Raw genomic sequence first — 72,089 nt, forward strand, 5'->3', positions numbered from 1 at the left:
TGCGAAATCGCTTCACCCCGGTTCGCTTATAGCAAAGGCTTAACGTCATTTCAAATTACGATCATGATTTTAAAAATTATCAAATGCATCCCAAAACAATTAGTTAATCACGTTTACTATACATATGGTAATATTTTTTGACATTATTTTGAATTTTATTCCCATTATTTTTGAAAATACGAGCAATTTTACTTCCCCGCCTTGTCATTTTGAAAGCTATTCTAAAGCCACGTTCACATTAGAGCCTAAAACCCAGTTTAGGTCGGTTTGTATGCCAGTTTTGACCGCCGACTATAATTCTTGGTTCACACGTGCGAAATCGCTTCACCCCGGTTCGCTTATAGCAAAGGCTTAACGTCATTTCAAATTACGATCAGGATTTTTAAAATACTAAAATATATCCCAAAACAATTAGTTAATCATGTTTACTATACATATAGTAATATTATTTGATATTATTTAGAATTTTATCCCCATTATTTATGAAAATACGAGCAAAGTGAACCGACTTGGACGAGTTACTTCCCGAACCAACACACGAAGCGATTTTTCACGCTGATTTTCTAAACTAGTTATTTAAAACGAAGCGATTTTAGGGATAAGTGTGGCCCTGGCTTTTAAAGTCTTTCATCCTTTTTTTCCAGTAGGGTGAGTCCAATGAGGTTGAATATAAATTTTATATTTAAAGTTTAACTTTCCAAGAGCAGTGACCGATAGTAAATTTGCCCCCATTTATTTTTCGAGCAACGCTATAGTGTATACTATAGCGAAGGCAATATTTGCATTAATAGCGTCAATAAAAAATAAATTTGGTTAAATAACCTTAACCTGTTGCCACAAGCTCTTAGATTCGGCTATATAGGGTGTTATTTAAATCAATAAAAGTAATTTTCGTACTGCTCTGACCAAATACATTTTTGATAAGCTTTTCGTGGCGTTAGTTTTTTATTGAAACCGATATCTACCGGTAAATAAATTAATAACCACACTGAAAACGTATTAGTTCCCATGACACCTTTATATCATCGCAAATGACGTAAATTAATGGTTATCATAACGGTGTACTGGTACACGCGTGAAATGGGAGGTTATATTCGTTCCATAGTCCATACGCATACTTCAGCGGAAATCCATAAGCCACTTCCGCAGTTTCTATTCATTAAAAGAAGTAAATTTGATTACAGCTGGCGTTTTCATTACGATAATGAGAAACTATTATTATATTTGAGAAAAACGTGATAATTTACCTGAAATTTCTCATGCTAAAGCGGTTTCGGTTGATCAAAGAGCTTGTTTTTGCCCTCAGCCCCTCCCGTTTGTTATTAATTCCGTACGTTGAGGTACATGAAAAATTTATTAGTAAAGGTTTACCACGCGATATTGTGTTTCTAACAATTTTGCGGCGGTGGAAACTGGTCGTTTGTGTTCCGTTGGTGCTCTGTTTATTTGGAAGCGTGTGAAACGACCAGCGCTTGCTTTAGCAATAAATTAAAAATGAAGAATAAGGAAATTGTTCTGTCTTGAAAATATTCCTTCCGATCGTTAAATGCTGGTCAAAAACATTATAATGACTATGCGCACTATGTCACTTAAAGGTCGCTTTTCATAAGTGAGCGGTTTTATTGGGCTTACTATTCGTTATTGATAAAATTATAATTGGAATAATTTATTTCTGGTCATTTTCTTTCTCAATGCAGTCATGTCTTTGAGGGTATTCACGCTCGATGTAAGTTTCCGTTGTTATACTTTTCATTTAAAAATCTCACTATTTTCGATTACGCAGTATTTTCCTTGGGTTACTGTGAAAAATGTGAACGGGATCTTGCATTATGGAGGAGCTTTGGTTGATTTTCTGGTCTACGTGGCAAAGTCGGCGAAAATTAAGTATTAAATTATTAATATTAATCTGTCAAAAGTTATTTTTCGAAAGTTTCCGTTAATCCCTTTTTTCGGTATTTCGTACTACCTGAAATATTTAAGTTCACTCTTGCAACTGAGATATTCATCGCTTTAAAATTCTAATATTATTAGCTTTAAGGGGGAAGAATACAGTAAAAGCCTCTTTTTCGTTCAAGCTGAACGTTTCTGTTTTAACAATTACATAATTGAATTATATTTTTCTTATTAAGCTGAATCTTCATCTAGTGCTTAAAATAATTTTGATAATTATAATATTAATAGTTAACGATGTATTATGTCCTAACTAAAGGATAGTTTGGGCGCTTGCCCAACTTGTTTAGCTCCGGGGTCCGAATTAAAACGTAATAACTTAATTACTTTTAAATTTAAAATTGTCCAAATTATTTTGGTCACTAAACAAGAGGCTGTTCTACACTTAAATATTAATTTTATAAGTTAAAATACAAAATTTAAAAAAGTTCAGTTTGAAATAGCGCGAAAGTAGACAATGGCCACTGTAGTCTTTCCCCTTAAACATGTAGTACTAGGTGAAATACTTTATATAATCAAACATCGTATTTATACACTTAAGAAATATTTTTATCAAAATTTGATCAAATTGTTTTCAAAATTAGGTCAAATATTTTTTTCACAAAATTAGGTAAAATATTTTTATAAAAATTTTATAAAATCTAAACTGCTAGATTTGATCAAAGTTTGATAAAAATATTTAATTAAATTATATTTCGATAAAATAATATTTAACAAAATTCTGATGTGTTATTTTAGCAAGTAAAACATTAGCAAATTCCGATAAAATGGTATTTCATCAAATAAAAATTAATCAAATTCTGATCAAATGTTTTTGGAGGAAGAAAATGTTTATCAAATTCTGATCAAATGTTTTTGGAGGAAGAAAATGTTTATCAAATTCTGATCAAATGTTTTTGGAGGAAGAAAATGTTTATCAAATTCTGATCAAATGTTATTTGATCAAGAAAACGATTATCAAATTCTGATCAAATGGGATTTGATCAAATAAACGTTTTTCAAACTTTGATAAATTTTATTTGATCACGTTAAATTATTTCATATTATGTGATCAAATACGGAACACAGTATGATCAAAAACATTTTATAATAATAATATTTCGATCAAATACTACTTCTTTTGATCAAATTACCAAAATTTTATAAATAAGTAAATATCTTTAGTAAATTAAGTTCATTCATGTGTGCTTCCGCGGTTCGCCACGAAATGAATGCCGGTTGACATCTGCCGCGACTAGATAAATATATTATAAACTTCTTTTATCTACGATCTTAGAAATAAAAAAATTACCTTAAACTACTTCCCAAATTCAAATAAGTATAAAAAAGTTGGGAAATGTAAACCTTGGAGGTATCTTCGGAGATTTAAATCTATATTTACGGTTAAAGTAGTTTAAGTACTTTTAAAAAGCTAGTTCTTACTCAACAAACTTTTATTTTATATTTATCCATAGATTTTCGTTCTTACAAACCCAAAATCAAACTCTAGGAAAGGGAGTTTCATGGACGAGTCTTACAAACTTACTGGCCAAAGACGTTAAGTATATTTTCTTCATGGATCGTCCCTAGGAAACGTTTTCTTTAAGTTTCTTTTCTTTTTCTTTATATTCACCCCTTCGTCTTAAATCATTTTCTTCCGGACACTTTTGTTCGGTATATTTTCAAAGTTAAATGAAGCACGCTAGATTCGGATTTTCCAGCCCTTTTTATTAGGTAAATTTACATAGGCACAATGGTCGCTTGAACTACGATAAAAAAGCGTCATTTCGAATGCCCCGGGGACGCGAATAAACACTCTTCTTTTGAACCCGAAAGATAAAAAGAGACCGCGGTGTTTGTGTGCTGGGTTAACGGAGAATATACAGCCGATGGCATTACCTTGTTTTCATGATTCCCGCAAGATAGACTCCACCTACTCGGAGAGAGCCTGCTTTCGATACGGAGTGTCTTCCCCCCTTACCAGGAGGAAGGGGGAAAGATTACACCAGGAAAGGCGAAGGGCATGCTTTTACTTCTGGTGTATCACGGGGCGAATAGGGTGCTGCCTACATATTCTCTGTTAACTTGAATATATTTTTGGTGAAATATAAAATGAGCCTTTTCCGCGTATTTTATCCCGATTTTCCGTCCATTATCGCTATGTCCTTACGTGAGAAATACTTTATAACCGGGCGCACTATTGTTAAGGACCAAAACGTACGCTTTTTCTAGGTTTTTTAGACCTCTACTAAAAGAAGATTACGACAAAAAGTAAAATTACCGGATAATTTGTATGTTCGTTTTCTCAAGAATGAATTAACGTTCACTGAGAAAATGGTGGAAGCGCCCCCTTCCCCTCGTGATATACCGAACAAAAACCACGCCTCTTATCTTTTATAGATAAAGGGGAAAGACAGTTAAGGGGGAAAGAAACACCGTACGCCTCGTAGTGGCAGCTAGGAGCAACAAACACAAGGAGAACGCAGCTAGCTTTTAAACACGCTAGCGCAGTGTTGTGTACAAATTTCATTGGACGAGTCTTTACGCTGCACCTTTTACTGAAAGGGGGAAGACAATTTCTTAATTTTCCCCTTCCGGCGGCAGCAGGCGCTAAAGCGTCTAACCAATGAAAACTGTACACAAGAAAATGCACGACTTGGGACGGGTTGCGTTCTCCTTGTGTGCGGTGTTGTGTTTGTTGCTCCTCTCTGCAGTGGCTATAGTTGCTTATTCTCAGTTTAATTTAATTTATTCTTGGGCTTTGAAGCGAGTCGGAAATACCTACTGTATTTTCCGTTGGATAAGCCCGTGCTTCAACGAAACGTGTATTTGAAGAATACCGTAAGCCTTCGTTTGAATGAGAGGTGGAAAATACTGTAATTTCTGTCAAGATTATGTGACACGGCGCATAATATTTAGAATGTGGTTTAAATAAAAATGTTGAATATTACAATTCTCCGGATCCGGCTCAATAACTCGAGTTATGGTAGGTTATTCTTTATCTAGCAACATGCGTATTAAAAAGCGCAAATACTAGTTTAAATTAAAACAGCGATGGGCGTGCTCCTCTCATTTTGTGCGAAATAGAGCGGTAAAATATCTTTTAAAAAGAGCGCAAAAAGGAAAAGAGACAAACAAAAATTTTCCCGCTCAAAAAAGAGCGAAAAGATAGGAGCAAAAATTGAGGAGCGATAGATTTCCCGCTAAAAAAAAAGCGAAAATAGAGGAGAAAAAATTTCCCCGCTCAAAATAGAACGAACATAGAGGAGCGAAAATTTTCCCGCACAAAAAAGAGCGAAAAGATAGGAGCGAAAATTTTCCCGCACAAAAAAGAGCGAAAAGATAGGAGCGAAAATATTCCCGCTCAATAAAGAGCGAAAAGAGAGGAGCGAAAATTTTCACGCTCAAAAAAGAGCGAAAATAGAGGAGCGAAACTTTTCCCTTTTATAACGGGGAGGAAACCATAAATATGGATTCACGAGTGACATAATGAAATATATTGCCATCGAAAAACTTATTAAATACAATAATTTATATAGAATAAGTTTGGACACAAATTATAGAAATTTAGAAAAATGAAATAAAACAAACGGATGAATAGGACTAATAATAAAGCTAATTACAATATATACAGCTCAAATAGTAATAAAGTTTAAAATTCTTCACTAACTAGAAATCGTTTTAATTCCTTATATCTTCGACTGACAAACCGCAAAGCGGGCGTGTCGATGTTATAGCAAGCCTCGACCTTAACTTTTTCCTTTCTGCTGTATAAAGCGAAACTGAAGTGCTTATCGAGCTCTTTTCTCCACTTCACGTGGGAGTTTTCAATACATCTGCGTATTTCGGGGAAGCACGGACTGATCCAAGAGCTAGCATCCTGATACTTCATATCCGGTGAACCAGTAAAACGAGATAGAGCGTGTAAATGGAAAATCATTAAGCATTAATTAATAAACGCCCTTAATCCGCGCTTTAATGACTTGAATGACTAACTTTAACGACGAACTTTGGTAGGCAAATTGACACAGAAACTTGGGAATATAAACTTCTGAATCTGATACCGCAAATATCCCCTTTCAAGTTCTGCCGGTATAATTGGCTTAACTCGAAATATTTAATGAAATCTCATAATTTTCGTACACATCATTTTAATTGCACGAAAGTTAATGTGAAATATTAATCTTGTGTACCTTTATTAATGTAAATTCACATACATAAATAAAATATTGTTCGCCGGTTAACAAAATAAATATCATCTTTCGTAGAACATGTGAACGATTACCGAGTCTAGCTTGTACCTCTCAAAATTACACCAATCACATTCCAGTCTACAAACTTCCAAATACTTTCCATTTTTGGAAAAACATATTAAAAAATGTTTGAACAAAGCAATTGAATCGATTTTATTTACTAAGTGATGAAGTAGGTTACCCGAGGATACAATCTTAGTACATGTTTGGACAATACTAACAAATTAATTTTAGTTATTTTTTGTCTGAAAAAGGATACACCATTAAAGAAATAGATGATAGTCAATATTTCTTAGTTGATATTTTGGTTTTTGATGCACTGTAACTTCACCGGCGCGGTTTACCATTAAGTGCGGTAAAGTGTATAAAACCCAATAGTACTTTTGTGCCCCTTCAAATATTTTCCATCCGCAGCTACTGCTCTTAAAAACATACCTACAAAGTTATAATAAAAAAGTAATATAATATGCTTGGCAATCTCGACCTTGAAAATGATCATCGCGACCTTCAAAAAACGATCTTTTAAATTGGATATTTGAGAACTCCGCCTTTAGACAATGTTTAACACAATTTTACCTAGGAGCAACAAACACAGCACCCCACACAAGCAGAGCGCAACCCGTCAAAAATCGTGCATTTTCTTGTGTACATTTTTCATTGTTTAGACGCTTTAGCGCCTGCTGCCGTCGGAAGGGGAAAATTCGGAAATTTTCTTCGCCTTTCTGTAAAACGTTCAGCGTAAAGGCTCGTCCAATGAAATTTGTACACAAACCTGCGTTAGCGTGTTTAGAGGCTAGCTGCGTTCTCCTTGTGTTTGTTGTTCCTAAATGTTACGATGTATATATTTTTAAGTCAGTTTAAATTGCTTTTGAAAACGGCCGTTATTTTTCATACAATCAGGAGGCCGACTTGATTCTACTGCCTTATCTGATAACGGAAGATCGACTGAAGAAATTCTCGTTCAGCGCCGAAATATACTACGTAAGGGTCGGGATCTTGTCCGGAAAACCCTCCAAGAAGGGCATCGATTCCTTCGCCCAACTGTTCCCCTTCACACTCGAGGTAAAAAAATTTCACCTTATAAAAAAATATTTTCCCCTGAATTTGCATATATAAAACATACGTCATTATATACGCCTGGGAGGATTTCACAGGCATGCATTATTCAATCTAGTAAATTACTTAAGTCTTTTTAGAAAATTTTGCAATATTTTCTTTGACAGAAGCACTCAAGCGCTTCAAAATAGCAATTTTGCATAATTTGAAAATTCTTGGAAATCATGGATAGGTTTACAAATATGTCTAATATCAAAGATAATTAAGACCTCGAACGGTCGTACCCTAGATTCAAAATCACTGCCTCGTGCGTGGTCTCCAAAAACATTGGCTTCTTAATTATCATGGTAACCAACTATAGATAACGCCCTACAGCAACCGACGGCGGAAGACACGTTACAAAACCGTCAAACGGAAGAGTGCACGAAAAGAGCGGCTTTTCAATTGGCCGAAAAATAGCCAATGACGATTCAGTCTTGCAGAGCCGATGATCACCCATCTGGACTGAGTCATCCTTGGCTGTTCTTTCACCAATTGGAGAGTGGCATTAAATAGCTACACTTAGACCTGCCTCTACGACAGCCACGTAGTTAGGCAATCTATGTACGTACTTCTATATTCATGGACACATTGGTCTTATGAAAAATTCAATAGTTGCCCTAAGATATTTTGAAGAATATAATGTATGCTCATCTCCTAAAACGTCAATCAAATCAACTCCTCCCCTCCACCAGATTGTGAGCAAGCATGCTCCTCCCCTAAAACGGCAATCAAATCGGCTCCTCCCCATCCACCAGATTGTCAGCTAGTATGCTCCTCCCCTAAAATGGCAATCAAATCGGCTCCTCCCCTCCACCAGATTGTGAGCAAAAATGTTCCTCCCCTAAAACTTCAATCAAATCGGCTCCTCCCCTCCACCAGATTGTGAGCAAAAATGTTCCTCCCCTAAAACTTCAATCAAATCGGCTCCTCCCCTCCACCAAATGGTGAGCAAGCATGCTCCTCCCCTAAAACGTCAATCAAATCGGCTCCTCCCCTCCACCAGATTGTGAGCAAGCATGCTCCTCCCCTAAAACGTCAATCAAATCAACTCCTCCCCTCCACCAGATTGTGAGCAAAAATGTTCCTCCCCTAAAACGTCAATCAAATCGGCTCCTCCCCTCCACCAGATTGTGAGCAAGCATGTTCCTCCCCTAAAACGTCAATCAAATCGGCTCCTCCCCTCCACCAGATTGTGAGCAAGCATGCTCCTCCCCTAAAAAGTCAATCAAATCGGCTCCTCCCCTCCACCAAATGGTGAGCAAGCATGCTCCTCCCCTAAAACGTCAATCAAATCGGCTCCTCCCCTCCACCAGATTGTGAGCAAGCATGCTCCTCCCCTAAAACGTCAATCAAATCAACTCCTCCCCTCCACCAGATTGTGAGCAAAAATGTTCCTCCCCTAAAACGTCAATCAAATCGGCTCCTCCCCTCCACCAGATTGTGAGCAAGCATGTTCCTCCCCTAAAACGTCAATCAAATCGGCTCCTCCCCTCCACCAGATTGTGAGCAAGCATGCTCCTCCCCTAAAACGCCAATCAAATCAACTCCTCCCCTCCACCAGATTGTGAGCAAGCATGCTCCTCCCCTAAAACCTCAAGGCACGTCATGGAAGGGGGGAAGGAAAACGGATGCGGTCTTATTTTACACGTCACTGGCGTATGATTCAAGACGTACGTTTTAGGAAACCAGACCAATAAGATAGTCTTTTAAGGGGAGGAATATTAATAGAAAGTTTTAGCCATAGAGAATCTGATTTAAAGGGTTGAATATGTATTGAAGGAAATTTATATAATGCTTCTAAATTCTAGGATTGGTCTATTAATTTTTCAGACTCAGGCTAACGAAGCCACTTATTGAGATTTAGAAGTCTGACTTTTGTTAACGTAGTGTATTCATTGGGCTTTTAAGATTGATTCTTGGAAATAACCGAAATATATATTCAAGCAAATGTTTACGTCCAAGTTTCTATGGCCATGAGATAATTCCCAGATAGTCGAGCGATAATAAGTAGCTCGTTTCCAGTTTGAGGGTTCCCATATTGCCTCTTAATCATTGGGTATTCCGTAAAGAACGATTTAAAGGTTACGTCCCAAAAGACAAAACTAAACTTGTGAGGGTCTACAAAGATACGTTCTACAATTTTTTAAACAGCTATTAATATACAGTAATTTCACCTTGTTGCTTTGGCTATGGCCGCCATTTTGTGTGGGTTTTTTCCTCTATGCGAAAAAGCATGGATACCGTCGTGTCACGTGAGACTGAATTCACTGAATAGACAAAATATTTAACTCTGATTAAATCTAATGAAACTACAATAATTGCCTTTTTGGCATTATCAGATAGACCTAAAATTTGTACCCCAATATCCTCTAGAGGGCGCAATTGTTTTAAGAAAAAGACTCGAGTTTGCGGGAATCCCATTTGCTCTTTCAGTCACGCGTTTAGTTCAAGACTTTCCTTTTATTTACTTTTGGTATAATATAATCCAAATTTGTCTTATTGCATGTGAAATATTTGTCTGTTTGCTCTAACTTGTGCCATGAAATTCCATAACCTCTTCTTCCTATTTTCTACCAAATCACGAAGGTCTTTTTCGTCTTCGTGCTGTTGCTCTGGGCGATCTCGGTAATTACCAAGTACAGCGAATACGTCTGCTTGTTGAGAACGGCGCCTGAAAGAGGAGGACATCAGCAACCACGACCCCCGAGCGTTTCCAAATGCGCTTGGTCCTTCTTCGCAGCCTTTTTCTCCGAAGGTATGCGCCTATGCTCGCTCGGCTTCCTTAAATATTCCAATTACTTTGAAAAACTTTGTTCTTTCTTTTCCGGCATATGGAAGAAGGGACTTCTTTGTCCTTGAGTTCCACTCCTTCCAAATTGGTGGCTTCTACTTGGTGGCTGTCCATTATCGTCCTTACTTCGCTCGTTAGCGGCACTATGAAGGCCAAGTACACCGTCTCCGTCGATATACGAATAGATAGCGTTCAAGATGTTATTAATTCTCCGTCTATTCGTCCCTTGATCAGGAAAGGCACGGCGTACGAGGAGTATTTTCAGGTATACTTTTAGTAGGATTTGCAGTCTCTCTCATCTTTTTACCTGGTGTTGGTTTGCCTATAGGCGTTTCACCAATTAACTCGTAAATAGACGCGTAAATCGCGGGGTAGTGGAAAGTGAGTATTAGCAAAAGTAGCATAAGATCTTATGCTACTTTTGGTATTAGGCATAAAGGCTGGTTTTCATTAATACAAAAACTCGACGACGGCGATCATCGACGCAAAAAAAAACCCCGTTAGACCTAAAGGCTGGTTTTCACTATAGCAAAAACACCAAGAAACTGAGCGCCGGCACAGAAAAATTGTTTTAGGCCTAACGAGGGTTTTTGCGTCGACCGTCACCGACTCACCGTTATCGAATCCTTGCCCCTTGCAGTACGCTAAAAACGCCAAGATACTGGGCGCCGGCACAGAAAAATTATTTTAGGCCTAACGAGGGTTTTTGCGTCGACCGTCACCGTTATCGAATCTTTGCTCCTTGCAGTACGCTAAAAACGCCAATATACTGAGCGCCGGTACAGAAAAATTGTTTTAGGCCTAACGAGGGTTTTTGCGTCGACCATCACGTTTTTTTGCCCCTTCCACTAGACTATAAACGCCAAGAAACTGGGCGTCGGCAGAGAAAACTTTTATTATGCCTAATGGTAATTTTTTTGCGCCGACGGTCACCGTCATGGAATTTTTGCCCTAGTGAAAACTAGCCTTTAGGCTGAAATGTAACTTTTAAATCTAACGCTCACCATCGCGGCGTTTTGGCTATAGTAAAAAGTAGCATTTAGGCCTAACGGTTTGTTTTTTGCGTCGGCGCAAAGGCGTTTTTGCCTTACTGAAAACAAGCCCTTTAGCCTAATACATTTTTTTTGCTCGCCGTCATGGCATTTTGTCATTTTGAAAAATTAAATACGGTCTTAAAGTTAATGTTGAACATGTTCACTTGGTTTGGCTTTGGTATGAATGGTCTTAGTCGATAATTCCAAATAACGGTCAAAAACACCGCCGATCAGTTTAGTAAAATAGTTTCGGCGGCGTAATCGTCGGCCATTTTCGGTATGGAGATACAGGCCGGATGGCAGGCAAGGCTGCCAGATTTCGATAGACCGAAAACAGCCAACTCTCTCAAGTGTTTTCGTTTTCAAAACGAAAATTTTGCGGCGTAGCTATCGACTAAGACTATTGTAATTGGCTCCTTTGACTAGCCAGGCAAATATGGTAACTGACCAACCGAAAATATTTAGACCAGTAGGCGGGAAAACTAAAAGAAACCGTTTTATTGATTCGCGTATTGTATTAGGATGCATTGTAAATTTTTGGGAAATTACTCATTATTTTCAAAACATTGAAATTGAGTAAAAAATTAAAGATTAAAAAAAAGTATAACGCTATGCTTTGCAAAAGGGTAATAAAACAATAACTTTGAATGTAATAAATTTAGCAGAAAATTAAAGCGGAAATTCTTTTTCGAAAATCGCCAAAAAGGCAAATATCGCATTTTGGAACTTAGGTGCCTTAGTTTTTTACCCATTATCAATTTTTTGAGATACCAGGTATTGTAAATATGGCAAAGCCAAGAAATAAAAAGGTTAGTCTTTTTAACTTGAGTATTAAAGCAAGTGGCGGCTCTATCAAAAAATATAAAAAAATTTAAAAAAAATGCTTCTAAAAGCGCTTCTAGGTGGCAGCACCTTCCGCGGACTTAATGCAAAGCCGAGTTGTCTGAGACATGGACTAATTAACACAGGGACACCTCGTTTCCGAATATTTGCTTCGGGTGATTGTTAAATGTGCGCTCTGGCGAAGAACTAACGGAAACTAGGGTCAAACGGGGATGAGAATTTCTCTATTGTAATATTGATTTTATTTTGTAGATGATGATGATGATTTAGGGTCAAGGGAATGGTATAATAAAAACACTCCACTAATATGCTGTTTACTGCTGAATTTTGTTTTTTTTCATTTTCCCAATAAAAATATAATCGAATGCTAAAAAACCATCATAAAACGTATGGTCGCGGGAAAATAATAATAAAAAATAAACTGAGATAGAACCGTCTGCTATTTTTTTTTCAAAATTCAGAAGTGATATTGAAAACGACTAGATGGCGGTAGTCGTTTCCTTTTTTTTTGACCCGAGTAAAATTCTGTGACTTCTGTCGGTGGGGGATAAAAAGAGGAAGAGCATTTATTAAGGATCTTTCGGAGCTCCCTATACACTCTTTTACGAAGTCGGCCATTTCCTTACAGGCCTAATTTAAAATAGTACAGGCAAGGGTGCCTGGACGTGCTCATCAGCTCGAGACGTCGCGTGCACTATTTGAAATCAGACCTGTAATAAAATGGCAGCTCTCACAAATAAGGATATAAAAGAGTGTATAGGAATAATACAGGGTGTTAACTAAAAAACGATACAGAGCCAATTACTCAAAATGTGTTTTATGTAAGAATTTGAAATTTGCAGGTTACATAGAGGGCGCAGGGGGACAAATGACAATGAAAATTTCAATGACCTTGAATCAGGTCTTCTAGGTCATTCAAATTTTATCTCGAGAACCATTAGGATTAGAAGATAGGTTCCAATTAGAAATGTGTTCTACGTTTAATTTTAAGTCTAAATGGTTTTGACTCGATCTAATTTGACCAAAACCATAAGGTCGTGTGTGGTATTCTAATCAAGACACGACTTTTAAGGGCTTATAAATCGAAAACTACCACATCTAATGAATCAAAATTGTCGTGACACTCTTAATCTGAGTGGGGGAGTTCAAAATTTGTAACATATGATGACCTTGAAAAATTATTTCAAGGTCATTCAAAATTTATCTCGAGAACCATTAATATTAGGAGAATGTTTCCAAATAGAAAAATGCCCGCCAAGGTTTTTTTAAGTCAAATAACCTTTTACCCGAGGTAAATAAACCAAAAAACCCCAACTGTATAGGAACGGGGTGTCCCTGCGTTAATTAGTCCATGTCTGAGATCTATTGGATTCCCGAAACCACATAATAAGTTAATAATCAATTTAATCATGTGATTCCGAAAAGACAATCAACGCCACCCACACCTTTTAGGCTAGATTTTGATGCTTAGTCAACTTGTTTTGATTTATACGCTAACGACATCTAGTGCGAGCGAATGCGACTAGACTTGGTTTAAGAGCAACGGTAACAAGAATTCACAGTTTTAAGAAATTTATGAACTATTTAATAAGAAAGAAAAGAAGAAACTAGAAAATGAAAATAAATAAGGAATATTTTTACGCAACACTATGGGCTTTTGCATTTCCGTGTTAATTGGAATACTACCTACGGTATAATAACGAAGGTCGTGATTGGAACGTTCCTTCGAGCGTGCGTCGCGCGCCGTTTCTAAGCTACTAGCATCTACAGCATAGTTTGTGTAAAAGGTTTCCACGAGCTATTATAAGTCTGCAATTGACCTAACCATGAAGTCAGTAGTTGAAAGTTTACCAAAAACCCCTGTTTTATCTTCCATGGAAACATTCTACTTCCGTTTAAAAATTTTTTTGGGTGTCTGCTACTATTTCTGCAACTATGAAGGGAACTCTAAATATGGGTATTTATTGGCAATGACGGCTCCAGGAGTTTTTGGCCAAGTAAGTCAATTACGTTGAGCCCAAATGTTTTCGCAAATTTTCAATATTTGCGCCGCTTTTCACATGATTTTGGGGGACCTTTAGAAATTCCAAAGGGGCCATGCTCTATCTGTCGTAACCCCCGGAGGCCCTAGAGGTTATAGGTGGGTCCAATAGTTTCGCATATTTACTACCCGGGTTATCATAAGCTTTAGGTAACGGTCGATTGTCAATTTTGAATATTTCTCAAAAATCTTAGAAAACGTTCTACATAATATAATTCGTCTTTCGCTATACTGTTAGTTTTATTCGCTTGAAACATGTAGCTTCGCAGATTTCTTTTGATTTTTCATAAATCGTTTTATGAAAAAAAGTAGTTTGGGGGCGAAAGAGATAAAACTTTATATATCAATAAATAAAATATTCTTCAGGCGGCCAAGGTTCATTTTACATTAGAAATTTAAAAATAGGAGACTTTTCACGTTTATTTTTTTGCATAATCTTTCGTGAGTTGAACTTTTATTTCAGTTCTTACGTAAAACATTGCTTAAAATAGTAATAAAAGCAGTAGCGGATTAAACAATAGGGGTAAGCCTTGGGGACCCAAACCTTCTACAAGGAAGGGCGTGCGAGATGAGCCTATAGAGACACTAAGGTCCGAAGGGCCTTATTCAAGCTCAAGCCTAGAGGTCCGAGTGCTATTCCCATCTAAATGAGCGCCATCTAGTACAACTAAATTCATTAAAATCGAACCACGTCTTCCGCTGTAGATGTTGGCTTCCACGGAAGCAATTTGTGAATTGGTCTATAAGTTACAAGAATTTACCTTTGATGTTGACGTGTTTGCTATTCTGCAATTTTGATTTGTATATGTCAATACTGTATTTCCCGGGAATTCCAATTTCTCCGCGTGTGGCGGGGCACCTCGGGCTGATTTAAGGATCAATGCAGCACCCTGTATGAAGTTAATACTGGTGCGCTTAAAGGGAAATCGACTTTCTATACGTGTAGGCTACATTTTACACCCATTAACATAGAATATGAAGCCTACTGGGGAACCGAGAGCCTCCGATTGTACTGGATTCTTGTCCCGCCCCCCCCCCTTACCAGCTCACAAATTTGCCCCGAAGTTGTATCTTGAGATTTTACAATTCGATGTATTCTGATTAAATTGCACTCTCGCTTATCTTTAGGAATTTCAATAATTTCGATGAATTCAACTTTAAATGTTCGAAGACTTTAAAATTAAACGCTTTAAATGTATATTACACAGTAAATTTATCACGAAAGATTTCCGATCTGCGTTTATGTTCCAGAAAGAACCGTTTTTATCAGAGGTATATAAATATGTAGTAGTATCCAAGTGTAGAGTGGGGTGGCGGAGTGGTTAGCACTTTCGCTTCGCAGCAAGAGGAGCCGGGTTCGATTCCAGCTTGTGGCACTGGGTGAAAACTCGGAACAACTCCTTCTGCGTTGAGTTTGCAAGTTCTCTCCCCACTAATTTAAGGGGTTTTCCCCCGAGTTCTTCGGTTTCCCCTTCCATAAAAACTTGTCTAGGTTAACGGTAATAGCTAGTGTAGGGAGCTGTTGGCTCGATCGCGTGGCATGCAGGGCTTGCCACCACCCTCCTACGCGTTGTAACCCGGCCACCTGAATTAAAGGCTTCAAAAGTCGCATGATGACTTAGGCCTAAGGTGGTGCCTTGGGTATTAGCCTAGCTGATTATTATTATTATTATTATTTATTATTATCTAATGCTATTCGTTTGAAACACATATAATTCTCTGATTTTTCAAAACATAGTACAGAAATACGTTATAGTTATTACAAATAAATAATATGGCCTATTAATAATTAAATATCTATATTTTACATCGTTAAATATTAAGCCCTTCTACGGTGTGCACAATTATACCAATATTGTCCGCTCTCTCTTACGATTTGTGACATTTTCGGCGCTGTTTAGTGGTTTTTTGCAAAGGTAATAATTAAAGTTATTTGTGGTATTTCGTAAAGAATACGGTGGAGGTTATAGTTATATTTAAAACGTAACAATATTTACTTTTTGTGGGAACATACCTCTTTGCCCGTCCCTGATACGCCTTTAACTCCCTATTTCAAATGTATTTTTCGTCTTGTTCACCCTCTACCAACTCTTAGAATTCCGAAGAGACGTTGAAACGGCAAGTATGGTTGCGAGCCCGTGAGATGGGAGGACTTATAAGTACCGGAGACATGGAGCGCAACTTGTCGGATATCGTCAACGGCAATAGCGTCTTGATCACCGGCCACGACGACGTGCCCAAACTGGTCAGCAAGTTTTGCACCAATTCCCGCGACCCGTCTCTGGAGAGCGCTTTCTACCTGAGCGGCAAATCCATTTTCTGGCAAGCAGTTGGTCTGCCTTTGAGACGAGGGATCGACACTCGTTTTAAGGAGACACTCGACGATAAGTGAGCCGATTTTCTACGCTTAAGCGTCAAATTCAATCGCCGTACCTAACTCGAAACTTTCAGAATTCCCCGAACCCATTTTATCCATAACTGATGAAGCACTTCTAAATATGAGTATTAAATTGATTCTACGCTCGATTGACTAGTACTTACGTAGAGTATATTTATACATAATTCTTGTACTTACCAAAGTTTTGTTTATAAGCCAATGATTTATTTTGTAATTAGTAATTCTGTCCATATATAAATAAATATAAATATTGAACGCTTTAAGATTATCTATGGAAAAATATTAACTAAAAACTAATTAGATAAACAGAGACACGTATGGAATTATTTGAAAATTATTTAAAAATAAAATAACAGAGTGAAAATTACAATCTAATCGTTAACAATTATATATACACATTGTAAAAAAACAAGTTGGCAAGTCAAAATATACCTCTCCTCGTAAGAGTTTCTAATTTTCAATGAAGCGTAACATGCATCCGTGGTTCTGTGGTAGAACGCTCACCTGATTTGCAGGAAGGCTTTGGTTCGAGTCCCGTCCGATACCAATACTAATTGTAAAAAGTTATACTACACCCAATGACAACAAATAGAGGGCGCTTTTGAAAAGACCTTTTCCCTAATTCTAAGAAACTGCGTTCGCAGCGATTACACTTTGTCCCGAAAATTCGTACGCGTTCGCAGCCCAGACAGACACACACTCCGACAGACACGGTGATTGTAATTCCCCTCCTAGGAGACTATGTCCCCTCGGAGAGGTAAAAATTGCGCAAGTTTGCAAGTTTGTTGAGGTTAACGGTAATAGTAAGTGTAGGGAGCTGTTGGCCCACTTGGTATGAAGGGCTTGCCTGGAATTAAAACATTAAAAGTCGTTAGATGATTTGTTAGTGCCTTGGGTATTATCCAAGCTTATTATTATTATTATTCGATTGAATCAGCCTAGCAAAGGCAGGTGTAGATATCATGTATCGATTAATATCTGAAACTGCCTCCGCCGTTTGCATGGAGAGTAACCTAAGTCCTAATAAGGTCGGGTGGTGGTGGGAACTACCGCTGTCAGAGAGACAGTGATGGGCACCGCTCCTCGCATTGTGAGCGCTTTTGTTATTATGAGCAAAATTGAGCGGCATTTTTTTTTAAAAGAGCGCAAAACGAAAATGAGAGGAGCGCTTATTTTACCGCAACAAAACGAGCGGAAAGAGAGCTAGAGCGCTTATTTTACCGCTCAAAAAAGAGCGGAAAGAGAGGAGCGTTCATTTTACCGCAAATAATGGCAAAATGAGAGGAGCCCTTATTTTACCGCTCCACAAAGACTGGAAAGAGAAAAGAGCTTATTTTACCGCTCTAAAATGAGCGGAAAGATAGGAGCGCTAATTTTACCGCTCAAAAAAAAGCAGAGATATGAGCGCTTATTATACCGCTCAAAAATGCGGGAGCGTGAACGTGAGCGGTTAATACACTAGCGAATGCGAGCGGTAAATGAGATGAGCGGCTCTTTGACGAAAATGTTCAACACAATCAAAAGATTGCTTCCAGATAAGAAGACAGTACTGGTTACAGCGGTAGTAGATAAACTTTATCAAGGCACGGAAACGGGACTAAGAGAAAGAAAGAGAGAGCTGTACAATCGTAAATGTACCTGTACTCTTCGGGTAAGCTAGTGCGAAACTACGATTAGGGACACTGCGTGGCGGTTTTCAAGCATCTTTCGAAACCTACCTTCAGACCCGGCTCTTTGTCTTAGCAGAATCATAGACAAAAATAATTTTCGGAGTTATTTAAAAGGAAAATTTAGACGTTTCCTTGAATACGGTGTACTAATGTAGAAGAATTTTTAGTGTGCGCAATCTGTACGTTCTTCTTACACGAATTCTAGAGCGGGCTTCACCACATTATTTTCTTTAATGTTTGAATTTCCAAAAAAGTAATTGGTGTTTCCATAAAATGAAATATTTTTATCTACGTCTTAAAGCAGGTGGCGGGTGTATAAAAAAATACAAAAATGCTTCTAAAAGCGCTTCTAGGTGGCAGTACCTTCCGGGACTTAAAGCGAAAGGCGAGTATTCTGCCGTCTATTGGATTCCCGAAACCACGTGTTTAATAAGTTAATAGACACGTGATTCCGAAAAGCCAATCAACGCGAGAAGCTCCCAATTGGCCACACCTTTTACGCTAGATTTTGATGCTTACTCAACTTGTTTTGATTATTGCTCTAACGACATCTAGCGTGAGCGAATGCAAATAGACAGGAGCTACCACTTGCTTCAATGCTTGAACCATAGAGATAGAAAATAAGTAGAGGCCCAACCAGGGGGGGGAGAGCTTCTTTCTGTTATGGAAATTTCATCCCCCCCCCCGTGGCATGTGTTATATGGAAGAAGTACGTAGCGCCACCACACCGTTCTGGAGGAACTAGAAATAGTCGTAAGAAACCAACTACAGCTTTAGAAAACCAAACTTTTTAGGCTCTAAGGAAGTTTCTGTAACTTGTAATAGGCTTTATTATCATAAATAAAGTAGAATTTTTTGAAGTTTGAAATATTACTTTTTTTACATACAATTTTGAATGAATTATAATAATCTAATTATAGTAATTACGTAAATTTAAATAAATCTTAAAATGGTTGAAGCTTGTGAAGTTCCAAATTGGATTTTCAATTGAGATTCAACAAAACCGGGATAAAAGTATACAATTTCAAGTGTTTAATAATATTAGTGATAACGGTATATACAAAAACAACTTTATAGCGGACTTGCAGCTAACATAATGATTTGTTCAGTTCGGAGACACTCGAGATTAATAATATACATCTAGCACCTGCTGGTGCACGGAAACATTAAAACTCCCAAAAACATTTTCTGATGTCCAAGATGATACGTTCTATGGTTTCGACACTCGAGTTAGAAGTGTCATCCTCAGATAAAGAATAAACAGAAGAAAATAGTTGCCCTAATAATTAATATTCCGTGATTAATGTTATTTAAAATTTGTAGTCAGTATGGATGGACTTTGATTAATCTCTAAAAAACTATCTCCATGAAATGAGAAAACGAAAGCTTTTATTGAATAGACGAAAGATTTGGTCCAACTTCAACAGAACTGTTTAAATTTTGACACCAAACTGGATTGAAGAGTAAAAAAACAGCAATACCCTCAGTTACTACAACTGACAGTTCATTTTTATTCTCCGAAAGTATACGATTTCTTGAGAAAACACCTATGTTTACCACATCGCAACCCTCTATAGGACTAGATAAAGCTGAAAGTTTTAACTACATTAAAAATGAGAGTGACAAATCAGATCATCAACTTTTATTAGCATTATCTATAATCAAGAAACATACTGAATGGACAGGAAATTAATCTCAAGACACTGACGAAATTGCAACATCAGCCGTTGTATTTATGGCTGTGGCTATCAAAGGCCATTGGAAAGTTCCCATAGGATACTTGCAAATATAAGATTAAGAAAAATCAGCAGATACATCAACGATAGTCAAAAGAAGCAGTTCGAAGAAAACTTACCACAATAATCCTTTTCCAAGGACAATTTTGTATGCAATGCCAGTCTATCAGAAATATATTATTACGATTGATAGTCGTATTTAATCTTGAATATTTGAGGTAAATTTACCTTTTTTCTTTCGAAATATCGACGTGGTATATTCCCATTCGATCGAAATCCCATTCGACCGAATTCAATATGTTTCCGAAATATAGCCCAAAAGGCGGATTCGGTTCATTGGGACCTTTTGTTTTGTTTTTTACTTTTGCCCCGAGATATAGCAGGGTACGCAAAAAACGTTATACCTAAACAAAATTGCTACAGGTGTATTAACGGTAAGGTTAGGTTAGGTTAGGTTAGGTTAGGTTAGGTTAGGTTAGGCTAGTCTCTCACTTCCCTAGGGTGGCGCGCTTTTATAAATATATTTATGCTTTGAACTTTTTATTTATATCAAGAATACAATAATTCGAACAATTTCATTTTTTAATGTGAATGGTTAAGTTTGTATCAATTGCGTCGAGTAAGGCTAACGCGACTTCTTCATTCGATTTTTTCGGATTTTTTTGTTCTTCGTGATAGTTTTTAATTGCAAATCCGTAGCTTTCGTTATATAAGAAGTAAACCTATTTAAAAACGTCTCATAAAAACGAAATTTGATGCACTATAAAAATAATATAAACGTGCAATATTGGGCTGTAAATCGCACAATTGGGGTATTTTCTATCGATTGGGACTCAATGTTAAATCGTTTTCGAACGAATGGGATTTCGGTCGAATGGGACCAAAGCATCGACGTTGTTTACATCCTGCAATGACATCGTAGAGCCCAGCTGGTTGCCATAAAGGGGGTTTAGTTTCTTAGAAGGCCGTTTGTGGCGTCACATGTATTCTTCCCTATAACGCATAGGTCGCAAAGGTGGATATCACCGCGGAACAAACCCTTTGGGCCTCTACTTATGTTCTATCTCTATGGATTGAACGTTTTGAATACTTAATTGACACTCGCGTTTCGCACGTTGTCTTCAAATTTCAAAATCTTTGTCGACTCGAGCGCGTGCTGTCTATCTTCAAAAACTGTAATTATAGTGAGTTGCAGGCTAAGAAAGACAAAATATATAGTACAATCGGCGCAATTATGCCTCAGATCGTTTCCGGTCATTCCACCGCGCGAAATTTGAATTTGGACATTTTACGGTCAAATTCGAATTTTGCTCTTTTTGTCGTCTTTTAGCGCCATCTAGAGACCGAAATTGGAATCTTTATTTTTCAATTTCATAATTGTGGTGGCGAGCAAATTTAAAAGATAAGGCATTCCTATCATTCTTAAATTTAAAATAGTATGTATAATTATTTATTTTTGTAAATTTATTTCTACGTCTTACCAGTTAAATCAGCAGTTTCTTTTAAAATAGTTACCACGCTTTCTTGGGGGTAACGTTGTCTTAATGAGCTATAGACGTTTAAAATTATATTTTTCTCTTTACTTGTTAACAATAAACCTTTATCATGCTTTTTATAGTAACCTCTTGGGATATTTAAAATATTTGGAGCTTCAATTATCGAACCTTCTTTAGCTGTATTCAGTAATTAAATTTGTGACAACATGAAATTAAAAAATAGATTCCAATTTCGGTTCCTAGATGGCGCGAAAAAACGATGAAACTCACGAAATTTGAAATTGACCGTAAAGTGGTCAAATTTAAATTACGCGCGGTCGACTGGCCGGAAATGAACTGTACTATATATTTTGTCTTTCTTAGCCTGCAACTCACTATAGTGACTTATGTATTTTATAGAAACACCTTTTTGTGTATGATAACGTCGTGATAAACGTAACTTAAAGGGAATATAGCCTCAAGTATTTGGTGTCGAACACCAACGTTTGCAGCTCCTGTCGCCCTTGCCTTAGGCTTTAAAAATGTTTGGCGCCACAGGACAGGGAAATTGGATAATTTTATGGGGTCTTCCATAAAGATTGCTTTGCAGGTTATATTCCCTTTAATATCAGAAATGTATAATAGGTTTATTACCAGAAAAGTATACATGTTGGTTTTTAAAATGAAACATGACTCAAACGTTACCGAGTCTTACACTTCGCTTAAAGCGGTAAAATGTAAAAATTACACCGCGAAGGGATATTTAAATATTCATCAAGCATATTTTCCCGATGAAATAGTATTAGAAAACCAATTTGAGTCGTCCTTCGCCTCGCACTATTTTTCCTTACACGTTGTAGCACTTTAAAATATTTTGGAAAAGTAATGGGGATTTTAAATTATGGTTAAGTTGTCTAGGGGTAATTAATTAGAATAATTGAGATTAGAATTAAGTGTTACATTAAATAAATAAAACAAAAAATGCACTGTGGTGAAAATTAAAACGAAAGTTCATTCGACATGGAAAATCAAGAACTATGGTAGCGAGAAGAAAATTAAATTTATAGCCTGTCAGTTCAATCCCGGACGGACCCCAAAATGTAGCACTTTTAAATATTTTGGTAAAGTAATGGGGATTTTAAATTATGGTTAAGTTGTCTAGGGGTAATTAATTAGAATAATTGAGATTATAATTAAGTGTTACATTAAATAAATAAAATAGGGAATTATATGGTTACTATAATAAAATAATGAATAAACATAAGAAGCAAATCAAAAGTATGTACAACAAATAAATATATTTACACGAACACAAAAATAGTATATTTACAAAATCATGTCCGTCTCGCGGAAGCTTGTCCGAGAGGGCCAAAGTCACGGCACGCACAACAATTTAAAACTGCATCGCGTCTTCTTGGTCGCGTTCTCAATTTTGTCTTTTCCTCGCTCGGGTCGGAGGTTTAACCCCTACGATGGGTATTGCGAAATGGGTGGCAACCTCCTTCCCGGAGCGAGGAAAGTTTTTGGCGACACCATACGCCCGAGGTCTCATTATAAGTTCAGGGAGTATAACAAATATTACAACGTGTTTTGAAAAATCAGTAGGTACATGTTTTAAGGGGGAAGAATACAGTAAAAGCCTCTTTTTCGTTCCAGCTGAACGTTTCTGTTTTAACAATTACATCATTGAATTATATTTTTCTTATTAGGCTGAACCTTCCTCTAGTGCTTAAAATCATTTTGATAATTCTTATATTCATAGTTAACGAGATATAAGTTAACTAAAGGGTAGTTTGGGTGCTTGCCCAACTTGTTTAGTTCCGGGGGTTCGAATTAAAACGTAATAACTTAATTATTTTAAAATTTAAAATTGTCAAAATTGTTTTAAGCACTAAACAAGAGGCTGTTCTACACTTAACTATTAATTTTATAAGTAAAAATACAAAATGAAAAGAGTTTAGCTTGAAATAGCGCGAAATTAGACAATGACCACTGTAGTCTTCCCCCTTAAACGAACAACATTGGCAAAATAGGTTGATGAATACTTCTCGCCGCATACTTTGAGTGTTTTTCTTTTTACTTTTGAAAATATGGCTCAAGGAAGGCTTTTAAAAAACCCTCAAAAACATTTTTGAAGGATTAAATTACTAACTATTTTTGAGCGATGAAGTTCAATGATCAAATCATATTTTATATATATAGGTGCGGGATTTGCTACTACCTATGATCGAAGTACTGTATTTTCCCGCGGGTATATCATTTTACTTTCCAACTTTATAGTTGATTTTTGTTTACTATAATATACCGCGGGTTCCATATAACCAATTTCCTTATTTTAATGTTATTTACTCAGGAGAAAATACTCCTGGGCAAAGTGCGTTTTAACGTCTCAAATCGAAACCCTTCAAATTCAATTTCGCCTTTTAGTTGGTGAAGTTAATAACAACACCCTTCAAAAGAAAAGCCGAAATAGCCCGTGGATATTTTTTTAATCTTCGAATTTCGGTACACTTCGTTTTATAAGTGCATTCTTGTCGTGCCCAAAGATATTATTAAAGCAATTTTTGTTAGTTTGCCAAGGGAGTGGATAAAAATAATGAAACTTATTATCAACAAAAAATAAATGTGAAAATGTTCGTCATAGATGTTCACATAGTAAACATTAACCGATTTGAATAAATTTTTAACAAAACTAGAAATAAGCCGATATATAAAAAATACTAAAATGGTTTCATAACATCCTTCAACGGGACTCGAAATGTCCTTAATGGGACCTCAGAAAATACTAAAAGCGGTTTCATAATATCCTTAAACGGGACTCAAAATGTCTTTAAAGGGGCCTCAAAGTGTACTAAAAGTGGGTTAATAATATCCCTAAATGGGACTCAACATGTCGTTACAGGGGTCTCAAAGTATACTAAAAGTGGTTTCATAATATTCCTAAACGGGACTCAAAATGTCCTTCAAAGGATCTCAAAATATGCTAAAAGTGGTTTCATAATATCCTTAAAGGTGTCTCAAAATATACTAAAAGTGGTTTCATAATATCCTTAAAGGGGTCTCAAAATATACTAAAAGTGGTTTCATAATATTCCTAAACGGGACTCAAAATGTCCTTCAATGGATCTCAAAATATGCTAAAAGTGGTTTCATAATATTCCTAAACGGGACTCAAAATGTCCTTCAAAGGATCTCAAAATATGCTAAAAGTGGTTTCATAATATCCTTAAAGGGGTCTCAAAATATACTAAAAGTGGTTTCATAATATACTAGAAGTGTTTTCATAATATACCTAAACGGGACTCAAAATATCCTTAAATGAGCCTTAGAATTTACTAAAAATTCTCAAAACAATCTCTAACGGCCTTTAAATATACTATAAAAGGCGTTATAATATACTAAAGGAGACCTCTAAATAAACGAAATGTGGTTTTAAAAGTTACGTCGAAATATACTAAAAGGGCCAAAATATCCTTAAATGAGCCTCAGAATTTACTATAAAGGGCCTCAAAATATCTTTAATTATCGTCAAATAAGTATGAGTAAACATAGAGAGACATTTGCGGTACATTCGGGCACACGAAGAAACAAATATTTGTATTTCGACAACACTCATACCCATAAATAACGCCTGTTTTAGTATTGTTCAAACGACGGTTTAAATTCTTCGTGTATCCTGGGTTAACGAAAATTGTTCAATTTGTTAAAATTCGATTGCAAACGTACTTGATTGTGTTAGCCGGCGAACTTAAAACGCGCTTAACCGATTTAAAAGATTGTTTAACCTCGAACGTCGAGGTACTCCCGACGTTGTTGTTAAAACTTCTCGACCGCTTTGCTTAGCCTCTCTAATATTATCATTTTTTCCAAATATTTCCAAATATTTGAAGAACAACAGATTTTTGTGACCAAGGCTTAGTTACAAATATTTAAATTAATAATATTCGTACGCATCTGTTTAATTACATAAAACCAAATGATAATATTAAAAATAAATACCTTTATTATTATAAATTTATATATATATATATATATATATATATATATATATATATATATATATATATATATATATATATATATATATATATATATATATATATATATATTATATATATATTTTTTTAAGAATTACCAGCAAATTTCTTCGCCCGTTAACGCCTTAAATCGTGGCTTGTGTGAACGAAAACGCAATCAGATTCGAAAAAGAGCTTCAGTCCCATTCGACCGAAATCTCATTCGTATATTAATCCCATTGATATATTAAAATAAAGTAGCATTCTCCCTACTAGATGCAGTAGCTGTGAATTTAGAAATACCTACCTAATATCACTCTATAGTTTTCTAAAAATTACGTATTGATTTTGAAAATAAACGGGAATTTGCATTAATTGTACGTTTAACTTCACCAACTCAAGCAAAGACCAAGTGGTAGGGTAATCCCCTGAAACTTAATCTAACCTAACCTTACCTAACCTAACCCAACCTTAAACATAACCTAACCTAAAATTAAACGTCACCTAACCTAACCTAAACTTAAACCTAACCTAAACTAACTTTAAACGTAAACTAGCCTAACCTACCCTTACCTTAAACATAACCTAACCTAACTTTAAACGTAACTTAACCTAACCTAACCTTAAAGGTAACCAAACCTAACCTAACCTAACTTTAAACGTAACCTAACCTAACCTAACTTTAAAGGTAACCAAACCTAGCCTAACCTAACTTTAAACGTAACCTAACCCAACCTACCCTACCCTAAAACCGCCTTCCCCCCCACCCAAAGCCCCTTTTGAACCCCTGGTCCCGTTTAGTTGGTAGAATAGAAAACACATTTTCCCCTTAAAATAACGAATTTCCCATAAAAAAATAGAAAACGCACGTAATATTATAATCCTAGGAGTATAATATTCGGTAGTTAGAAAACCATTTTATTTTACATTTGATATTTCCAAAGTGAATACCATTTCTGAAATCGCAAATCATTAATAATATTTGAAAATACAGAAATTAATAAATATTTATTATTTATAAACATATTTTCACTGTACGGGATTCAATCCATGGACATTCCGACGCTCTTCCTCTACGCCAGGGTGGCTCGAAATCCACTCTCAAATATTATGCATTCGTTTTTTTAATAGATTTGTGATTAACTATATAATAAGGCACACTATAAATATAATACCGATTAAACTGCCTTTAGATTTAGGAAGAAGTCCCAATGAACTGAATACCGCCAATTGGGATACATTTGAAAATTCTTTCGGTTGTATGGGGTTTCGGTTGTATGGGATTTCGATCGAATGGGAATATTCCGAAAAAAATGTACCCCAACGAAGTTGTTCAAAAATGTTGACTCGTGTGAATAGGCTTTTACAATATTTAAAAAAAAATGTTGGCTCGTGTGAAAAGTCTGCAGAGCCCTGATGAGGTAGGATAGGGTTTGTCTCTATAAATGTAGATACAAATTTTAAATATCGTAAACAATTGAGAAAAATTAAAATTTACCATTATTCACCACACTCTCCATTTATACCATAACGTTAATTATCATTACGTACCATACAATTTTTAACTAGTTAAATACCAATTCGAAACACTGATTGTTGTAGGTTCTCACAGACTCGCGTGTTATAAACTTTGAACTACCTGATGAACCTGTTCAATTGGCTGTTTGAAGCTTGGTATGAAACAATGTAGGCTAGGGCAGTGCCTTCCATGTACGAATACTCAACGGAATCTAGTATTGTTATTTCCAGTGTTGATGAAGTTATATGTTAACTCTTGTAGCTAATAATTATACCATTAAACCACGGTGGTAATACATATAAACGAGCTTATAATTAATTATACGGTTTCCATTGTAGACATTTTACACTTAAATACTAAATGAAACTGACATTTTTGCGAATTATTAAGATATGGAAAAAACATGTTTGTAAAGAATAAGTTGTAGTATTGTAAAAAAAAGTTGGAACAGGTATATGGTACAGATCCAACCGTTATGAGCGATTCTCCATAAAACAATTGCCTCCTAGAACCCGGCCACCTGAATTAATGGCATCAAAAAGTCACTTGATGACTTAGGCCTAAGGTGGTGCCTTGGGTATTAGCATAGCTGATTATTATTATTATTAAAAAAAAGTTCTTGTTTGTTTCATGATCTCATATCTTTCCACCGAACCAGCTTTATTTTTACGTTTTCATTGAAAATTATTTTCTAGACCCAAGCTGTTACAAAGTAAAGATTTTTAAAATCATGAAAAGTTTTATTTTTTTATAAATATACAAATCTACTTAAGGGGAAAGACTACAGTGGCCATTGTCTACTTTCGCGCTATTTCAAGCTGAACTCTTTTAAATTTGTATTTTAACTTATAAAATTAATATTTAAGTGTAGAACAGCCTCTTGTTTAGTGCTTAAAATAATTTTGACAATTTAAAATTTAAAATTAATTAAGTTATTACGTTTTAATTCGGACCCCCGGAGCTAAACAAGCTGGGCAAGCGCCCAAACTACCCTTTAGTTAGGACCTTATATCTCGTTAACTATTAATATTAGGATTATCAAAATTATTTTAAGCACTAGAGGAAGGTTCAGCCTAATAAGAAAAATATAATTCAATTATGTTATTGTTAAAACAGAAACGTTCAGCTTGAACGAAAAAGAGGCTTTTACTGTATTCTTCCCCCTTAATAGATATACCATTAAAATTTCAGAACTCTAGGTAAACACTATAACATAAAAGCAATTCCATGTGTAGATATATTAAAATTGGAAAATTAATGTTTACGCAAGCTGTAGTCGTTTTCTAGCGCACGCTCACAAGGAGTATAACTCTAGCAGGGAAAGTGGAGCTTCCATCAATTCTCACCCGTTGAGCGACAGTGTAGAACGTAGTAAAAAAATATAAATATTATGTACCTGGATAGTGTTGTATAACGCCATCTTCAGCGTATAGTTAAAACTTTACTCATTTAGAAATACACATTTTCTAATAAATAGAGAATCTGTGAAATCTTCCAACGGATTGTTGGGGAATTTCCATTCCCGCTATATTTTAACTTGCTGGGGTCCTATACTGGATAGAAGCTTTCTACGCTGGACTCGGTGGTGGCCAAACGGGGTAAAACCTTAATCCTGATAGACAGGTAGATAAAAGCATTGGTCAGCGTCACCGAGGGTCAGCGAGAGAGGGGAAAACCAGGGTAGGACCAAGCTTTCTTGTATGGAAGCGTTGCTTTTATAAGCAGTTGGAAAGTAAAATTCGTGGCTACCACTAGGGTAACAATTTAGGCTCTAATAAAGGAGAGCGTTAGAAACATAGTCAAATAAAATAATAGTAGTGAAATTTCCGTCTCCTCATTTAAGAAAAATAAATTAAGTTCTAACAGTCTTATAATTAGTCTATACCACAAGTTCCAGAAACGCGTAAACAAAACGCAAGAGCTCACTAGGAGACTCAACAGGATCAATCAAACTGTCAAGAAATTGAAGCTCAAGTTACTTTTTTGTCATAAAAGACTAAGGGACTGATTTTTATTTTCGACCAAGAAACCCTTAAGAATCTTTCTTTTTGTCTACGTTAATTGGAAAAAGGATTGCCACTTAAAGTGTCTTTTCTGGCAGAGCTTATAGACTTATCGAGGTAATATGTTTTATCGTGTTGAGGTACATTTTGTTTTGCAATTTCGTCTATGCTAATCAAACTATAACATTAAAACTGGTGGTTCTGCCCCTTAAAATGTCTTTTGCGGCTACGCAGGCAGAAGTAGAAAGATAAACGTTTTTTTCGTGTTCCTCTCTTTCTTTTGCATCTAGAAATCGGTGAGATACTTTCTGTTGCAGTGTTGTCAAAAATGACTGTAGCTTTTGGAGACTAGGAACTTTCCATCGCTTGGCTGTATTCATTTATTTTTTCATTTATCTATTTCTGTATATACTTCGCGCCACCTTCAGGATTTCAGTTTAAGACCTTAAAATAAAATGCTTTGAATAACTTCAATGGCTCAAGTGTAGCTAAATTGTTTATCGTCATGAAGCCATAAATCTTGCCCAAGTATTCTGATTTCAGTCTTATTAAAAATTTGGCCTTCCCAAAACTTTTATTAACTTTCTCGATTCAAGTACCTTTGATAAATGTGCTTACTTACATTAAGTGCGTTAGAAATATTTTTTAGTTTGTAATATAATATATATTCATATTAATTGCCTTAGTTGCTATTTTCATTTACAATGTCTGTGTACTGTACCCCGTTCTATTTATATTGCCTTGTGGCTATAAATTACACTTTGCATTTGTTGCTATAAATTACACGTTGCATTTGTTGCTATAAATTACACGTTGCATTTGTTGCTATAAATTACACGTTGCATTTGTGGCTATAAATTACACGTTGCATTTGTGGCTATAAATTACACGTTGCATTTGTGGCTATAAATTACACGTTGCATTTGTGGCTATAAATTACACGTTTCATTTGTGGCTATAAATTACACGTTGCATTTGTGGCTATAAATTACACTTTGCATTTGTGGCTATAAATTACACGTTGCATTTGTTGCTATAAATTTGCCCTGTGAGGTAGAGCAAAGGGACAGCTATTAAATAAAAAATACTTTTATCAAAGCAGTCGGAAGGTTGATTTAAGGGGGAGTAGTTGGGATCTATGAAGGCACAGATATTGGAAATGTTTTAGAATTAAAGAGTTATTTTTTGGAATTATTTTAAACCGCAAAATATATTTCTAAAATAATTTCCATCGCTTTTCCTCACCTTTTATATATTTTAAAACCTTTTCCTTAAATTTGAGCCTTGAAACTGTAACAGTAAACTGAGAAAATTTTAAATTGTGAAGGATTACGTGTAAAATTACAGCATTTAAATTGCTGAAACTCATTATAGAAACTAAACTAGTGAAAAAGTCATCAATAAAAGAGATTTACAATCAATTTAATCAAGAATGTTATTAAAGTTAACAGAATAGGTGCAGTTATAGTCTCTATTTTCACAATAATAGCTGCCTAGAGTTAAATCACAATCAACAGATGATATTCTCTACCTAAAGAGAGAGCCTGCAAGTGCAAGGAGAACAATGTGTCTTGTCCTTTAGCTTAGAAAAGATAAGTCATGAATTTTCTTTTATTAAAGAGCAGTGGTGTAGTCCTAAAATAAAAAGAACCGGGGCGATACCTGGGTACGGCCAACTGCGATTTCGCGCGTATCTGAAGTTGGCTGTACCGGCTGCTAAAATAGTAGGTCCAACTTCGATTTTTAGCGTGATCGAAGTTGGCCGTACCTAGGTAACAATTTGAAATTGTTATGGTATTTTTCTGCGGGCAAATTTATCACAAATTCACACACCCTCTATTCGAGAAAAATGATTTACGAAATACAAGCAAGGCGCGCCCCTTTAATAAATTTTATGGTTTTATTAATACTATTATATTAAGAGTATATTGCTATACTTAATATTAATATAAACATAATAATTTAATGAATTAACAAATCTATACTTCCAGTAAAGACTATATAATTATTATTCATTTGACTTTTTATTATTTTATTTTTAAATCTCATAAAATAGTAAAAGGTCAAATGAGGGTATTTTAATAATTTTGTTAAATAATTATATCATTGATAAGTAAAGGGTCCATTCAAATTGCGCTGCCGCATGACAACACTGCTAAAGGTAGCCTTACGTTCATTTCTAGGGTGGGTGCTATCAAACTGAAGTATACACTCTAGATTTCCCGTGGCCTGAATTTATTATAACGCTATATCGTTACTTATTATAATAATTTACTTTTAATTTTTTGAGATAGTATGCTTATGTTAAAATAATTCACAGTTTAATACAAGGAGAGAGGGGGGGGGATATACAGTCAATTTTTCATCATATCCAAATTATATTCTGAAGCTTTCTTACCTTAGTTATTCTATTAACATGAATTGGTCCCTCCCCCATCGAGGAACCCTACCTCAATTTAGGACAAGTTTTTACAATCAGATACTTCGCCTACTTCTTATTAAGACCACTAGCTATAATGATTCAAGATAATAGACTAAACTAGTCATTTAGCTAAATAAAAGCAATTTGCTTTGAAAGCAAAATATAGGTAACCTAATGATTTATTTAATTCAAAGCTAGATCTTAGAACACCCATAAGCAAAAGAGATAAAGGGAGAATTAACATTCTTATTAATACTATTACCTGACCTAAGCCTTATTTAAATTCTAAATTTAACTCAATCTATCTGACAAAGTAATTAAAAAACTTATACTAATACTCCGTATAAAAACCCAAAATACCCCAAAACCAAGGGCAAAATACCCCTCCAAGCTAACATCATTAACTTGTCATAACGGTAACGGGGGAAAGAACCCCGCACTCACAAAAAGAAAAATATAACCACAAATAAGACTAAAAAAAAGTCAATATTAAAAAACAAATAACAACTAAGCAAACTTATGAAGATAATATTACCATATTCTGCAATAAAAATTAAAGCAAAACCCCCAGAGCCATACTCCACATTAAACCCCGAAACCAGCTCAGACTCCCCCTCAGCAAAATCAAAAGGACTACGGTTAGTCTCAGCAAGACAAGATAAAAGCCACACCCCTAATAAAACTAGTAAGAGACCCAACTTCACTAAAGAAAAACTTCAATTCTCCCCCAAATTAAAACTACCCACCAACTGAACAATACTCAATAAAATTAAAGCCAAACTTACCTCATAAGAAATAGTTTGAGCCACAGCCCGGTAACATCCTAACATTCTATAAATAGAATTGGAGCTCCAACCAGCCCCTAAAAGAGAATAAACACCTAAACTTGATAAAACTAAAAAATAAATTAGACCATACTGATAAAAAAAACAGCACCCTCTAAATTACATAAAGCTCAATAAGCTAAAGCTAAAAATAAACCTAGCACCGGTCTTAAGTAAAAAATCATTTTATTACTATATAAAGGCCAAATCTGCTCCTTAGTTATTAACTTTAAGCCATCCGAAAAAAGGTTGTAAAAGACCCATATAACCCACCTTATTAGGCCCTTTACGAACCTGAATATAACCTAATACTTTACGTTCCAGTAAAGTAAAAAAAGCGACACTTACTAGAAGACACACTAACATCAAAGTATAGCTTAAAATTAACAAAATTGTTAAAAAAGACACTGTCTTATAAATGAAGCTTAAATTCAACGCACTAATCTGCCATATTAACCAAATAAATTTTTACTAATTAACATAATATAAATAATTCATAGATTCTGGTCCTTTCGTACTAAGAAACTTTTTAAATATAATTATAATAATTTTAACCTAGCTTGTAATACATTTGTAACTTTTCATGTAAATATTAAACTCAGTTTCCATAGCCATACTAATTCGTTTTCCCCAGAAATCAATAAACAAAATTCAAAAATCCAACAAATTAGATATACTGCTTTGAAAATTTTCACGGCAAACGCTTAGTGAAGGCAAAGACGAAAGAACAGAATAGAAAACGTAGTTTAGGGGAACGTGTCTGGTCCGGGCTGTCGGAATGAAATAATTATTTTATTTTTAGTAAATCAGTAAAATAAAAATATCTATTCAAAATGGAACGCCAAAGAAAGGTTGCTATACCCACATAACATCCTGAAATACAAAATCGAAAACGTCTTTGTGAATCATACATATGTGTATAACAGCGTTAACGTGTAAATTAAAATTGCCACTAGCAGTTTTTCAAGCAACTAAATTGTTTGATTTCAAATGTTTCTGTAATACAGTTACTTTTCTTCAACAACAGCTTGCAGCTATTTTACTCGGATTATCAACGGAATGATCCGTTTTACAACTTGTCTCTTGTGTTCCGTGTTCTGTGCTCATTGAGATTTTCCCCCCTGGTGAAAATCCGCTTAATCCGTCCGTGGATGTTACCAAGTACGAGCTAAAAGCTTAATCCGTCCCTGATTGTTACCAAGCACGAGCTAAAAGCTTAATCCGTCCCTCCGTGTTACCAAGTACAAGCTAAAAGCTTAAGCCGTCCCTCCGCGTTACCAAGTACAAGCTAAAAGCTTAATCCGTCCCTCCGTGTTACCAAGTACAAGCTAAAAGCTTAAGCCGTCCAGGGGGGGTTACCGAGCACGAGCTAAATTTACGAGCAGATTGGTATTTTTGTACCACACGACTCACTGTACGTTTGGTAACTGTGTGTCGTGAACTTAATTATTCTATTTCAAATTAGGTTTTTCTAATGAATTATTACTACCTTTAGTTTTTAAGGGATTGATTAGTATACTTTATTTTAAAAGTGTAAGGTCTTGAACTTATTGTACAGATTCAGGCATTTCTTGTAAAGGTTTCAACAAATTTCTTCTACACGTTTTTTTAGCGTGAGCTTAACCTGTCAATGAACTTTAACCACTAAAATAAATATACATATTACAAACGACAGAAAAACCGCTTATGAATGTTACTGTTTCAGACGTAAAATACATTTAACGGCAAGATAATAATAATCAGCTAGGCTAATAACCAATTCACAACCTAAACCCGGGTTTTCATGAACGCTTTAAGCGTGTAAAATTTGGCGTGAGCTAGAAATAGTTCAAAATACACATTAGCGCTACTAGCTTTTCAGTTTTCATACACGCTTGTATTTTGCGCTAATTGCGTTCGCTCGCGAAACTAGATCGGGATTCACTTCTAGCGTCGATTAAATCCTACACTAGATATTTTCACGAACAAGTGAAAATTTCAAGCAGAACTACATTCAGCCAATGGGAAACTGGTTGTAAATTGTAATATTTACCAGCATTACCACAATGGAAACCAATGCGAAATTTACAAAGAAACAAATAAAAGAAAATGGAAAACCAGAAAAAAACAAAACTAGAAAAAAGAAATCGATAAGAGAGAAGCCAATTATTTGGAATCGTCAATTGAAAGATCATCGCGACCTTATTTGCTTACATTTGTATGCAAACATCTACAAGCTACGATGAAAACCCGACTTAAGTCATCTAACGACTTTTAATGCGTTTAATTCAGGGTGGCCGGGTTACAATGCGTAGGTGGGTGGTGGCAAGCCCTTCATGCCACGCGAGCCAACAACTGCCTACAATCACTATTACCGTTAACATCGATAAGTTTTTATGGAAGGGGAAAACCTCGAGCTCGGGGACAAACCTCTTTAACCAGGGGTTTTTAAAACCCTAGTGTAGTGAATTTGAACAAAAAGAATTAAAATATTTAAAATTAATCAATAAGGAACAAGAGACTAAAGATAATATAGCAGCCTAAGAACAACTCACAATTAAAAGTTAAAGGAAAGAATACCACGATTAAATGTTCCATTAGAAATCTTGACACAAATTAACAATAATTCTTTTTATAAAGTAACGTGGCCTTTTAGTTTTAATGTGGCTCTTACGTCACAGTCTCTTAATTTTACAAGGCTACGAGCGCGCGCTACACTAGCTTTTTCTGGAGCGCGTGCAAATCGAGCGTGCGAAAAACTATATTAATAAAGCTATTTCTTGTGACGTAAGAGCAACATTTTAACCAGTTATAATATAAAATCAACTATTGGAAATTTATCACTATAATAATAATAATAGTAATAATAACCAGCTAAGCTAATACCCAAAGCACCACCTTGGGCCCAAGTCATCTAACAACTTTGATTGCCGAGTTACAATGCGTAGGAGGGTGGTGGCAAGCCCATCATGCCACGCGAGCCAACAGCTGCCGACACTCACAAGTTTTTATTAAAGGGAAAATCGAAGAGTAAAAACATCTTTAAGCAGGGAGAGAGAACTTGCAAACTATACGTGGATAGAGTTGATCCGCGTTTTCACTCCCTGCCACCATCTGAGATCGAACCCTGCTCCTCTTGCTGCGAAAGTGCCAACCACTTAATTATGCCAATAATCGTCGTTAGATCAATTATGCTAGACCTTGCGAGGTCTACGCTTAACACTGCCTAGTAAGGCTTATCTGAATTAAATCCTAAAATCCTAATTAACTTCAGAATTATCTTAAATCGTACCTTTCTTTATTCTTCAATTTTTATCTATTTTCTAAGGATCCATATCTAACAAATGAACGAAAACTTTTTTTTTCCACCAGAACCCAGCTGGTATTGAACTTTCTCCTTTGAAATGCCGTAATGGCATAGCACAATGAACGTAGATACCAATTTTCATACAAAATGGTTAAATATTTTTGCCTTCCTTTGGCTATACTTACTATAAGTACCTCTTCCATCCCAGAGTAATGACTCTTATGACGTTTTGCAGGTGTGGATCAGGCCTTTCCAGTGATATTACATTTGTTTTGATATGAGCGGAAGATTACATTATATCTCTTACGAGAGAAGTAGCCATATACACTCTTTTACCCGCCTCCCAAACCGACCACCATTACATTACAGTCTACGGGGAGGGTGAGGAAAAAACCTGTTTTGGGGGGATGACGTTTTTGCGGTAGAGGGCTTGCTCGTTGGTTGCCTGTACGATAATGGCGGCACCCAGTAAACGTTTCTAAAAAGAGTGTATAGGCCATTATAATGAAACATGTATCTTCGCAGGCTTGACGAGGATTCTATTTGCCGCGAATTTCCCACCAAATTGTGGAATTTCCCACCAAATTGTGGATGCAACAAACATAATCGAGTCTATTATTTCGCTTAAAAATGTAAAATGACAAAACTACACCGCATAGTGATATTTACCAATTTATAAACCATATATTAATTGTTAAATATCATTAGAAAAGCAATTTTTGTCGGTCTACGCCACGCACTATTTTTTCAGACGTGTTTTGAAAAATCAACTGGAGCCTCCGAAGGTACATGTTTCAAGCGAATAACATTACCAGTATAGCTATATGAATACTTTCATCGTAAGAGGTGTATTTTATACTTCTGATATGAGCTATGGCGTCGATTACAAATTACTAAACGTAGTAAGTACTAACAAGGAGAGTACCCGAGGTGTTTATTGCCGATTTAGTTCAAAGTCGGCCGTAATGTGGACCTATATGAGATATGAAATTTCCCAAAAGGAGACGTTGCACTACCCATTCGATTTGCCATGGCAACCGAAAATGTTTTTGACCACTTACAACCAAAATAAGATTTTTTCCTTATTTTACCCAAAATTTGTTACAAATTTACCCTAAAAATGTTTAAATTTACCCAAACTTCATCAGATTTACCTAAATGTGGTCCAAATTACACATTTCGTGATTTTAAAAAAATTTCAAAATTTTCGTAGCTAGGACCCTGTGAAACCGCGAAAATCCCATGCTTTTTTAAATGGAGATTTTATCGTTTTAAGTGATCAAAAACATTTTCGGTTGCTATAGCAAAACGAATGGGTAGTGCAACGTCTCCTTTTGGGAAATTTCATATCTCATATAGGTCTACATTACGCCCGACTTTGAACAAAATCGACAAATTAGCGAATAAGTAGATTAGTCCATTATAAAGAGGGATAACAAATCTAAGACTAAACCCTAAACAAATTTGAAGAAATTTAAAAAGTTACTAATAGCTCGTACCAATAGGTCTTCGAGCAAACAAAAAGACGCGAAACTCGGACGAAATAGATTAGTTAGTTTTTAAATTTCTTCAAATTTCTTTAGGGTTTAGCTTTATTATCCCTTTTCATAATGGACTAATCTACTTATTCGATAATTTTATCATCCTTTACAATGCAGTCCGTAGGTGGTTCTTTTTAACTTAACCTGTGACCAGGGCCGTATTAAGGCATGTGCCAAGTGCGCTATGGCACTGGGGCCCGAAAAGTGTTCATTTATTTTATCGCTCTATTTGGTTGACCACATTAACCGACTTTTCTCCTTATTTTTCGCGTGTATTTTCAAGAGCACGTATGTTTATGTCAACGTTGCAAATTGACACTTACTTCCACGATCTGGAGCTTCGTTCCGCCGCTTGCCTTTGGCGCGACGGTCAATCCGCCAGCGCCGGCTCCTACGGCTTGGGCGACCTGGAACCGGTCACTCGCCTCTGGGCTTTTGGGATTTTTTTCGCCGTTCTCTTCTTTCTGTTGGAAATATTCTACCACTTTCTTCGGAAATACGTCCTTCTACTTCGAGATAGTAAAACGAAGCCTCAGACGGAGGCAATATCTCCCGAAAATCATCAACATAAATCTAAGGCCAAAGCGGAAATCCCTAATAAATTGCAGCCTGAAATCTAAAAATGCGTCGTCAATAAAACATCTTCAAGGGAATTGCGAAGAAGAAATATTGCCGAGAGCCAGGACCTGCAAGTGCCTGTTTATATAGTGCTTGTTGAAGTATTAATTTGCTAATCCTTAATACGTTTAAAAAAGCTACCTAGATAAAAGGAAACAGTATTGTTGCATACCGTACAAGTGAAAAAATTCCATTATTTCAACAAGTACTATATAAAAAGTAGCTTGCAGGTCCTGGCTCTCGGGAATATTACTTCTTGGAAATTTCCTTGAAAATGTTTTATTAAAGGACCTATTAAAGGTGATCGTAAAACACTGAAATTATTTTACTCTTTGAAGAAGAGAACATTATAAATAAAATTTAATAGTTAAGTTTCTTCCCTCAATTGTTGAATAATTTCATAAAATTAATATTCACAGGAATGTGTTGATTTCAACCACGAATATCTAACTACTCAGTCGCTAGTATGGGAGGGGCTTAGTTATTGTGACCTTTTGAAACATGGCTTGTTTCATTGCCGAGGCTTAGTGCAAAATATATTTCGTAAATTTTACTCCGCATCTTTTCGATTGGACGAAAATACGTAGAAATAATAACAGAAAATACTTAAATTTATGATTAGTAATTGATTTTCTAAAAGTAGATGCATTTTTATAAGAATTACCATTGGCTTAAATGATTAAATAAAAAGCAAAAACGCCACGGCAATCCTAGCCCAAGATGGTAGAAAAATTCATGAAATAGTTTCGATATTCATGATTAAAATTAATACATTTATGATATTCACTAATCAATGTACATCCAGTACAAAAATAAACAATTTAGAATACTATAAATACAATTGCTTCTATAGATAAGTTCCATAAAATAAATAAGGCATATCTTTAGCACGATAAGTTAAAGTTAATAAAAACCAAATATGGATTATAATGCAGTTTAATTACGCGAAAAGGTAGAAAAGTCCATAATAAAACGAGGCAAAAAAACTTAACACTAACAAATTTTTATTATGGGATTTCTACCTTTTCGCGTAATTTAAATAAATATCTTTAGCAAACGTGCTTTAAAAGAAGATACCTTTAAAATAACCATTAAAATTATATGGTTGTATTTCACATTTTATTATAACAACACAATTTTTTCAATAGTAGGGTAGGGTAGGCATGCAACACCAAATATATTTTACAAATTCTTCAATATTAAAGCCTATTGAAAAATTAAAAGGGTGATATCAATAAGAAACACATTCTCTCAAGGTTTAATCTTTCAATTCTATCGAGTTTTAGATGAATTTCGTCAAGGGCAAAGTAACTCTGGTAGATTCATGTAACTCCGAAACCCCCGAGGGGTAAGACACTCAAGAACTCAGGTGTACATTTGCTTTTGGAACTCTTATGAACTCCCCTGAACTCTAGAGAACTCTCAAGAACTCCCGCGAAACTCTCAAGAACTCCCGCGAACTCTCAAGAACTCTCCTCGAACTCCCGCGAACTCCCGCGAACTCCCAAGAACTCCCGCGAACTCTCAAGAACTCTCCTCGAACTCCCGCGAACTCCCGCGAACTCTCAAGAACTCCCGCGAACTCTCAAGAACTCTCCTCGAACTCCCGCGAACTCCCGCGAACTCTCAAGAACTCTCCTCGAACTCCCGCGAACTCCCTCAAACTCTCGAGAACTGTCCCGAACTCACCAATGAACTCTCTGGAACTCACCCTTGAACTCTCAAGATCTCTCAAGAACTCTCAAGAACTCTCAAGAACTCTCACGAACTCTCACGAACTCTCGTGAACTCTCGAGAACTCTGCAGAGTTCGAACTCCCGGTGTACACAAAAATCCTAAGTGTCTTACCCCCCGGAAACCCCCGCTGTCAAACTCCGAACGCCGCTAGGAAACTCCGAAAAGATGCCTAGATCTATTTCTCGAGAAAGGCCACTTTAAAAGTAAAAACGACCTCAAGAAGTTTATCGTAAATCCGTCTATTGCAGCTGCAACAGAAAATCTCCGTTAAATATTTTTTTTTGGTGTTAAACAAACATTTGAAGTTTTTCAGCTAGTACAAACTTTTTGGAAGATTTATATGTATGAATGCCTAGGAGTATTTTTGAAAGATGTAGGTGTTTGGAGTTACAAATATATTTCAAAATAATTTGTAAAATTACGTTTTGAGCAATTCTTGGCCTTAAGAAATGATATGTAGAAAAACATTTTAGTTTTCTCGTGGATACTTGTAAGTTTTTTTTCTAACAGTCGTTAAACATAATTTAGGAAGTCCCATGAGTTGAGCCTGCGCCCAAATTTACAGGGTCGTGTGAATATAAGCCCGTAACGGGTTTGGACTATATTCTACAATTTGCATATATTTGTTTTCAAATTCTTTGATAGGTTGCTGAATTTGATTAATCTAATAATATATTTAAATTTTCAGACTTACCCGTAGTGATCGTAGTCTGTTTCGCCAATGACAATATAAATCATAACTTGTTTTAGGACTAATAAATCGCCGCGAATTGTTACTAGTCTTTGAAAGTGTGAAGTAAAGAAGCCGGGAAATTGTTTACGAAGCAGCCAAGGCCTATGGAAATTTTAAATGATTTTAACATAAAGTTTATTTTGGAAACATATTGACGAAATCTCAAATCAAACATACCATTGATTATTACAAACATACCATTGGTTATTACAAACATTCGATACGTTTCTATAATGATAGTTGTTTACGCATTTTAAACCTAAAAGCGTTTGTATTGATCACCATCTAGGAGCAACAAACACAAGGAGAACGCAGCTAGCCTTTAAACACGCTAACGCAGTGTTGTGTGGGGTGCTGTGTTTGTTGCTCCTAGTCCCCATCAAACGAACCTGGTATTGATTTTTCCAACAAAGACTAGGGAATCACGAGTTTCCTGTACCGTAACTTCTAATTAAGTAATATATTTATCAGACATTATTAAAGTTAGTGCTTCCAACGGCCAAGTAATTAGATTATTCGGGTCATAATTTCTAGACACCAGAAGATAATATCGGATACCAACCGCGGATAATCCGCTATCTGATGTATCATAATAATTTCTCGGATCAGAGAACAAAACTATTCTTTGAGAATCTGTTGGAAACACCAATTGAAGTTTATCAAAATATATTCCCTAGTTTAATGTAAGAATTGCGCTATTTTTAGAAGCTCTGTCTAATTAAATAACTCCAAAATAAAGAAATCGACTGTAATTGCGTGAGAGGACGGAGGAGAGAGAGAGAAGTTAAAAGCCAAAGTTAATTATAAGGAACTATGATCTCAGCTCATCTCATGTGGATAGCGCGAAATGAGGCCCAAAGCATTGATTCTGGTGGAGTAAAAACTCCAAGAAGAAATTAAATTGTTTCAGGGAACGTTCGTAGAAAAAATATTTATTCATAAAGTAAGTTATATTATTAAATAGAATAATTAAAATATTTCAAAAAGAATAATTAAAATGTTGTAAATAGAATAATTAAAATATTTTAAATAGAATAATTAAAATGTTTTAAATAGAATAATTAAAATGTTTTAAATAGAATAATTAAAATATTCTAAATATAATAATTAAAATATTTTAATTAGAATAATTGTAATATTTTAATAGAATAATTAAAATATTTGAAATAGAATAATTAAAATGTTTTAAATAGAATAATTAAAATATTTTAAATAGAATAATTAAAATATTTTAAATATAATAATTAAAATATTTTAAATAGAATAAATAAAATATTTAAAATAGAATAATTGAAATATTTTAAATAGAATAATTGAAATATTTTAAATATAATAATTGAAATATTTTAAATAGAATAATTGAAATATTTTAAATAGAATAATTGAAATATTTTAAATAGAATAATTGAAATATTTTAAATAGAATAATTGAAATATTTTAAATAGAATAATTGAAATATTTTAATTAGAATAATTGTAATATTTTAATAGAATAATTAAAATATTTGAAATAGAATAATTAAAATGTTTTAAATAGAATAAATAAAATATTTTAAATAGAATAATTGAAATATTTTAATTAGAATAATTAAAATATTTTAAATAGAATAATTGAAATATTTTAAACAGAATAATTGAAATATTTTAAATAGAATAATTAAAATATTTTAAATATTTAGAGAGAGGCTCTCTAGTGGGACTAAGCTTGGGAGGCACCATGAATACCGTTTATTAAAATGAAATCTATTTCTAGTAATTTGTAAACGCGATAAAATGTTAAAACTATTTATGATCTCTTATATATATACAGGGTGTTAACTAAAAACGATACAAAGCCAATTACTCAAAATGTGTTTTGTGTAAGAATTTCAAATTTGCAAGTTACAAAGAGGGCGCAGGGGGACAAATGACAATGAAAATTTCAATGACCTTGAACCAGGTCTTCAAGGTAATTCAAATTATATCTCGAGAACCGTTAGGATTAGAAGAATGGTTCCAATTAGAATTGTGTTCTACGTTTATTTTAAGTCTACACAGATTGGACGCGATCTAATTTGACCAATGGGAAGCCGGGAAAGATTAGACCAAAAACGACATTTAAGGGCTTATAAATCGAAAACTACCAGATCTAATGAATCAAAATTGTCGTGACATTCTAAACTGAGTGGGGGAGTTAGAAATTTGTCACTTATGATGAACTTGAAACATTAGTTCAAGGTCATTCAAAATTTATCTCGAGAACCATTAGGATTAGGATTAGGAGAATGGTTCCAATTAGAAAAATGCCCGCCAAGGTTTTTAAAGTCAAATTACCTTTTACCCGAGGTAAATAAACCAATAAAACTCCAAAATAAACGTTAATTTATTGACTTAAGACGTACCAAGTATTTTTATTAACTTTTTTTAGTTAAAATGTTTTAAACACAAAAGAAACTTAATAAGTAATTGAAATAAATAAGAACTAATAAACGTAAGAATTATTTACAAATAATTTAAATAAATTAATTTAGAATAAACTGAAGATAAACTTTATGAACATAACAATGATAATGTAATGTTTCAAGCTCCCTTAAATTCTAGACTTATTTTATGAAGTGTTCAAAAATACCTATATTGGCTACTACGCATGCTTGCGCTCGTGTATTAGTTGCTTATTTATTTCAATTGCTTATTTAGTTTCTTTATTTATGCACAAGAAAAATATAAAATGTAAGTACATTTTAAGTACTCATTCTTTATATAAATTATTAAATAAATAAGTATTAGATAAATAAGTATTAAATAAATAAGTATTAGATAAATAAGTATTAAATAAATAAGTATTAGATAAATAAGTATTAAATAAATAAGTATTAGATAAATAAGTATTAAATAAATAAGTATTAGATAAATAAGTATTAAATAAATAAGTATTAGATAAATAAGTATTAAATAAATAAGTATTAGATAAATAAGTATTAAATAAATAAGTATTAAAAAGTATTAAAAAGTATTAAAATAGTATTAAATAAATAAGTATTAAATAAATAAGAATTAAATAAATAAATAAGTATTAAACGATGGACAGAAATCGTATAATTTTTCGATCTAAATTAACAATATGATTTTTCTTCGCGAGCTTGAGTGCAAAGTCCGTAAGTTGTTAAATAATATTTTAGGATGATAAAATTAGCGAATAAGTAGATTAGTCCATTATGAAAAGGGATAAAAAAGCTGAACTCTAAACAAATTTGAAGAAATTTAAAAACTTACTAATAGCTCGTACCAATAGGTCTTCGAGCAAACAAAAAGACGCGAAACTCGGACCAAATAGATCTTCAAGTGAAAAACTAAATTAAATAAAATAGCCAGAAATTCCAACGGTAGACCGGTTTCGTCCTATTTGGGACTCGTCAATACCGTGCGGGAAATCTGGCTTGCGACTATAACACCGAAAAGAGAAACTAAGCCTAAACATCAAAATTTTCAAAACGAGTTGCATAGCAACGGAAAGCCGAATAGGGGGAGAGTGGTGAAGAATAGAATATACGTAATGTAAAGTTAAAATTTCTGGCTAATCTATGTAATTGAATTCTGGCCATACACGACTTCGATTAAGTGCCACTTTTTTATTACTTCTGGCCGTACACGGCTTCGATAATTAAGTGCCACACTTATTTATTACTTCTGGCCATACACGGCTTTGATAAGTTAGTTCCACACTTATTTATTATTTCTGGCCGTACACGGCTTCGATAAGTAAGTGCCACACTTATTTATTACTTCTGGCCATACACGGCTTCGAATAAGTGCCACTTTTTTATTACTTCTGGCCGTACACGGCTTCGATAAGTCGTTTATTCCCATTCGACCGAAATCCCATTCGACCGAAATCCCATTCGACCGAAATCCCATTCGACCGAAATCCCATTCGACCGAAAGAATTTTAAAATGTAGCCCAATTGGCAGGGTGATTTGGTATTTTATTTATAAGGTATGTACTATCGAAGATCCATGTTTAGGTTAGGTTAGGTTAGGTTAGGTTAGAGTTGGTTAAGTTTACTATTTCAGTTTTGGTTCAGTTACTTTTCTTGACTAGGTGAAGATAAAAATATAATTCATGCTCATTCCAAAAGCCAATTTATATAGCAGCGTTCGGTCGAATGGGACACATAAAAACCACACGTTTCGGCGGAATTCGGTCGAATGGGACACCTCAAAAACCGCCTTCGGTCGAATGGGATTTCGGTCGAATGGGACTAAAGCTCGATAAGTAAGTGTCACACTTATTTATTACTTCTGGCCATACACGGCTTCGATAAGTAAGAGTGCCACACTTATTTATTACTTCTGGCCATACAAGGCTTCGATAAGTAAGTGCCACACTTATTTATTACTTCTGGCCATACAAGGCTTCGATAAGTAAGTGCCACACTTATTTATTACTTCTGGCCATACACGGCTTCGATAAGTAAGTGCCACACTTATTTATTACTTCTGGCCATACAAGGCTTCGATAAGTAAGTGCCACACTTATTTATTACTTCTGGCCGTACACGGCTTCGATAAGTAAGTGTCACACTTATTTATTACTTCTGGCCGTACACGGCTTCGATAAGTAAGTGTCACACTTATTTATTACTTCTGGCCGTACACGGCTTCGATAAGTAAGTGCCACACTTATTTATTACTTCTGGCCGTACACGGCTTTGATAAAGACTCTAACGTGGCGTCGCCGTGGGTACCCGGAGGTACACACCGAAGGTGTCCCTAAAGCTTCGCCTTAATACTTGGTCATTGAGTATATTTCAGAAATAGGGTCTAACGTGACATCGCCGAAGGTAATTTCTGTGTTTCACCCGCGTTCATTGCGCTACGCCTTAATACTAGGTCATTAATTTTGTTTTTGGATTTTCGGATTGGATTTCGCCTCTCCTTACGCGGTTTTCCCCCCGCCGGTCTAACGTGACATCGCCTAAGGTAATTTCTCTGTGTATAACCCGTGGCCGTTGCGCTTCGCCTTAATACTAAGTCATTGAGTATTTTATTGGGTATGTTTTTTGAATTTCGGATCGGATTTCGCACTGTTGTGTTACAAGGTTAATCTCTCTCTATATATCGTGACATCGCCGAAGGTCATTTCTCCGTCTAAAACCCGTGGTCGTAGCGCGGCAGATGTATTTGTTTTCAGAAATGGCAGAATTGGTTTCCGGACTATTCTCGCCGTCGCAGTTTCGGCCTGTTTTATTTCTGCGCCAAAACAACCTAATCTGTTTCTTTTTTTTTGGTGCGGGGTCAGCGTTTTGATTTGCTTCACGATGCCAATGCCAAAGAAACTTTCTGTATTGGTTAAGCGAAGCTTTGTACGCGATCTAGAAACTACCGACATTAAACGTCTCCGCAGCCATGAGTTGAATCAATTGAACTATGAAGAACATAAAGAAGAGCAACATCAGTGTATTCGAGTGGGCAAACCCATACACCCTTAGTAGACACAGGTAGGCAAACTAATACAAAAACTGTTGAGGCTACGTGATTTCTTATCGTTTGATATATAATTTACCATCCTATGCTAAAGAGTGGCCACCGCCCACCCTTAGGATACGCGGGTGGGCAAACCAATACAAAAGCTGTTGAGGCCATGTGATTTCGTATCTTTTGATATATAATTTACCATCCTATGTTTAAGAGTGGCTACCGCCCACCCTCAGGATACGCGGGTGGGCAAACCAATACAAAAGCTGTTGAGGCCATGTGATTTCCCATCATTTGATATATAATTTACCATCCTATGCTAAAGAGTGGCCAAGACGGAGATTCTGTCCCCATGGTCGCATACTTTTCAGCTTAAGGGCCTGTGGCCAAAGCCCTAGCCAAAGTGCTAGCCTATAGAATTTAACATGTTTGATTCTAGCAAAGCAGACTTTTTCAACACGCCCTAAGTTCGACTGCTTTGGATTTTTTGGTATCACTCTTTCAAATAGACGCTAGCGTAGACGATTCCAACCTTTTACTTTTATTGTTCTATGTGACCAAATTGTTTTTTTCGATCACTCTCCCTTTAAGGGGGTTGGTTGGAGGGGGCGGAAATTAACGGCACTGCGGGCGCGTCAAAGAGTTCTATCGAATGAGACCAAATCTCTGGACCAACTATACAAACTATACAAGTTCGCCAAGAAAGCGATATTATTATTTTGTGCCACATATAAACGACTTCGATGAGAAAGTGCCACACTTATTTATTACTTCTGACCATACACCGTTTCGAAAAGAAAGTGCACACTTATTTATTACTTCTGACCATACAGGGTTTCGATAAGAAAGTGCCACACTTCTTTATTACTTCTGACCAGACACGGTTTCGATAAGAAAGTGCCACTATTACTTATTACTTCTGACCATACACGGTTTCGATAAGGGGGTCGAAATTGGGGCGGGGGGAGGCGAAGTTTGAGGTTAACTTGACCCTAAAACGCCGTAAATATACGTAAAATAACGCTGAAAAAGGAACGAGAATTGCGACAACTTAACTAAACAAATCCCCCCGCGTCGCTAAAAACGACTAGAAGTTCCGAGTGAAATTTGCACAGAGCGGCGTAGCTCGGTTGGTATAGTCGTCGGTTTTTGTAGATTACGCGTCCATCGGCTATCTGGGTTTGAGTCCGGCGCCGCCAATAAAATAATTTATATAATTTATTTTTCGCAGCTCCATCTACCGTGTCGTTGCTTTTCAACGACAAACACTTAACGACAATCCATCCATAGCAATAGTCCCACTTCGTATATATATCTCGATGTGGAACTAAAAACGCCTTCGGAAGAACACATTGGCGGGAATGAAATATGCAGAAAATAAAGAAGAACAACGTCTGCAAGAAGAAAAACGCCTTCGGAGGAACGCATTGGCGCGACTGAAATATGCACAAGATGAAGAAGGTAAACGTCTGCAAGGATATGAACAAGATGAAGAAAGAAAATGTCTGCAAGAAGAAAAACGCCTTCGGAGGAACGCATTGGCGCGACTGAAATATGCACAAGATGAAGAAGGTAAACGTCTGCAAGGATATGAACAAGATGAAGAAAGAAAATGTCTGCAAGAAGAAAAACGCCTTCGGAGGAACGCATTGGCGCGACTGAAATATGCACAAGATGAAGAAGGTAAACGTTTGCAAGGATATGAACAAGATGAAGAAAGAAAATGTCTGCAAGAAGAAAAACGCCTTCGGCGGAACGCGCTACGGCGACAAAAATATGCAGCAAACAAAAAAGAACTAGCCGTCACTTCGACTTCAGCCGTCGCTACAGGCGCCGCTTCAACTACAGACGCCGCTTCGTCTTCGCCTATTCAAATTACGCTACAAACGAAAGAGCCCCATCCAATCTCGGATGTGAGTAACAATGTTTCTCTATTCATGACTTTTGTTGGGCAGAAAAAACACAACATCGCCCGCGTTCCCAAATGTGATGTATGTGATATAGCCGAAATATTTCTCGGTGAATTGTCAGTAGAGTGTCAGTTTTGTCTTTCTCTCAATTTTCCTTCCGAAAAACCATCGGACGGTAAATTTACCTACTGCTGCCAGAAGGGGAAGGTGATGCTTTCACTTTCACTGCCATTCGCCGATTTCCTAAAAGCACTACTACTGGGCTATAGTTCAAATGCCAAAAACTTCTGAGATAACATTAGGTCATATAATAGTGCTGTGGCGTTAATTCGATCATTTTAGATAGGATGGAAGGTACCAAAAGCATTTATTACGCAGTCGATTCGGTATTAACAGACGACGAACAAGAAAGGATTAATTTTCCAACTGAGTTCCTCAATACGCTCACTCCTTCCGGTATGCCACTTTATAAATTATGATTGAAAAAGGGTGCTATATGGTCATGCTACTCAGAAACCTCAACACGAAAATTGGTTTGTGCAATGGAACCAGGTTGGTTGTCACGGAGACGAAAACCTACGTAATCTTGGCAGAGATACTAACCGGGCGGTCGAAAGGTGAAATAGTCTTTCTTTCCAGAATTGATCTCGCGCCATCGGATACAAATATGCCATTTGTTTTAAAAAGGTGCCAATTTCCTATTCGGGTAGCATTCGCCATGACCATTAACAAGGAGCAGGGTCAGACTCTAAATAACGTGGGAGTTTATTTACCGGAACCAGTGTTTTCGCACGGTCAATTGTACGTAGCATTTTCCCGGGTGGTATCAATGAAAAACTTAAAAATCAAAGTTTTAGACACCAATTACCAAGGTAAACTTTTACCGCGTAAACAAACGGTATTCACTAAAAATATTGTGTATAAAGAGATTCTTTAATTTGCAACGTTCATACTGCTATATTTATATGTATTTATGCATTACATTTTTTTCTCAAAAATAAACCCATATTTTACCTTATGGTGTAATACTTATTTATGTTACGCTCTTTTTATTAGATTTAGATTTTATTCCTGTCTAACGTTGACTTGCTGCGGTTCAATGTAAAGAAAAACCGTCTAGAGGGATTTTTAGAGAAGTACTCAGAATTTTTGGGTGTAGTCGTTATAGCTGTTAAGAATGGCCTACAGTGGTATACGGTTTTTTACAGGGATACAATGGGTTTTAATGGGTGTCGGGCTTCCCAGCTAGTATATATATATCGAGTGGGACTATTGTTTTCGTTTGAATGTTGTGAAGTGTCGTCTTCGTCGTCGCCGTCGTCCACAATTGCAACACCTTCCATATCTTTTTAACGGGGCGACATAATCACGCCGTTTTTTGTGTGCAAGTTTCAACCCTGTAAATGAAACGGGAGCGCTACACCCCCCCCCCCCCCTTTTCTGATTTTGAGCGTTGATTTACGCACTCTAATTATTACTGAACTGAGTGATATAAAAAATTTATTTCTTTTTTAAAATACGTATATATCTTACTTTTAATGGTGTGCCAGGTTATGGCACCCTAAAAAAATTAGGGGCCCTTGGGCGCCACTTAAACCACATTTCCGCTGGCGTTCGTTTTTGCCTTACGCAGAGTGCGTAACTTACTTATCGAAGCCGCATATGACCAGAAGAAATAAATAAGTGTGACATTTACGCAGAGTGCGTGACTTGCATATCGAAGCCGTGTATGGACAAAAGTAACAAATAAGTGTGACACTTACTTATCGAAGCCGCGTATGGCCAAAAGAAATTAATAAGTGTGATATTTGCGCAGAGTGCGTGACTTACACATCGAAGCCGTGTATGGCCAGAAGTAAATAATAAGTGTGACACTTAATTATCGAAACCGTGTATGCCCAGAAGTAACAGTGTGTCAGAATTTATAGCCCGGTGTACCTAGTAACAAAGACCATACCACCGGAGGCCTATCATCATAGTGCCCTACGCCAGCGTCCACCTAGCCCGGACAGGTGACAATTCCAGCATGGGTAGCAGAACCCTACTACTGATGGTCTCACCTTTATCGCAAGCCACTCAACCCAGCAGAAGGTGCAGCAATGGGTGGACCAATCCCCACTTCGCACACAGCAGTGGGATTTAGAATGGATGCTCTAGCAACTCAGCCGACACCCTACCTACGTAGGTAAGGAGCCAAACCCTTTGGAGAGAGCTCCTAAAGGGGAACGAAGAGCACGCAGCAGCCCAAGTTACCCGGCACCGCTGGCACCGGAGATCCCGGTGGGCCCCAAAAGGCCGGGAAACAGGACCGCCGTGCCCGCATATGGAGGCCCGCCGCCCCACAGCAGGCTACCCAATCCGCCGAGGCGGCCAGCTTCCCTGGACCCTCTCCGTTAGCCTGAACCGAAGTTCAGTATCCAGCCCAAACCTGACCGAAGTCGGAGGTGGAGATAGGACCGTTTGATCAGAGCTAACATCTCCCAGTGCGCCACCGCCCTTATGGGTTACAAGAGCCGGACCCCGACTCCCCGGTAAAGCCACCAGTTATTGCACCCTCTAACCCATTTAGGGCCCCCAGAAGTAACAAATAAGTGTGACACTTACTTATCGAAACCGTGTATGGCCAGAAGTAACAAATAAGTGAGACACTTACTTAACGGAGCCGTGTATGGCCAACGCTATTCGCGTGCGATTTGAGGTATAACTTTGAAACTGGATGTAGTTCTTAGGATGGGCATTGCGGATATTTTACCGGACTTCATTTTAAATTAACCAAGGCTCAACATTTTTACGCAGTCTTATCCTTTTGGATCCGATTGACTTTTAAATTCCGTTTCAGTTTTAATCTATACATGTATAACTGCTTTACCTCTACACTGTCTGCACGTTCCAGCTCTGTCAGGTAAACAGGGGGCGCAACAGCCCCCCTGTTCCGATTTTGAGCGTTAATTTACGCAGAGTACGAAAATTCCCGGGTAAAGCGTTATTAATAGATTAGTTTCTATTGGATTTGAGATACTGAACGCAATCTTAGAATACAGATAAAGAAGCTTACGTCTGACGGTATGCTTAACCCTTTTGACAAACGCCAAGGCTTAGAGAAAAATTAATATTCTTCAAAGTTCCTATTGGATTTGAAATATGGGGCTTAAACTTCGAATATAGGTAAAGGTGGTTACGTTTGGCACTATGCTTAACCATATTAACACGCGCCAAGGCCAATAGATATTACACGAATTTTCTTCGTAGTTTGAACTGGATTTGAGATACGGGGCTCAAACGTTTAATACAGAAGAAGCCTTATGTTTAAGTCTTTTAATCCGCGCCAAGGGTTAGTGAGCGTATGCGAATTTTCTTCGTAGTTTGGATTTTATTTGAGATACAGAGCTCAAACTTAGAATACAGATAAAGAAGCTTCCGTCTGACGTTATGTTTAAACCTTTTGACACGTGCCAAGGCTTAGATAATAATTAATTAATACATCCATGTGGAACTAATATTACGGCCTTGGCCGACTTGTTTTATTACATCTGGCCATACACGGCTTCGATTAAGTGCCACTTTTTTTTATTACTTCTGGCCATACGCTAAGGTGGTGCCTTGGGTCTTAGCATAGCTGATTATTAATATTATTATTATTATACAGGGTGTTAACTAAAAAACGATACAGGACCAATAACTCAAAATGTGTTTCAGCTAGGAATTTGAAATTTTCTGGACACATAGAACGTGCAGGGGGTCACTTGCGAACGGAAATTTCCATGACCTTCAACCCTGTTTTCAATGGTTTTTAAAATTTATGTCGAGAGCCATTAGAGATACAAAGTTGGTTTCAATTAGAAAAGTGTTCCCCGTTAAATTTTAGGTCTAAATAGCTTTAATACCACCTAATTTGACTTATAATAAGTCTATGGAATATAGACAAAAACAGGAAGGTCGAAAAGAAATTTATCTACTAAATCCATTGGTTCTCGAGATAAATTTTGAATGATCTTAAAGACATGGATCAAGGTCATGGAAATTTCCGTTGTAAAGTGACCCTCTGCACGTTCTATGTGTCCCGAAAATTTCAAATTCCTAGCTAAAATATATTTGGAGTTATTGGCCTTGTATCGTTTTCAAGTTAACACCCTGTAAAATAAGTGGGGTGGCGGAGTGGGTAGCACTTTCGAATCGCAGCAAGAGGAGCCGGGTTTAATGCCAGTTTGTGGTACTGGGTGAAAACTCGGAACAACTCCAGCGTAGAGTTTGCAAGTTCCCTCCCCACTGGTTTAAGGGGTTTTCCTCCGAGCTCTTCAGTTTACCCTTCCATAAAAACTTGTTGAGGTTAACGGTAATAGTTATATAGTGTAGGGAGCTGTTGGCTCGCTTGGCTTGCAGGGCTTGCCACCACCCTCCTACGCATTGTAACCCGGCCACCTGAATTAATGGCTTTAAAAGTCGCTCGATGACTTAGGTCTAAGGTGGTGCCTTTGGTATTAGCCTATCTTAAATATTAATAAACTATTGGATTGTCCAAGGCGGAAATCCGATCGTTTTCAAAATCCGCTTTTCTAACTTCCGTTTCCCTCCTATTAGTAGGGTGGTTATCTCCAGAATACTTAACTTTGAGATAAAAGCATGGAACTTTCCACATAATTTATGTACTATGAATATAAGAGATAATTTTTATCCTGTATGCCCAACTGTGCGCCATGTTGAATTCAAGATGGCGGCTATTTAATGTACAAAAATTCCTATTTTATTTTTTTCTGAACTATAAATTAAGCTTTCGACAAAAAATTTAAAGGTTTTTACCATTGAGATGGGAATAAATGGAGGTACAACTAAATCTGGCTGGCGCGGGACCAATTTCGTTCAATAAGGAGACTTTATCAACTTTATCGTTCTACCGTGGCGGCATCTGTCTCTAGTGGTGGCAACTATATTGCAATTGAATTTTTTCGCGAATCTGATGCGAAATTGTAATGTATGATTACTCGTAACAAACAAACCTTTGAAAATGTTTACAAATAATTTTATTCTGTCAACACGATCCCTTTTAACTCAAGTTACGGTGAGTTAGCTAATAATTATTTATTTTTAGCCATATAACTTTACAAAATATAGATGGCGCTACCGCCTAATCATAAAAATGAATTTCGTACAGTCTTATCAGAACAGGTCCCGCGTAACCATGGCAACCGAAATCGTAATTGTAATTCTAGCCGTATTATTCCCAATTCAATGGTTTTTACATTCATAAGTGATAAGATGCATTACATATTTTTCCATTCTCGTCCGCCATATTGAATACAAGATGTCGGATTTTAAATTTAACCCCTGCACGGAAAATCCGTTCCAAATTCCATTTTCATACTTTTAACAGCGGAAGTAGATGTTTCATCGCTAGCTGCTTTCACAACCCACAAGAAAAAATACTTAACTCGATCATCCACAATCTTGAATCCAAGATGACTACCATTTCTCTTCATTTTATAAAAGAATTATTATATCTTTCCATTGATAAATTTAAAAGAAATTTTAATATTTATTAAGACGAGTGAAAACAAAGCGTACTGGATCCTAAGAATATAAATAGCTTATTAAAGTTTTATGGTTATCTCTATTTTATTTCTAAAAATTAATATAAAATATGTTTATATGGAAAAATGTCCACCATTTTCAATTCAGGATGGCGTATTACTGTGCAACAAATACTGAAATGATTCTTGACGCCTAACAAGGGAAGGTCTTGGACTGTAAGTCTGGGATCCGAGAAAACGTTATGGCAACCTTTAGACCATGCCCCAGGAAGGTATCAGCCGGACGTAATATAAAAGCAGAGTCAAAAGGTCAAGTTTTATGATATTTCGAAATTTTGACCTCGGTCGAGCCGGAAATTCCTTATGGGATTTTATATGCTAATTTCATGGGCACCAAAGGACCCCTTTGCAAAATTTTCAAATTTTGACTTTTGTGAGGCTCTTGTCAAACATGCGTAAAAGTTTTCATTCAAAGGTGAAATTGGGTAATATGGCCAAAACTGGCCGGTTGGAATCAATATGGTCAAAAATGGTCAGTTTGCGATGGGAGTGGTCAATATGGTCCAAAATAGTCAGTTTGAATCAGGAGTGGTCCATATGGTCAAAAATGGTTAGTTTGCTATGGGAGTGGTCAATATGGTCCAAAATAGTCAGTTTGCGATGGGAGTGGTCACTATGGTCCAATATGGTCAGTTTGCTATGGAAGTGGTCAATATGGTACAAAATGGTCAGTTTGGATCAGGAGTGGTCAATATGGTCATAAATGGTCAGTTTGCTATGGGAGTGGTCAATATGGTCCAAAATGGTCAGTTTGCGATGGGGTTGGTCAATATGGTCAAAAATGGTTAGTTTGCTATGGGAGTGGTCAATTTGCTCCAAAATGGTCAGTTTGCGATGGGAGTGGTCAATATGGTCAGTTTGCTATGGAAGTGGTCAATATGGTCCAAAATGGTCAGTTTGAATCAGGAGTGGTCAATATGGTCCAAAATGGTCAGTTTGCGATGGGGTTGGTCAATATGATCCAAAATGGTCAGTTTGCGATGGGGTTGGTCAATATGGTCCAAAATGGTCAGTTTGCGGTGGGGGTGGTCAATATGGTCCAAATTGGTCAGATTGCTATGAGAGTGGTCAAAATGGTCATAAGTGGTCAGTTTGCTATGGGAGTGGTTAATATGGTCCAAAATGGTCAGTTTGCGATGGGGTTGGTCAATATGATCCAAAATGGTCAGTTTGCGATGGGGTTGGTCAATATGGTCCAAAATGGTCAGTTTGCGGTGGGGGTGGTCAATATGGTCCAAATTGGTCAGATTGCTATGAGAGTGGTCAAAATGGTCCAAATGGTTCCGTTTGTTATGGGAGTGGTCAATATGGTCTAAAGCGGTCAGTTTACCTAACTCCCCTAAAAACATTTGGTTTCGTCAAGTTAGACCATAGGGCGGTTCAAAACAAATAGTTAAACTATTATCTGGCCGCCGCAAGTATTTTTTTATTTTTTTGGTAAATTTCGAAATTGTTTGTGTTTGCCGTAATTCTTAACCCATCATAGATTGTTTCGGTTACCATAGGACTGATAGAGGAAACACAGTAGCTAGAATAAATGGCTAGTATTCAAAATATACAAAAGTGTAATAGATATCGCCAGACCATCATGGTTTTGATGAGATTGGATAGATAATTTTTTATAAAGGTGCCGGATCTAAATATTTATAGCAATATTTTGGGAAAGGTTCCTTTTTTGCATCAGGAACTAAATTTAAATAGCAATATTTTGGATATATTCAGTATTTGTTGCACAGTAATACGCCATCTTGAATTAAAGATGGTGGCCATTTTTCCATATAAATCTATTTTATATTAATTTTTAGAAATAAAATAGAGATAGCCATAAAACTTTAATAAGCTATTTATATTCTTAGGATCCGGTACGTTTTGTTTTCATTCGTCTTAATAAATATTAAAATTTCTTTTAAATTTATCCATGGAAAGATGTAAATAATTCTTTTATAAAATGAAGAGACACGCATGGATTTTGTTTAACAATTTTAATTAGGTTGTAAAGGGACCTAATAACTGAGCTTTCGGCCCCCAGGCCTTCGACAGAGTAAATTTACCGGTAAATTTACCATTAACGTTTTTATTTAATCAAAATAATGGTTTGATGTCACAATAATTATGAAAATAGTATTTTAATTGTACCATAGCCTTAGGTTACATTAAACTTACATTGTTAGAGAAACCTCCTAGATAACCCCTTCGAAATACATTTAAATGTATGGAACGTAAAATCACAGTGCCAGAAATTCGGAGTCTTTAACAGGAAAATGATTTGGTTTTCGGGTCCAATGTAAAATGTAATTGTTTCTTCTTTTATTTGAAGTTTAACAACATATTTTTGGGTGTTATTTGCTTTATGAAAATAATTGGTAAATTTACCGGTAAAACCACTCGGTAAATTTACCGTAATTTTACCATTACCGGTAAATTTACCTCATATATCTGAAAGAAAGTACAACCAAATAAAATTTATTCATCAGTGTTTTCGCAATCAACACACTGACATAAGAGTGTACATTGTAAATATGCTTTGCTTACACTTACATCTTGGACGAATAATTACTGGACTCGAAACCTAAGCAGAAACCCTGGTTCCACATTTTGCATCGCCCATCAGCGCTCCTACCGAGAGAATCGCGAAATATTTATATCCAAATTCAAAACACGTGCGTAAAAATGTCAGATGCAGATGACCTACATTAATAGAAGTGAGGCTTTTGCAATTTTAAAGGTGTTAAGATTATACAGTAATAATTGTATTGGAATAAAAATTAAAGGGTCATGATTTAATTAATTTAAATAGGAAGTTCGCTTTAATGTTTTTGCATATATAGTTCGTGTGAAGGTTTAAATAGATTATAAATTTAAAAAATGCCAAGTCAAAATGGAAATAAAGGTGTAAGTGATAAGATACGAATGCTAGGCCTAACGACACCCGCTAATATTGGGCACGTGTTTAGTATTTGAATTGAAATATTTCCAATACTTGGCACTACGGTGCTACAAGCGGCTCTGCCCTAAAACACCAAGCGCGCCGTTTGGTTTTGGGTCCAGTAATTATTCGTCCAAGCTTAGATCGCCTAGTGCTACAATTCTTACACTTACAGTGTAAAATTTCACTGCAAATTTTGGAAGCTTCTGGAAGGTTTGACCAGACTGGAATTTCTTCGATCGATCGCCGTTTCTTGGTGAAAAGGTCTTTCCTACAATCGTTGACGGGCGACGCTTCTTCGGTGAATTCAGATGAGATCTGCAGAACTCGGTCGTATGATATTCCAAATCCTAGTTTGTGAATCTTGTTGACTAGTTTAATGTTTCTAGTGGCCGAGTGAAGCATCAGTACTAAGTAATTAGCTATTGGCGTTTCACAGTTTCGTTCATGTCTAGTGGAAGTTCCCTCCGGTGTATTTTTTACTATGATGAAACAAAGCTGAGCTCTGAGATATTGCCATGGCTTATTGATAAGGTTCAATATTAGTTTGATATTTTATACTTGGACCATAAATTTTCATATTCACTAAGGATAGAAGTTCTTTGGACACTGAATTTATTTGAGAATCAGCATCAAAATGGCCTGTAAATGAATGATTATATCTTTTTGTATGCCCCTATTCTTATTTGCTTAACTTATCGAATTAAGTGCATGAGGTTCTCTTTTCGCTTCATATTCACAAGCTTTTTGATTAGCGCTACCCATTCCGTTTTATAGTTAAAAGAACTTCACGTTCTTTGGTATGCGATGTGAGCTCTGGATTAGTATCGCGTATATTTATTCTTAAGTCTCGTGACATTTGTGGACGGTTCATGCCTTAGTAGCTGCTGTAGTCGTCGATCATACAATCGTAACAAATCTTTTATTTTTTAAACTGGGTATAATTCATGATCATTTGTTTTATCTTCAATGTAGGATACAAGTTCTGCAAAAGCCGCTGTTCGAAATTCCCTTGGTAGAAATCTTTCATCTTTCGTTGTATAATTTCATTACACATTTCCTGTGGTATTTCGCATCAGTAGTCACTGTTCAGTCACCAAATCTCCTTCACTTAGCTTCGATATAATTCTCTGGTCTGAAAGCTCTAAAGTAAACTGATACATTTTTGGGGTTACTTTAATGTCATTACTTGATGCATTTCAGTAGCGCCACATGTCGAATCACAAAAAAGAAGGTCTTGGAGAAAATGACAGTTTCACATATCGACCTCGGGAACGACGTACTGGGTTGAAGCTTTCTACTTTCCAATTTACTTTTCAGTGCTCGATTTCATTTATAGTGGGTATATTTGCCACATAAACTCACGTGATATTTTGCTCTGTGCGTTATTAGGCTAACTTTACTATCTCCGATACTAAATACAATATCACAGTAAATACCCGTAGGTAAAAGTTCGGCTGTTTTAAAAGCTATCAGATCTCTAGACAGCGTTTCGTATCCTTGTCCTTTTTTAATTGCTGGACATACCAATTTGTCAGGATCTGGCGAAGTTTGTTGACATATAACACAAAGCTCCCAGTTGAACATTGTTTATCTTCTTTGCAGAGAGAGTAGTCTCATCTTGAAGGGTTATTATAGGAATCGTTTTATCCATAGTACTAGAAAACTGTTGAATGGTGCATTAATAATATAAGCGTAATCGATTAAGCTGTTAAGACTTAGTCGCTAAGGGACAATTCAACCGTTAGTTATTTTTCAAATGACGCGTTTGCACCGAAGAGCTTGTAATAGCTCCTGAAAATGTCATCCCGGCCCCATTCTAGCTGATAGCCTCCCACTCCACCCCCAGTTTTTTCTTCCAGGTATGGCCGATCGGTGAAAACACGGTTTTGTGCTATGGGGCTCACTTAAAAATAGATTTACCTTTACTTTAATAACACGAATGAAAAAAAAACAAATATTCAAAGCGTACCGCATCCTAAGAACAGACCTGGGCAAAACTCCGAGTGATATTTCGCGAGTCTTGCCGTCCTCCAATTTTGTTCACTCCACTCATTGAAAATTCACTCCACTACTAAGAGTGGAGTTTCCGCTTTATCTTCACCCCCCGAATTAGAGCTGGCGTAAGAGAGCGAGAGTGAAAGAAATAAAATCTTTTCACTCTCACTCTGGAATGAAATAAAATCTTTTCATTCTCACTCTAGAGTGAGAGTGAAAGAAATAAAATCTTTTCACTCTCACTTTGGAATGAAATAAAATCTTTTCATTCTCACTCTAGAGTGAGAGTGAAAGAAATAAAATATTTTCACTCTTCACTCCAGAGTTAGAATGAAAAACTTCACTATTGCCCTAAAGCACTCTCTTCCTATCGAGTGAACTTCTTCAAGGTCACTCTTTCCACTCCAAAATTCAGTGGGAAATTTGAATTTGATATTTTTATTTCAAATTATTTGTAAACATTTATTAGTTTTCTAATGCTCCTAAAGGCTCAGTTGACCCACTGCCGTTTACAATATTAAATCACGGGTGTTTTTTTTTGGCTTTAAAATTTTAATATTATATTGTGAATATAATGAACTGGTTTGATAGATTGATTTTTAAATTTCTGTGGCCTTTTAGTCTTTTTGAGAATAGGTTTCCCTTTAATTGAATTCAACTAATTAACTGAGCTTTAGAAATAATTAGAAAAATGTAAAAGTTCTTAAAATAATTTAACTGAGGTTTAGAAATCTTTGGAACACTAAAACTTCATAAAATAATTATTTAATAGTTTAATTTTTAATATTTTTCACTCTCATTCTATAGTGAGAATGAAGATATTTAATTTTTTTTCACTCTCATTCTAGAGTGAGAATGGATGGTTGAATTTCACTCGCAATTTTGCCCAGGTCTGCCTAAGAATATAAATGGCGTATTAAAGTTTGTTATTCCGACTTTATTTCTAAAAACAATCAATAAAATAGGTTTCTGTTGTGAAATGGCCGCCATCTTTAATTCAAGATGGCGTATTACTATGCAACAAATACTGAAATGCTTCTTGACGTCTGACTTTAAATTTCTTTGAAATTTCAAACTTAGCTCAGTTGGGAAAAACATTAACCTTTAACTTAAACGCACTCTAGCCAGCTGAATTTTCTCACATAGGTAGCTTTTAGTTCTTTTATTAAAAAGAGATGGCGATGGAGTCTATCGCGACGCGTGCTAGGAGCTATTCCAATCTCACTTCAATCTTTATGTAAAAGTCGAACCTTAGAGTAAAAGTATATGTGGGAAGGAATGAACTATATGCCCCAAAGAGTTAGAAATCAGTCACTCCAGGGGGCTGAAAATCCTCTCTCCGCTACCGTTGGCTGTACAGCATAGTTAGAGAAACCTCCGCTACTCTCATTGCCGCTACTATCTAATAGAAAAAATTGAAAGAAAATAAGTAGTCCCGAACTCGACGCTAACACAAATTTTGAGCTTGCGAGAGTGCGTTTAATGAAATGGCAGCCATCTTGGATTCAAGAGTTTTTTCTTGTGGGTTGTGAAAGCAGCTAGCAATTGAATCTCTACTTCCGCTGTTAAAAGTAGAAAAAAAATTTAAATTTAAAATCCGTCATCTTGTATTCAATATGGCAGAAGTAAACGGAAAAAAATGCATATTAACACTTAATAACGTAAAAACCACTATAATTTTGTCGAATGCTTAATTTATAGTTACGAAATAAAAATAAAAATGTGAATTTTTGCACATAAAATGGCCGTTATCTTGGATTCAACATGGCGGACAGTTGGGCATACAGGCTAAAAATTATGTCCTATATTTATAGTACATATGTGGAATGTTTCATGCTTTTATCGCAAAGTGAAGTACCCTTATGAAAAATTCGACTTATCCGCCATACTATATAAAGCTGGTGACCCGTTTTCGTCATTAGTTTGGAAGTGACGTAATTTACGGCATATACCGTGAACCTTTTAGACGATAATATTTTCATTATCACGAAAATTATAAAAGTATTTCAATGTGATTATTTGCTTAGTGTATATTAAATAATATTATATGTTGATATACAGGAGGACCACTGAAAAATGCTCCACTGCTAATAATTCAAAATAATTTTTTTGCTAGGAGAAAATTCAATGATCTTGAACCGTATCTTCAAGATCATTCAAAATGTATCTGGAGAACCATTGAATTTAGAGACTCGGTTCTACTTAGTAAAATGTGTGCCGTCACATACCGATATGATTTACCAGTAGGAAGCCAAGAAAATTAAAATCATAAACACCACGGTCATTAATTAAAAAATATTCAATATGTGACGGTGCAAATTTTTCTAATAAGAATTGAGTCTATAAATTTAACGGTTCTAGAGATAAATTTCGAATGACCTTTGCGATATTAAAATATTAAATTAATTGCAAAAAAAATTATTAGCAGTGGAGCATTTTTTATATGTACACAATCGTATATTTTTTTAACTAGCTGGTGCGGCAATTATGCGCTCGCTCCTCTTATGTTGAGCGGATTTGGTCAATTTGAGTGAAAGTGAGCTTTCAAATATGTTCTTAAAAGAGTGCAAAACTGAAATAAGAGTAGCAAATATTTCACCGCTCAAAAAAGAGTGAAAAGAGAGGAGCGAAATTTAAACCGCTCAAAAAAGAGTGAAAAGAGAGGAGCGAATTTTAAATCACCCAAAAGCAAGCGAAAAGAGAGGAGCGAAATTTAAACAGCCCAAAAGAGAGCAAAAAGAGAGGAGCAAAATTTAAACCACCCAAACGAGAGCGAAATTTCAACCGCGCAAAAAGAGTGAAAAGAGAGGAGCGAAATTTAAACCGCTCAAAAAAGAGTGAAAAGAGAGAAGCGAAATTTAAACAGCCCAAAAGAGAGCGAAAAGAGAGGAGCGAAATTTAAACCGCCCAATAGAGAGCGAAAAGAGGGAAACGAAATTTTAACCAGTCAAAAAATAACGAAAAGAGAGCAGCGAAATTTAAACAGCCCAAAAGAGAGCGAAAAGAGAGGAGCGAAATTTAAACAGCCGAAAAGAGAGCGAAAAGAGAGGAGCGAAATTTAAACCGCCCAAAAGAAAGCGAAAAGAGGGAAGCGAAATTTGATCCACCCAAAAGAGAGTGAAATTTCAACCGCGCAAAAAAGAGTGAAAAGAGGGAAGTGAAATTCAAACCGCCCAAAAGAGAGCGAAAAGAGGGAAGCGAAATTTGATCCACCCAAAAGAGAGTGAAATTTCAACCGCGCAAAAAAGAGTGAAAAGAGGGAAGTGAAATTTTAACCACCAAAAAAAGAGAGCGAAATTTTAACCACCAAAAAAAGAGAGCGAAATTTAAACAGCCCAAAAGAGATTGAAAATAGAGGAGCAAAAAGAGTGAAAAGAGAGGAGTGAAATTTAAACCACCCGAAAGAGAGCGAAAAGAGAGGAGCGAAATTTAAACAGCCCAAAAAAGAGCGAAAAGAGAGGACCAAAATTTAAACCACCAAAAAAAGAGAGCGAAATTTCAACCAAGCAAAAAGAGTGAAAAGAGAGGAGAGAAATTTAAACCACCCGAAAGAGAGCGAAAAGAGAGGAGCGAAATTTAAACAGCCCGAAAAAGAGCGAAAAGAGAGGAGCAAAATTTAAACCACCAAAAAAAGAGAGCGAAATTTCAACCAAGCAAAAAGAGTGAAAAGAGGGAAGTGAAATTCAAACCGCCCAAAAGAGAGCGAAAAGAGGGAAGCGAAATTTTATCCACCCAAAAGAGAGTGAAATTTCAACCGCGCAAAAAAGAGTGAAAAGAGGGAAGTGAAATTTTAACCACCAAAAAAAGAGAGCGAAATTTAAACAGCCCAAAAGAAATTGAAAATAGAGGAGCAAAAAAGAGTGAAAAGAGAGGAGCGAAATTTAAACCACCCGAAAGAGAGCGAAAAGAGAGGAGCGAAATTTTAACAGCCGAAAAGAGAGCGAAAAGAGAGGAGCGACATTTAAACAGCCCAAAAGAGAGCGAAATTTCAACAGCGCAAAAAAAAGTGAAAAGAGAGGAGCAAAAAAGAGTGAAAAGAGAGGAGCGAAATTTTAACCAGTCAAAAAGAACGAAAAGAGAGGAGCGAAATTTAAACAGCCCAAAAGAGAACCAAAAGAAAGGAGCGAAATATCAAATGCGCGAAAAAAAGAGTCAAAAGAAAGGAGCGAAATTTGAACCGCCCAAAAGAGAGCGAAAAGAGGGAAATGAAATTTTAACCAGTCAAAAAAGAACGAAAAGAGAGGAGCGAAATTTATACCGCCCAAAAGAAAGGAGCGAAATTTCAAATGCGCAAAAAAGAGTGAAAAGAGAGGAGCGAAATTTAAACCACACAAAAGAGAGCGAAAAGAAAGGAGCAAAAAAGAGTGAAAAGAGAGGAGTGAAATTCAAACCGCCCAAAAGAGAGCGAAAAGAGGGAAGTGAAATTTGATCCACCCAAAAGAGAGTGAAATTTCAACCGCGCAAAAAAGAGTGAAAAGAGGGAAGTGAAATTCAAACCGCCCAAAAGAGAGCGAAAAGAGGGAAGCGAAATTTGATCCACCCAAAAGAGAGTGAAATTTCAACCGCGCAAAAAAGAGTGAAAAGAGGGAAGTGAAATTTTAACCACCAAAAAAAGAGAGCGAAATTTAAACAGCCCAAAAGAGATTGAAAATAGAGGAGCAAAAAAGAGTGAAAAGAGAGGAGCGAAATTTAAACCACCCGAAAGAGAGCGAAAAGAGAGGAGCGAAATTTTAACAGCCGAAAAGAGAGCGAAAAGAGAGGAGCGACATTTAAACAGCCCAAAAGAGAGCGAAATTTCAACAGCGCAAAAAAAAGTGAAAAGAGAGGAGCAAAAAAGAGTGAAAAGAGAGGAGCGAAATTTTAACCAGTCAAAAAGAACGAAAAGAGAGGAGCGAAATTTAAACAGCCCAAAAGAGAACCAAAAGAAAGGAGCGAAATATCAAATGCGCGAAAAAAACAGTCAAAAGAAAGGAGCGAAATTTGAACCGCCCAAAAGAGAGCGAAAAGAGGGAAACGAAATTTTAACCAGTCAAAAAAGAACGAAAAGAGAGGAGCGAAATTTATACCGCCCAAAAGAAAGGAGCGAAATTTCAAATGCGCAAAAAAGAGTGAAAAGAGAGGAGCGAAATTTAAACCACACAAAAGAGAGCGAAAAGAAAGGAGCAAAAAAGAGTGAAAAGAGAGGAGTGAAATTTAAACCACCCGAAAGAGAGCGAAAAGAGAGGAGCGAAATTTAAACAGCCCAAAAAGAGAGCGAAAAGAGAGGAGCAAAATTTGAACCAACAAAACAAAGAGAGTGAAATTTCAACCGCGCAAAAAAGAGTGAAAAGAGGGAAGTGAAATTCAAACCGCCCAAAAGAGAGCGAAAAGAGGGAAGCGAAATTTGATCCACCCAAAAGAGAGTGAAATTTCAACCGCGCAAAAAAGAGTGAAAAGAGGGAAGCGAAATTTTATCCACCCAAAAGAGAGTGAAATTTCAACCATGCAAAAAGAGTGAAAAGAGAGGAGTGAAATTTAAACCACCCGAAAGAGAGCGAAAAGAGAGGAGCGAAATTTGAACCAACCAAAACAAAGAGAGTGAAATTTCAACCGCGCAAAAAAGAGTGAAAAGAGGGAAGTGAAATTCAAACCGCCCAAAAGAGAGCGAAAAGAGGGAAGCGAAATTTGATCCACCCAAAAGAGAGTGAAATTTCTACCATGCAAAAAGAGTGAAAAGAGAGGAGTGAAATTTAAACCACCCGAAAGAGAGCGAAAAGAGAGGAGCAAAATTTGAACCAACAAAACAAAGAGAGTGAAATTTCAACCGCGCAAAAAAGAGTGAAAAGAGGGAAGTGAAATTCAAACCGCCCAAAAGAGAGCGAAAAGAGGGAAGCGAAATTTGATCCACCCAAAAGAGAGTGAAATTTCAACCGCGCAAAAAAGAGTGAAAAGAGGAAAGCGAAATTTTATCCACCCAAAAGAGAGCGAAATTTCAACCATGCAAAAAGAGTGAAAAGAGAGGAGTGAAATTTAAACCACCCGAAAGAGAGCGAAAAGAGAGGAGCGAAATTTAAACAGCCCAAAAAGAGAGCGAAAAGAGAGGAGCAAAATTTGAACCAACAAAACAAAGAGAGTGAAATTTCAACCGCGCAAAAAAGAGTGAAAAGAGGGAAGTGAAATTCAAACCGCCCAAAAGAGAGCGAAAAGAGGGAAGCGAAATTTGATCCACCCAAAAGAGAGTGAAATTTCAACCGCGCAAAAAAGAGTGAAAAGAGGGAAGCGAAATTTTATCCACCCAAAAGAGAGTGAAATTTCAACCGCGCAAAAAAGAGCGAAAAGAGGGAAGCGAAATTTTATCCACCCAAAAGAGTGAAATTTCAACCGCGCAAAAAAGAGTGAAAAGAGAGGAGCGAAATTTTAACCAGTCAAAAAGAACGAAAAGAGAGGAGCGAAATTTAAACAGCCCAAAAGAGAACCAAAAGAAAGGAGCGAAATATCAAATGCGCGAAAAAAAGAGTCAAAAGAAAGGAGCGAAATTTGAACCGCCCAAAAGAGAGCGAAAAGAGGGAAATGAAATTTTAACCAGTCAAAAAAGAACGAAAAGAGAGGAGCGAAATTTATACCGCCCAAAAGAAAGGAGCGAAATTTCAAATGCGCAAAAAAGAGTGAAAAGAGAGGAGCGAAATTTAAACCACACAAAAGAGAGCGAAAAGAAAGGAGCAAAAAAGAGTGAAAAGAGAGGAGTGAAATTCAAACCGCCCAAAAGAGAGCGAAAAGAGGGAAGCGAAATTTGATCCACCCAAAAGAGAGTGAAATTTCAACCGCGCAAAAAAGAGTGAAAAGAGGGAAGTGAAATTCAAACCGCCCAAAAGAGAGCGAAAAGAGGGAAGCGAAATTTGATCCACCCAAAAGAGAGTTAAATTTCAACCTCGCAAAAAAGAGTGAAAAGAGGGAAGTGAAATTTTAACCACCAAAAAAAGAGAGCGAAATTTAAACAGCCCAAAAGAGATTGAAAATAGAGGAGCAAAAAAGAGTGAAAAGAGAGGAGTGAAATTTAAACCACCCGAAAGAGAGCGAAAAGAGAGGAGCGAAATTTAAACAGCCCAAAAAGAGAGCGAAAAGAGAGGAGCAAAATTTGAAGCAACAAAACAAAGAGAGTGAAATTTCAACCGCGCAAAAAAGAGTGAAAAGAGGGAAGTGAAATTCAAACCGCCCAAAAGAGAGCGAAAAGAGGGAAGCGAAATTTGATCCACCCAAAAGAGAGTGAAATTTCAACCGCGCAAAAAAGAGTGAAAAGAGGGAAGCGAAATTTTATCCACCCAAAAGAGAGTGAAATTTCAACCATGCAAAAAGAGTGAAAAGAGAGGAGTGAAATTTAAACCACCCGAAAGAGAGCGAAAAGAGAGGAGCGAAATTTGAACCAACCAAAACAAAGAGAGTGAAATTTCAACCGCGCAAAAAAGAGTGAAAAGAGGGAAGTGAAATTCAAACCGCCCAAAAGAGAGCGAAAAGAGGGAAGCGAAATTTGATCCACCCAAAAGAGAGTGAAATTTCAACCATGCAAAAAGAGTGAAAAGAGAGGAGTGAAATTTAAACCACCCGAAAGAGAGCGAAAAGAGAGGAGCAAAATTTGAACCAACAAAACAAAGAGAGTGAAATTTCAACCGCGCAAAAAAGAGTGAAAAGAGGGAAGTGAAATTCAAACCGCCCAAAAGAGAGCGAAAAGAGGGAAGCGAAATTTGATCCACCCAAAAGAGAGTGAAATTTCAACCGCGCAAAAAAGAGTGAAAAGAGGAAAGCGAAATTTTATCCACCCAAAAGAGAGCGAAATTTCAACCATGCAAAAAGAGTGAAAAGAGAGGAGTGAAATTTAAACCACCCGAAAGAGAGCGAAAAGAGAGGAGCGAAATTTAAACAGCCCAAAAAGAGAGCGAAAAGAGAGGAGCAAAATTTGAACCAACAAAACAAAGAGAGTGAAATTTCAACCGCGCAAAAAAGAGTGAAAAGAGGGAAGTGAAATTCAAACCGCCCAAAAGAGAGCGAAAAGAGGGAAGCGAAATTTGATCCACCCAAAAGAGAGTGAAATTTCAACCGCGCAAAAAAGAGTGAAAAGAGGGAAGCGAAATTTTATCCACCCAAAAGAGAGTGAAATTTCAACCGCGCAAAAAAGAGCGAAAAGAGGGAAGCGAAATTTTATCCACCCAAAAGAGTGAAATTTCAACCGCGCAAAAAAGAGTGAAAAGAGAGGAGCGAAATTTTAACCAGTCAAAAAGAACGAAAAGAGAGGAGCGAAATTTAAACAGCCCAAAAGAGAACCAAAAGAAAGGAGCGAAATATCAAATGCGCGAAAAAAAGAGTCAAAAGAAAGGAGCGAAATTTGAACCGCCCAAAAGAGAGCGAAAAGAGGGAAATGAAATTTTAACCAGTCAAAAAAGAACGAAAAGAGAGGAGCGAAATTTATACCGCCCAAAAGAAAGGAGCGAAATTTCAAATGCGCAAAAAAGAGTGAAAAGAGAGGAGCGAAATTTAAACCACACAAAAGAGAGCGAAAAGAAAGGAGCAAAAAAGAGTGAAAAGAGAGGAGTGAAATTCAAACCGCCCAAAAGAGAGCGAAAAGAGGGAAGCGAAATTTGATCCACCCAAAAGAGAGTGAAATTTCAACCGCGCAAAAAAGAGTGAAAAGAGGGAAGTGAAATTCAAACCGCCCAAAAGAGAGCGAAAAGAGGGAAGCGAAATTTGATCCACCCAAAAGAGAGTTAAATTTCAACCGCGCAAAAAAGAGTGAAAAGAGGGAAGTGAAATTTTAACCACCAAAAAAAGAGAGCGAAATTTAAACAGCCCAAAAGAGATTGAAAATAGAGGAGCAAAAAAGAGTGAAAAGAGAGGAGCGAAATTTAAACCACCCGAAAGAGAGCGAAAAGAGAGGAGCGAAATTTTAACAGCCGAAAAGAGAGCGAAAAGAGAGGAGCGACATTTAAACAGCCCAAAAGAGAGCGAAATTTCAACAGCGCAAAAAAAAGTGAAAAGAGAGGAGCAAAAAAGGGTGAAAAGAGAGGAGCGAAATTTTAACCAGTCAAAAAGAACGAAAAGAGAGGAGCGAAATTTAAACAGCCCAAAAGAGAAACAAAAGAAAGGAGCGAAATATCAAATGCGCGAAAAAAAGAGTCAAAAGAAAGGAGCGAAATTTGAACCGCCCAAAAGAGAGCGAAAAGAGGGAAACGAAATTTTAACCAGTCAAAAAAGAACGAAAAGAGAGGAGCGAAATTTATACCGCCCAAAAGAAAGGAGCGAAATTTCAAATGCGCAAAAAAGAGTGAAAAGAGAGGAGCGAAATTTAAACCACACAAAAGAGAGCGAAAAGAAAGGAGCAAAAAAGAGTGAAAAGAGAGGAGTGAAATTTAAACCACCCGAAAGAGAGCGAAAAGAGAGGAGCGAAATTTAAACAGCCCAAAAAGAGAGCGAAAAGAGAGGAGCAAAATTTGAACCAACAAAACAAAGAGTGCGAAATTTCAACCATGCAAAAAGAGTGAAAAGAGAGGAGTGAAATTTAAACCACCCGAAAGAGAGCGAAAAGAGAGGAGCGAAATTTAAACAGCCCAAAAAGAGAGCGAAAAGAGAGGAGCAAAATTTGAACCAACAAAACAAAGAGAGTGAAATTTCAACCGCGCAAAAAAGAGTGAAAAGAGGGAAGTGAAATTCAAACCGCCCAAAAGAGAGCGAAAAGAGGGAAGCGAAATTTGATCCACCCAAAAGAGAGTGAAATTTCAACCGCGCAAAAAAGAGTGAAAAGAGGGAAGCGAAATTTTATCCACCCAAAAGAGAGTGAAATTTCAACCGCGCAAAAAAGAGCGAAAAGAGGGAAGCGAAATTTTATCCACCCAAAAGAGTGAAATTTCAACCGCGCAAAAAAGAGTGAAAAGAGAGGAGCGAAATTTAAACCACACAAAAGAGAGCGATAAGAGAGGAGCAAAAAAGTGTGAAAAGTGAGAAACCGCCCAAAAGAGAGCGAAAAGAGAGGAGCGAAATTTAAACAGCCCAAAAGAGAGCGAAATTTCAAATGCGCAAAAAAGAGTGAAAAGAGAGGAGCTAAATTTAAACCACACAAAAGAGAGCAAAAAGAAAGGAGCAAAAAAGCGTGAAAAGAGAGGAGTGAAATTTAAACCGCCCGAAAGAGAGCGAAAAGAGAGGAGTGAAATTTAAACAGCCCAAAAAAGAGTGAAAAAAGAGGAGAAAAATTTAAACCACCAAAAAAACAGAGCGAAATTTCAACCAAGCAAAAAGAGTGAAAAGAGGGAAGTGAAATTCAAACCGCCCAAAAGAGAGCGAAAAGAGGGAAGCGAAATTTGATCCACCCAAAAGAGAGTGAAATTTCAACCGTGCAAAAAAGAGTGAAAAGAGGGAAGTGAACTTTTAACCACCAAAAAAAGAGAGCGAAATTTTAACCACCAAAAAAAGAGAGCGAAATTTTAACCACCAAAAAAAGAGAGCGAAATTTTAACCACCAAAAAAAGAGAGCGAAATTTAAACAGCCCAAAAGAGATTGAAAATAGAGGAGCAAAAAGACTGAAAAGAGAGGAGCGAAATTTAAACCACCCGAAAGAGAGCGAAAAGAGAGGAGCGAAATTTAAACCACCCGAAAGAGAGCGAAAAGAGAGGAGCGAAATTTAAACAGCCCAAAAAAGAGCGAAAAGAGAGGATCAAAATTTAAACCACCAAAAAAAGAGAGCGAAATTTCAACCAAGCAAAAAGAGTGAAAAGAGAGGAGAGAAATTTAAACCACCCGAAAGAGAGCGAAAAGAGAGCAGCGAAATTTAAACAGCCCAAAAGAGAGCGAAAAGAGAGGAGCGAAATTTAAACAGCCCAAAAGAGAGCGAAATTTCAACAGCGCAAAAAAAAGTGAAAAGAGAGGAGCAAAAAAGAGTGAAAAGAGAGGAGCGAAATTTTAACCAGTCAAAAAGAACGAAAAGAGAGGAGCGAAATTTAAACAGCCCAAAAGAGAACCAAAAGAAAGGAGCGAAATATCAAATGCGCGAAAAAAAGAGTCAAAAGAAAGGAGCGAAATTTGAACCGCCCAAAAGAGAGCGAAAAGAGGGAAACGAAATTTTAACCAGTCAAAAAAGAACGAAAAGAGAGGAGCGAAATTTATACCGCCCAAAAGAAAGGAGCTAAATTTCAAATGCGCAAAAAAGAGTGAAAAGAGAGGAGCGAAATTTAAACCACCCGAAAGAGAGCGAAAAGAGAGGAGCGAAATTTTAACAGCCGAAAAGAGAGCGAAAAGAGAGGAGCGACATTTAAACAGCCCAAAAGAGAGCGAAATTTCAACAGCGCAAAAAAAAGTGAAAAGAGAGGAGCAAAAAAGAGTGAAAAGAGAGGAGCGAAATTTTAACCAGTCAAAAAGAACGAAAAGAGAGGAGCGAAATTTAAACAGCCCAAAAGAGAACCAAAAGAAAGGAGCGAAATATCAAATGCGCGAAAAAAACAGTCAAAAGAAAGGAGCGAAATTTGAACCGCCCAAAAGAGAGCGAAAAGAGGGAAACGAAATTTTAACCAGTCAAAAAAGAACGAAAAGAGAGGAGCGAAATTTATACCGCCCAAAAGAAAGGAGCGAAATTTCAAATGCGCAAAAAAGAGTGAAAAGAGAGGAGCGAAATTTAAACCACACAAAAGAGAGCGAAAAGAAAGGAGCAAAAAAGAGTGAAAAGAGAGGAGTGAAATTTAAACCGCCCGAAAGAGAGCGAAAAGAGAGGAGTGAAATTTAAACAGCCCAAAAAAGAGTGAAAAGAGAGGAGAAAAATTTAAACCACCAAAAAAACAGAGCGAAATTTCAACCAAGCAAAAAGAGTGAAAAGAGGGAAGTGAAATTCAAACCGCCCAAAAGAGAGCGAAAAGAGGGAAGCGAAATTTGATCCACCCAAAAGAGAGTGAAATTTCAACCGCGCAAAAAAGAGTGAAAAGAGGGAAGTGAAATTTTAACCACCAAAAAAAGAGAGCGAAATTTTAACTACCAAAAAAAGAGAGCGAAATTTAAACAGCCCAAAAGAGATTGAAAATAGAGGAGCAAAAAGAGTGAAAAGAGAGGAGCGAAATTTAAACCACCCGAAAGAGAGCGAAAAGAGAGGAGCGAAATTTAAACCACCCGAAAGAGAGCGAAAAGAGAGGAGCGAAATTTAAACCACCCGAAAGAGAGCGAAAAGAGAGGAGCGAAATTTAAACAGCCCAAAAAAGAGCGAAAAGAGAGGATCAAAATTTAAACCACCAAAAAAAGAGAGCGAAATTTCAACCAAGCAAAAAGAGTGAAAAGAGAGGAGAGAAATTTAAACCACCCGAAAGAGAGTGAAAAGAGAGGAGCGAAATTTAAACAGCCCGAAAAAGAGCGAAAAGAGAGGAGCAAAATTTAAACCACCAAAAAAAGAGAGCGAAATTTCAACCAAGCAAAAAGAGTGAAAAGAGGGAAGTGAAATTCAAACCGCCCAAAAGAGAGCGAAAAGAGGGAAGCGAAATTTGATCCACCCAAAAGAGAGTGAAATTTCAACCGCGCAAAAAAGAGTGAAAAGAGGGAAGTGAAATTCAAACCGCCCAAAAGAGAGCGAAAAGAGGGAAGCGAAATTTGATCCACCCAAAAGAGAGTGAAATTTCAACCGCGCAAAAAAGAGTGAAAAGAGGGAAGTGAAATTCAAACCGCCCAAAAGAGAGCGAAAAGAGGGAAGCGAAATTTGATCCACCCAAAAGAGAGTGAAATTTCAACCGCGCAAAAAAGAGTGAAAAGAGGGAAGTGAAATTCAAACCGCCCAAAAGAGAGCGAAAAGAGGGAAGCGAAATTTTATCCACCCAAAAGAGAGTGAAATTTCAACCGCGCAAAAAAGAGTGAAAAGAGGGAAGTGAAATTCAAACCGCCCAAAAGAGAGCGAAAAGAGGGAAGCGAAATTTTATCCACCCAAAAGAGAGTGAAATTTCAACCGCGCAAAAAAGAGTGAAAAGAGGGAAGTGAAATTCAAACCGCCCAAAAGAGAGCGAAAAGAGGGAAGCGAAATTTTATCCACCCAAAAGAGAGTGAAATTTCAACCGCGCAAAAAAGAGTGAAAAGAGGGAAGTGAAATTTTAACCACCAAAAAAAGAGAGCGAAATTTAAACAGCCCAAAAGAGATTGAAAATAGAGGAGCAAAAAGAGTGAAAAGAGAGGAGCGAAATTTAAACCACCCGAAAGAGAGCGAAAAGAGAGGAGCGAAATTTAAACAGCCCAAAAGAGAGCGAAAAGAGAGGAGCGAAATTTAAACATCCCAAAAGAGAGCGAAATTTCAACAGCGCAAAAAAGAGTGAAAAGAGAGCAGCAAAAAAGAGTGAAAAGAGAGGAGCGAAATTTTAACCAGTTAAAAAGAACGAAAAGAGAGGAGCGAAATTTAAACAGCCCAAAAGAGAACCAAAAGAAAGGAGCGAAAATTCAAATGCGCTAAAAAGAGTGAAAAGAGAGGAGCGAAATTTAAACCACACAAAAGAGAGCGAAAAGAAAGGAGCAAAAAATAGTGAAAAGAGAGGAGTGAAATTTAAACCGCCCGAAAGAGAGCGAAAAGAGGGAAACGAAATTTTATCCACCCAAAAGAGAGTGAAATTTCAACCGCGCAAAAAAGAGTGAAAAGAGAGGAGCGAAATTTAAACCACACAAAAGAGAGCGATAAGAGAGGAGCAAAAAAGTGTGAAAAGTGAGAAGCGAAATTTAAACCGCCCAAAAGAGAGCGAAAAGAGAGGAGCGAAATTTAAACAGCCCAAAAGAGAGCGAAAAGAGAGGAGCGAAATTTAAACAGCCCAAAAGAGAGCGAAATTTCAACAGCGCAAAAAAGAGTGAAAAGAGAGGAGCGAAATATAAACCGCCCAAAAGAGAGCGAAAAGAGGGAAGCGAAATTTTAATAGCCCAAAAGAGATCTCAGCGGTTCTTTAACAGAAGTGCTCATCACTGCCACCTAGGAGCAACAAACACAAGGAGAACGCAGCTAGCCTTTAAACACGCTAACGAAGGGTTGTGTACGAATTTCAATGGACGTTTTACGGGCGGTGGGGGAGACAATTTCCGAATTTTCCCCTTCCGACGGCAGCAGGCGCTAAAGCGTCTAGCCAATGAAAAATGTACACAAGAAAATCCACCACTTTTGATGGGTTGCGTTCTCCTTGTGTGGGGTGTTGTGTTTGTTGCTCCTAGCTGCCACCAAGTTATACTTCTTAAACTGAAAAATTGAATGGCGCTTTCTAGGGCCTATATTTTCATATAGTCTTGGCAA

At 36.5% G+C, this 72,089-nt stretch overlaps 1 protein-coding gene across 1 annotated transcript; it reads left to right on the forward strand.

Moving 5' to 3' along the window:
* The first annotated feature begins 1,681 nt into the window (after positions 1-1,681).
* Positions 1,682-37,576, forward strand: LOC149926618 (glutamate receptor 2-like). The gene is made up of 8 exons (XM_090158992.1): positions 1,682-1,726; positions 1,784-1,884; positions 3,405-3,486; positions 7,083-7,244; positions 9,867-10,035; positions 10,119-10,336; positions 16,085-16,377; positions 37,163-37,576. The coding sequence occupies exons 1-8, from the start codon at positions 1,700-1,702 to the stop codon at positions 37,497-37,499; spliced, it is 1,389 nt and encodes a 462-aa protein (XP_090015118.1). The 5' UTR covers positions 1,682-1,699; the 3' UTR covers positions 37,500-37,576.
* Positions 37,577-72,089: the final 34,513 nt, after the last annotated feature.

The sequence above is a fragment of the Leiobunum rupestre genome, chromosome 9 (assembly GCF_980474605.1).
Source record: "Leiobunum rupestre chromosome 9, qqLeiRupe1.1.hap1, whole genome shotgun sequence".
Classification (NCBI taxonomy): Eukaryota; Metazoa; Arthropoda; class Arachnida; order Opiliones; family Sclerosomatidae; genus Leiobunum; species Leiobunum rupestre.

What these genes read in the sequence shown, in the direction of transcription:
- LOC149926618 (XM_090158992.1), top strand. Translation starts at nt 1,700, where the DNA reads ATGTCTTTGAGGGTATTCACGCTCGAT. An exon ending in CGTACGAGGAGTATTTTCAG is followed by an intron (nt 10,337 to 16,084) that starts GTATACTTTTAG and finishes ACCAACTCTTAG; the next exon opens with AATTCCGAAGAGACGTTGAA. An exon ending in AAGGAGACACTCGACGATAA is followed by an intron (nt 16,378 to 37,162) that starts GTGAGCCGATTT and finishes TGTATTTTCAAG; the next exon opens with AGCACGTATGTTTATGTCAA.